At 42.8% G+C, this 72,089-nt stretch overlaps 1 protein-coding gene across 4 annotated transcripts; it reads right to left on the bottom strand.

The window, feature by feature from the left end:
- Positions 1-21,891: 21,891 nt before the first annotated feature.
- On the bottom strand, positions 21,892-63,511 carry LOC127051764 (B2 bradykinin receptor-like). Of its 4 annotated transcripts, none has more exons than XM_050954488.1 (3): positions 63,408-63,511; positions 27,954-28,037; positions 21,892-24,727 (listed from the first exon to the last, which is right to left on the bottom strand). In XM_050954488.1, exon 3 carries the CDS (start codon positions 24,718-24,720, stop codon positions 23,587-23,589), a length of 1,134 nt encoding a protein of 377 aa, XP_050810445.1. In that variant the 5' UTR covers positions 24,721-24,727; positions 27,954-28,037; positions 63,408-63,511; the 3' UTR covers positions 21,892-23,586. The 4 variants fall into 4 exon arrangements, with proteins under 4 accessions (XP_050810445.1, XP_050810447.1, XP_050810446.1 ...); XM_050954490.1 differs by having other exon boundaries at positions 21,892-24,724; XM_050954489.1 differs by lacking the exon at positions 63,408-63,511 and adding an exon at positions 29,639-29,736.
- Positions 63,512-72,089: the final 8,578 nt, after the last annotated feature.

Below are 72,089 nucleotides of genomic sequence, written 5' to 3'. Positions count from 1 at the left end.
GCAATTTATTAATTTTATTTCAGTTCTTCCCCTATTTTCAGTTGAGGGCAAAGCAATATCCACAGTGTTTCTCTTAAGAAACAAAATAGAACAGCTCAAAATCCTTTCGTATCACTACTAAATCTTTTGCTGTTAATATTTTTCTGCTCCAGGCAATTTCCTTATCTGTCATACTGGCAGAAAGCCTTGATTGTTCTTGCCAGGATGTGTGACTAGATAAGAGACCTTTCACTGCCTGACTGCTGTGGCAGTAGCTGCTAAACGGAAGATGGTCCCCCTTTTTTCAATAATAATCTTCTGAACTTCTGCTCTACCACATGCTAGTGCAAAGCCATGCTTTGAACTGATCTGCTCTGCTCTTGCCTGGTGAGTTGTTGGCTAGTGTTCATTTAGGACCAGGTCATGGCTTACTATGGAAAAATCCTAAGACAAGTTCAACCATCTGAGGCACACAGCAGCTGGAGCTGTGGGGTTTGCCTTCCCACCAAGCTTAACTCGCCAACTCTGTGTATATCCTGAGATCTGCAGATAAATGTAATGGAGCTCAGACCTTCTGCAGAGTGCTTGGAGATTCACACAGATGGCCAATCTCTCACCTCACTCCATCGTAATATTCTTGCTGGCAGTATGGTCTCCATCTGCTGCTCAGACCATCTTCCTGCTCCGAGTGTGCCCAAGAAGATGATGCAGAGCAATAACCCAAAGGAATTAATGCTGACAAGGAAAATATTGACTTGCATGGGTATCTCCTTGATGGTGCTATGCAAAGTGGCTCTCCTCCAATCATATGGTTCCCCATTTAGCCTCTGTGTGTTCCTCTGCATCCATTCAGCCCCAAATGTGTGGGGCAAGAGGGAGAGGAATGATCCCCCTTAAGCTCAGCTCCTCTTCCTCCAAAATAATTTAGGCCACTTGAGTAGATTTCCTCCCTTTTTACACTCAGTGGTGCTTAAAATATAGTGGAGATTTTAATTTATAATGGACTAAGATTTTGTCACTGATATTTTAGTAAAAGTCAGGGACAGGTCCTGGGCAATAAAGAGAAATTCACGGAAGTCCATGAGCTGTCCCTGAATTTTACTAAAAATATATCCATGCCAAAATGGGAAGCCATTGGGCAGCTGTGGCGAATCCAGGGTGCCAATCCACCCATGGCTTAGAGCTGCGGGGCTCCCCCTGGCTCCCTGCCTCAGGTGTGTGTATGTGTGTGGGGGGGTACCCCATAGCTCCCTGACACCATGGGAGGCAGTGGCACCCTGCAGTTCCCAGCTGCTGCAGGCTGTAGTCATGGAGGTCTTTGGAAGTCACTGAATCCATGACTTCCGGGACCCCTGTGACAAAATTGTATTAGTTCCCACTGGCCACACCAAAGTTGGCCTTGGCAGGTCATATTCTCAAAATCAGAAAATTTTGTATACATACATGTGTATTTTGCAACAGACCTTCCTGGAATAGGCTTCTGCATGCTGGCATTGAACCAAAGATAAGGATAAAACAGTGCTGGCAACAGTATGGTTTTCTGAGGCTGTACCACGATGTTCAAGGTCAGGGGACTAACCACAGAGTCTGAAGTTCTTTCCATTGATTTTTACACCTGTCTTGGTCTTAGACATCCCAGGCTTTTTGAGTCAAGTATCAGATCTTGAGTTCTTTTCCAACAGCTCTTTTCAAAACTTATGCTAATTGAATTTTCCCTTTCCCAACAGAAAATGAATAAAGGTTCTATTTCAGGGGTCCCCAACACAGTGCCCATGGGCACCATGGCGCCCGCGGGGGATCTTAATGCGCCCGGGTCCTGGCCCCCGGGAGAGCACCTGCCGAAATGCCGCAGTGGCATTTTGGCGGGGACGCCTCTCGATGACGACCAATTGTTCTTTTGTTGGAAAAAATGCCAATTTGTCAAAACAAAATCTGTTGTGGAGCAGTCTCGAGTTCAATGAATTTCTCAACTTGAAACAATGTCAAAAGTTTCAGAATTCCAGAAACCTTTTGTTTTGATGTTTTTCAAAATGAAATCTTCCAGTTTTCTGGTTGAACATGACTTCTTGTTTAGAATTTTAAGGCAAATTAGACCTCCTCCCATTTTTTTTTGGCTTTTGGATATTAATGAGATTTTGACTTTTCATCCCCATTTTGGGATGAGGGAAAATTTTTGACCTCTCAAATATTCATGAGACAGAGATGTGCAAAGGAGGTAGTTATGGAATGTGTTCAACTCACTGATTTAAAAACTACTCTCATTTGTGGTCAGCCAGTGCCAAATCCCATTTTTAAATTATTTTTGGACATAACTCCTCATCTTTGAATGTTCATGGCTGGCAGTACTTATGAGCTTCTTCCAGAATAAGAATTTAGCTCTGGAGATGATGGGATGACATGGTGACTGATGGAATAGATGCTGTAGATTTACAGTAATATCCTCTAAACATTGGTTCTTCTCAAAGATCTGTATCTTAAGGCTTGTGATTTCTACAGGGTTTGCACAGAGCACAACAATCCTTACCCTCTCCTCTCACCTCTTTCTTTACTCCTGTGCTGTTCCCCACGCATGCGTATTTCAAGTAAAGAATCCTTCCCATGATGGCACTATTACAGGCAGCCTATCACACTTTCATATTTATTTTCTATGCCTTTCCTATCACAGCACTTAACCTCATTAGAATATTTAATTGAGTCCTTCAAGGCTAATCATCAAAGTTTCTGTAATCTATGCTAATACAGTGCAAGTGGAAAGTATAGGGGACAATTTCCTGGCGCAAGTGCTGGAGGAACCAACTAGAGGCAGAGCTCTTCTTAACCTGCTTACAAACAGGGAAGAATTAGTAAGGGAAGCAAAAGTGGATAGGAACCTGGGAGGCAGTGACCATGAGATGTTCGAGTTCAGGCTCCTGACACACAGGGCCAGTTTTATGAACTGCAGGGCCCAATTCGAATACCTGGTTGCAGTCTGGGATTTCAGCAGCACTTCTGAGACGGGGGTGTGTGTCCGCTCTAGGTCTTTGGCACTGAAGGACCGTCCTCCCCCCCGAAATGCTGCCGAAGACCCAGACACCGTCCCCCCCCACCCCGGGTGCTGGCTGAGTTTAAAAAAAAAAATTAAAAAGGCACCTAAGGCGTGGAGCCCTCTTAGGTATGAGCGTGGGGCCTGATTCCTGGGAACTGGCCTAAAGCCAGCCCTGCTGGCACAAGGAAGAAAGAAGAGCAGCAGAAACCCTGGACTTCAGAAAAGGAGACTTTGACTCCCCCAGCGAAATGATGGGCAGGATCCCCTGGGAGAATAACACGAGGGGGAAAGGAGTCCAGGAGAGCTGGTTGTATTTTAAAGAATTCTTATTGAGGTTGCAGGAACAAACTATCCCAATCTGTAGAAAGAATAGTAAATATGGCAGGAGACCAGCTTGGCTTAACAGTGAAATCCTTGCTGTTCTTAAACACACACAAGAAGCTTACAAGAAGTGGAAGATTGGACAAATGACCAGGGAGGAGTATAAAAATATTCCTCAGGCATGCAGGAAAATCAGGAAGGCCAGATCACACTTGGAGTTGCAGCTAGCAAGAGATTTTAAGAGTAACAAGAAGAGTTTCTTCAGGTATGATAGCAACAAAAAGAAAGTCAAAGAAAGTGTGGGCCCCTTACTGAATGAGGGTGGCAGCCTAGTGACAGAGGATGTGGAAAAAGCTAATGTACTCAATGCTCATTTGTTTGTTTTTATTTTTGTTGCCTCTGTCTTCACGAACAAGGTCAGCTCCCAGATTACTGCACTGGGTAGCACAGATTGGGGAGGAGGTGACCAGCCCTCTGTGGAGAAAGAAGTGTTTCAGGACTACTTAGAAATGCTGGATGAGCACAAGTCCATGGGACCAGATGCGCTGCATCCGAGGGTGCTAAAGGAGTTGGCGGATGTGATTGATTGCAGAGCCATTGGCCATTATGGCTGAAAACTCATGGCAATCAGGGGAGGTCCCAGATGACTGGAAAAAGACTAATGTAGTGCCCATCTTTAAAAAAAAAAAAAAAGGAGGAGGATCCAGGGAACTAAAGGCCAGTTCAGCCTCACCTCAGTCTCTAGAAAAATCATGGAGCAGGTCCTCGAGGAATCAATTCTGAACCTCTTAGAGGAGAGGAAAGTGATCAGGAACAGTCAACATGGATTCACTAAGGGCTCTAAACCAGGGCAAGTCATGCCTGATTAACCTAATTGCCTGCTATGATGAGATAACTGGCTCTGTGGATGAGGGGAAAGCAGTGGATGTGTTATTCCTTGACTTTAGCAAAGCTTTTGATACAATCTCCCACAGTATTCTTGCCGCCAAGTTAAAGGAGTATGGGCTGGATGAATGGACTAAAAGTGGATAGAAAGCTGGCTAGATCGTCGGGCTCAACGGGTAGTGATCAGTGGCTCCATGTCTAGATGGGAGCCAGTATCAAATGGAGTGCCCCAAGGGTGGGTCCTGGGGCCAGTTTTGTTCAATATCTTCATTAATGATCTGGAGGATGGCGTGGACTGCACCCTCAGCAACTTTGCACATGACACTAAACTGGAAGGCGTGGTAGATACACTGGAAGGTAGGGATAGCATACAGAGGGACCTAGACAAATTAGAGGATTGGGCCAAAAGAAATCTGCACTTATCCTGCTGAACCTCATCAGAGTCCTGTACTTAGGATGGAAGAATTCCATGCGCTGCTACAGACTAGGGACCGAATGGCTAGGCAGCAGTTCTGCAGAAAAGGACCTAGGGGCTGCAGTGGACGAAAAGCTGGATATGAGTCAACAGTGTGCCCTTGTTGCCAAAAAGCCAAACAGCATTTTGGGCTGTATAAGTAGGGGCATTCTCAGCAGATCAAGGGACATGATCATTCTCCTCTATTCAACATTGGTGAGGCCTCCTCTGGAGGACTTTGTCCAGTTTTGGGCCCCACACTACAAGAAGGATGTGGAAATATTGGAAAGAGTCCAGCGGAGGGCAACAAAAATGATTAGGGGGCTGTATCACATGACTTGTGAGGAGAGGCTGAGGGAACTGGGATTGTTTAGTCTGCAGAAGAGAAGAATGAGGAGGGATTTGATAGCTGCTTTCAACTACCTGAAAGGAGATTCCAAAGAGGATGTATCTAGGCTGTTCTCAGTGGTAGCAGATGACAGAACAAGGAGTAATGGTCTCAAGTTGCAGTAGGGGAGGTTTAGGTTAGATATTGGAGGGGGGGAAACTTTTTCACTAGGAGGGTGGTGAAGCACTGGAATGGGTTACCTAGGGAGGTGGTGGAATCTCTTTCCTTAGAGGTTTTTAAAGTCAGACTTGACAAAGCCCTGGCTGGGATGATTCAGTTGGGGATTGGTCCTGCTTTGAGCAGGGGCTTGGATTAGATGACCTCCTGAGGTCCCTTCCAACCATGATTTTCTATGATCTGTAATGCAAGCAGAAATAGGAGCCAGAAGCCAGAGACTTTTACATCTGCTTTATGCCTTTATTAATAAACGCTTTGCTTTGCCCTCACTGATATTGGGGATTAAATCTATTGTCTGAGACTCCACTAAGCACTGTATAAAACCATTTATATTTGTCAGCCTGTGCCTGTCCCACAGGGGTACATGACTGAAGAGAAATTTCCATGCTGCTCAGTGCTGATTTGGGATATAATTACTATTTAGTGTGGTAACACCTAGGGACTCCAATTGTAGACTAGAGCCCTATTGTACTAGGTGCAGTACAAACACAAAACTGCCTTTTTCCCCCACAGAATCAACAATCAAAGTATAAAATGACATAACAAATGCAATAGACAGGGAGCACAGGGGAAAAAATGAGACACAATAAATTTTAATTTTGATTTATACCAACAACAATAAAAGTGCATATCCAGAGCTCTGGGTGTCTTTACCAGATATTAAGAATATAGCAAACTATTAGGGAAACACAGGCAACAGGTACAGATTACTTCATCTAGACTTTGGAGAAAAATCAAAAGAATCCTTCTCTAGCTGCCAAGCCTTTGAATGGAGTCCTTGGTCATATTAGCAAAGTACTAGAGTATGAGCTTCAGCCTGGTGCATAGAAACATAGCTCCATGAACGAGAGTGAACTCCCTTGATTTACATCAGCTGAGGATCTGGTCAAAGATTCTCTTTAACAGCACAGTTCATCTTTGCAATATTACAAATAATGTAGAAAACTACTCACCTGAATAGCCCCAATGAAGCAAGTGTGACTACTTGCTGGAGTAGAGTTATTCAGCTACTGGAGTCAAGTTACATAATCAAATGTTTAATGCTAGGATTTCCAAGAGAGTCTAAGTGAATTAGGTTCCCAGTGCCATTGAGTTCACTTTGAAAATCTCAGCCTACATCCATGTAAGATTGGCCCCCAAAAAGGCCATTTGTGTGTGTGGTGTTTTAAACAAGTCAGGTGCACTCACCTTATGGAACACTTTCATGTAGTGTACAATATTTATGTATCAAAGATATTAGAAACAACTGTCAAACATGTCATCACTAAGACCATTAGTAAAAATAGCAAAGATTAAAAATAACAGAGCCACATCCTTAGCTGGTGTAAACTGTCATAATTCCTTGGAGGTACACAGATATATACCATCTGTGAATCGACTCCATATTTACATCTACCTGTTTGTAAGCATTGTACAGTTTCACACACTGCAGTTCAGGTGTATACAGTGGTTAATACTGAACTTTACCAGATGGTCAATAGACATGATGCAGTATTGTTTTTAACCCTTTGGTAATTTTTCATAGGTAGACCATTGTTCTGATTTCCAGTTTGAGGGATTTTCCTTTCCTATGACTGATAAATGAACCAGCTTAGATCAACGGTGTTTTTCCATGGTCTCTCTAAGAAGCTATCCAAGCAGAATGTGGCATAAGGACTAACTACCTTTTTTGCTGTGGTACAGTGCAGATGGCATCTTAACTTTCATGCATGACAACTTGGTGGGCTCCTCATCAACTCTTGAAACTTTCCTCTTTGCTATCTACCTGTGTTTGATAGCTAAATTCTGTAATTTTTGTCTTCCTGTGAGCTAGCTACTCAGTTGCAGAGGTTGTGCTGGGTTTTGTGACCAGAGTGGATTTTAAAGCATCCTTCCAATAGCTGTTGCATAAGAGTTTCTCTTGGATGACACTGTGTTAATCATCTATAGTGGGTAAAAATTTGGTATTTGTTCATTTGGACACATAGCATAGCAGTTGAAAAACCATGGAGAAATAATTAATCAACAGGATTTATTCTAGTTAAATATGCATTAAATATTTACAGGCTGAGCTAATCCTGAGTAATTCATGTTAATCTCTTTAATATCTGAGAAATGTGACATCAAAATGAAGCAGAATTCTTGTGTTAAGATAACTTGTTTCAAACTGGATGTAAAATATGAAGATTTCTCTTGAGGTGCTAGGCCTTTTCAAGGAAATGAGCTGGGAATAAATTGTATATAAACTTTAAAAACCTTCTCCCTGCAATACTTCCCAACAAATACATAAATCCCAGGTTTAAGGCAACACTTGGTGGAAGCAGGAGAAAATTAGGAGCCAAAATTGAACAACTTATCTCAGGAACAGCCCTTGTCAGCTTCCATTCCTCAGTAAGAAAACAAAAATGTGATAGTCCAGCAGAAAAGAAATGTAAGCACAACCGTGAAGATCAGCATGGTGGCTGTTGTGTCCTTGTGGTCCCTTGACCTCTTGTGTTTTCTCATAGAGGATGAACAATGGGCAGTTAAAGATGATTGTTATAGATGGCAAAGCAAACCCCATGATGTTTAATGTCAGGTGAGCAGTTGTTTCCCATAGTTTGCTAGGGAAGACTAGGGTGCAGGAGAAGATATTCAAGTCTTGTAGATATTTCAGACCAAAACATAAATGTTGGGTTGCTCAGACTTCTAGAGACCCAGGCCAGCAGACAGATTGCTTTAGCCTGAGCATTACTTTTAGTTTCCCTCTGCTTTTCAGGGTCTGAACGAAAACTAAATAGCAATCCATGCTGATTGCCACTAATGAAGATGGTGGTGTATGTGTTCATCTTGATAGATGTGTTTGGTGCTATGACAAAGGAAGTACCAAATGACTAGCTGTATTTATTTCTGATGCCCAAAAAGGGAGGTGCACAAGGAAGACCACATCAGCAGCTGCTAGATTTAGAAGGTAGATTTTAGCACCCTTATGTAGTAAACAAACAGAAATGCCACATAGTTCAAAGAACACCTGCACCATAGACTGTGTCAATGTACGGTGATACTATACAATACACAACATCCCACCACTCTAAATCTGGACAGTGTTAAATTGCTCTCATTTTCACTCTGGCTTGAGGAAATGAAGGTCTGATGGAGCATTTGTGCCATTTGTATTACTCTGAAGTAAATATGAATGTCATTGGCATACTTGAGTAGAACTGTGCTTTGAAAGAAGAAAAAGGGATGGGGTCACCTACAGGCAGGGAACTCTGAAAACATTCTCCAAGTAGTGATTCATGATGGCTTATTTTCTACTAAAAATTCCTTCTAGGTCATCCAGTTTTTATAAGCTACATCTGTGTGAGTCAGAGATCATATGCCTAGTACTAACACAAGCTAAACTCCCTCCCCAGTCTGTGCTATTTCCTCTTTAAACTGACACTGTTTCCAAGCGCACAACAGAAAGAAAGGGCCCATTTAGTATGTGTCATAACATACAGCCCTCTCAAGCTGAGGGCAGGAATAGATGTGGCAGTGAACCACAGAAATATCCACCCCTGATTAGGACGTAAGGGGGGCTCAATGAATGCCATTAGTAGATGCCTAATTGCTACAAACCGTGCTGAGGTTTAGCAGAGTCTGTCTCTGTACTGACAGATGTATACAGATGGGCTTCTTTTTTTAAATTTTTAATAAGGAAGGAGCTAGCTTGATGACCCTGGAGACTAAGCTCTAACTACAGTACTGTGCTTACCCACACAAGTTTCCTGGGGTTAAGCCCAACCCACCTTGCCCTGCCAATGTGCCTCATCCTCAGGAGTGGCGCCAGGGTTTTTGGTGCCCTAGGCGGGGGTCCTTCCATGCTCCTGGTCATTGGCGGCAATTCTGCAGGGAGGGGTGTCCTTCCGCTCTCCCGGTCTTTGGGACACTTCGGTGGCAGGTCCCGGAGCTAGTGAAGGACCCGCCGCAGAATTGCTGCCGATGACCCAGTGTGCAGAAGGACCCCCGACCGCCAAATTGCCGCCCTCCCAAATCCTGGTGCCCTAGGCGACTGCCTAGGTCGCCTAAATGGAAGCACTGGCCCTGCTCATCTTGCTCTGGAGAGTGGGCACAATTTTGCATCTTGCTGAGATGTAGCCACTTTAGAAGTGCCTAGGGGCCCTGAAAACAGCAGATCTCCCCATCAGGGAATGTCACATGCAAAGGGGATTCCTTGGATGAGCCAGTGCAACTGGTTCTATATTTTCCCCACAACCACCAGCATGGTCCAGGGAAATGGGGGAGTGGTCGGCTGACAACTGCATTCAGGCTGGTCTTGGTTGCAATGGTAGCCAAGTGTATGCTAGAGCAGCCCTAAAGTTGCAGTAATTTACTCTAGGTGCCAGGTAGACCTCCCAATTTTTCCCAGGAGATAATGACCTACAACCCTTTTCTGCTTCCCTTACCCTGATCCATTCCTGTGCTGAATATATTTTCGGCAGGATCTCTCTGCTAGGTCTAGTGACATCATAACCCTCCCTCCAAACTCCTTCCTACTCCTTCCTCAAACAGTCGGAACTTAGGACGATGGACTGTGCACCATGTCTATAAGCTCTGGAGGACCAAGGAGCAAGAGACAGGATATGATCCCATGCAGATTGTTTGCCAGCAGGCTCTTCTCATTTATGTAGAGGCACCTGCTACTCAAGGGCCTCTGGTCATCTCGATCTGCTCTAGTTTTTAGGCCCAACCCAGACCCAAGCCCATTCATCCTGAATCCAAGAGGGTAGAGTCATTTTCCGATCTGATCTCGATCTTTCCCCTTGAACCAGAGTTAGTGCTGATGTCTCCTCCTGCCCATGGGATTAGCTCTCCTCCTTCTGCCCATGGGATCAGCATGGCTGCATGTCCCATTCCTGCTGTCCATCACCTTCTGCCATGCCATGTGCATGCTGCGACTCCTTGGCACCAGGGCTGGATTAACCTTTTGTGGGCCAGACACCAAACATATTTGTGGGCCCCTGTCAAGGTTTTTCCCCCTACTTTGAACTTTAGCGTCCAAAAAGTGGGGACCTGCATGATCACTTTTAAGCTTAATTACCAGCTTAAATTTGGTACACTGCCACCAGCCAGAAGTCTGTGTCTGGCACATTTCTATTCCCCCAAAACCTTCCCTAGGGAACCCAAGACCCAAATCCCTTGGGCCTTAAAACAAGGAGAAATTAACCATCCCCGTCTTTTTCCCCGCCCCCAGACTCTCACCTCCCTGGGTTGCCTTGAGAGGCTACACAGATCCAAACTCCTTGGATCTTAAAACAAAGAGGAATTAACCCTTCCCCTTCCTTTCCCCCCACCAATCCCTGGTGAGTTTAGACTCAAGCCCTTGGATTCTAAAACAAGGAAAAAATGAATCAGGTTCTTAAAAAGAAAGCTTTTAATTAAAGAAAGAAAAGGTAAAAATTATCTCTGTAAAATCAGGATGTAAAATGCTTTACAGGTTACTCAGTTTCATATAGACTAGAGGGACTCCCCCCCTCCCCCCGCAGCCTGAGATTCAAAGTTACAGCAAACAGAGGTAAAAAGCCTTCCAGCAAAAGACACATTTACAAGTTGAGAAAACAAACATAAGACTAATCTGCCTTGCCTGGCTATACTCACAATTTTGAAACATGAAAGACTGATTCGAAAGATTGAGAACACCTGGGTGTAGGTCTGGTCCCTCTTAGCCCCAAGAGCGAACAACGAACAAAACAAACAACACAAACAAAGACTTCCCTCCACCAAGATTTGAAAGTATCTTGTCTCCCTATTGGTCCTCTGGTCAGGTGTCAGCCAGGTTTACTGAGCTTCTTAACCCTTTACAGGTAAAAGAGACATTAACCCTTAACCATCTGTTTATGACAGCCCTCATGGAAGCAATGGAGCATGGTGTAGGGAGGTCAGTCCCCAGAGCAAGGGGCCAGCCAGAGGCAGTGGGGCATGGCATGGCATGGGAAGGGAAGCCCTGCTCTGCCCAATGCAAGGGCACTATTTACAAACTGGGATTTGCCAGACGCACAGTGGTCTGCCTGCCCTGTGCTGCCAGCATGGCCCTTCCCCTCGGAGACAGGCCCATGCCACACTATTGCAACCCCACCCAAAGCCCCCTGACTCCTTATGGTCAGAGGCCTCCCCCCCAGACCCACCCACAAATGCACAGTGCCCTGCACACCATCCCTGCCCACAGCCCCACCACACAGAACCCCCACTTCCTAATGCCTCAACACACACAGATCCTCCCTGCCCCTCCACAACCCAGTATCCCCCATACTTCCCACAGACCCACTCCCCCAAGCCCTGTCTCCCAGCCACACTCACTAGCCCTACTGGGAGGCAACTGTGTCTGCCGGGCTGAGCTGGCAACACAGCCAGGGCTGGTCCCAGGGCCAGGAATCTCTCCAGCCCCTTGGGAGTGGCGTGATCAGCCAGGCCAGGACCTGCCCCAGCTGGGCTCCCTCAAGACGCACTTGCCTGGAGGGGCCCAGCCAAGCCTGCCACAGTCTCCCCCCTCCCGCCCTCCCCTGCCTGAGACTGGCCAGGCTTCTGTACCAGTCCCAAGTGGCTCAGCTCCGGGGAGACTGGTGGGGCCCCACAGGTGGTGAGAAGCAGAGACTGCCTGGAGCCAGAGGAGCCCTTGGCCTGGCTGGCAGGCCGAGAAAAGCAAGTGGTGGGCAGGAGGAGCCAGCAGGGTCTCAGGACGCAATGCAAGCGAAGCAGGCCAGGGGCCCTTCTGAGCATGTGCCTGGCTCCATGGAGCCCCTGGAGCCATTGTAAATCTAGCACTGCTTGGCACACTCACTCTGCCGCGCACATAGCACAGTGAGGTGCTGCTGACAGGGGAAGCAGGGCATGCAGCCCCTGTGGTGCCACCCCCATGGACAGGACTTGGAGAATTGATTCATGGTGATATGGTCCAGTTGTTTTCCCACCTGGACCTGACACTTGCAGTCTCATCTCACGGGGTTTGGTTTGGGTTGCAGGGCTCTAATCTCAGCTCTGGTGGTATGACACTGGGAGAGAGGTAATCTCTCAAGTAATTGAGTTCCAAACCATTTAGCCCTTTGACCAGTGGCAATACCTTTATCTCCACCTAGCAATTTACTGACAGCCAGTGTAGAACCTAGAGCACGGGTGCTACGTACGCCCCTCATGAAATTTTGCTTCATAACCAAGCAGCTCCATTGTGTTGTCTTTCGTTTTCTAGGAGTCTTATTATAGTCATCTAATCTCAAAGTCCTATTACAGCAATCTAGCCTCAGAACTGTTCTATAGGACAAGAGTTTGCAGATTTTAGGGTGAGGCAAAGAAATATTTGTCTGCTTCCTACACAGTCACAGCATATGATCTTCAAAAAAAAAATCTGTAGCAATCAGCCAATCTTAATATAAGCTTTCTGCTGCTATTGTTTTAGCGATGTTCCTTCTGCCTGGGGGCTCATTTTTAAACCACAGAGAGATGGTATTGAAGGGCTATTGTACATCTAAGATATTTATATGGCACCCTGTCATCCTCACAATCTCTAATGTAGTTGTCCCCACAACACCCTGTAAGGTGGGGAAGTGCTAATAGATGGGGAAATGAGGGTCAGAAAGACTGTGGCACAGAGGCAGGCCACTTGTGGCACTGAACTGAACCTGGGTTTTCCCCAGCCTAACCACTGGCCATTCTTCCTTTCATGACAGCAAACAAGGGTACCACAGAGATGGTCTGAAAATCTGTCAAAATGAAATTTATACGAAAAATTGAGTAGGGGAGAATTGTGAAAAAGCTCACAAAAAGTTGCAAAATTTTCACTGAAACACAATTTGACTAAAAAATAGATAAAAATCATTTGCTTGTTTTCCCTCCTCCTTTGTTTTCTGATCAGTGGTTGGTACCAATTAGTGCTAATCATGCTGGTGTCTTTTACATGTGAGCTGAAACCTCACATTCATTTACTATGGACTACTGAAAGTAACTGCAGGAAAGTAATTTTCTCTTACAACTTGAGTTTGAACCACAGCTACAATTGACATCATATCCCACTATCAATTGGAGGCCTATGCGCTTTCTAAAGGCTCTATGGAACCAAGGAAAGCACCAGAGCCTGCTTGCTAGCAAACAGCTCCTAGGATTAGCACTGCTACAGCATTTATACAGTATAAAGTTTAAAACTGCATATGTTTCACTGGGAACAAAATAAATTTTCAGCTACTCAATTCCTTTTTTTATTTCACCCAAGGCAGTTTTTCTTTCTTCTGTGAGTAATTTTAAATTTTTATCGCTGGCTGACCACAGATCAGAGGAGTAGGTTTTAATCAGTGAGTTGAACACATTCCATAACTACCTCCTTTGCACATCATGGTACAGTGGAATCTGCCTAATGTGAGCTCGGTTCTAGTGAAATTCCATATACAGTGAAGTTAGTATTGTGACAGGATCCCCCCAACATGTAGCCTGGGACTGTGCCCCCTTAACTCTCTCCAACCTGGACTGTCTCTCACAATGCCTGGCTAGTGACCAGCAGCAAACCCCACGAAGCACTGTGATCACTCAGCACAACAGCATGTGGAGCCCCACGCCCAGCTACATTGCATGAATGCTCCCAGAGCCACTCATGAATCACACAGAGAAAGGCACCAAAGTCATTGTACCTCAGGAATATACCGTCTTGCACTGCTTAAGACAAGTAATGCAGATTTATTAATCGGTTCACCACTTCAGCGATGGAAAGTGGACGTACACCAGCCTTTGCAAGACCTGAGATTTGCCACACACTTCATACAAACACACTGGTAAAGATAAAGAGTTAAACAAGTTTATTGACTATAAAAGACAGATTTTAATTGATATTAAGTGATAGACAAAAAGTCAGTGTTAGTTACCCAAAGAAATAAAATATAACCGTGCAGTCTAAACTCTCAGCTCTATTAGACTGGGCAACAACTAGATTAAGCAGTTTTTCTCACCCACTTGATGCTGCAGTCCTTAGTATACAGATTGGCCCAGATTTCAAGGGTGAAATCTCCTCTGTTGGAGTCTTGTCTTCTTCTCAGTGTCTTAGTTGCTTGCAGTATAGGTGGGGGCAGGAGAAGGGCCCAGTATGCGTTCACTCTCTCTCTTTTATAGACTTGTGCTTGGAAAACACCAGTCCAGGCATGTCTGGGTGGGCCTTGCTGAGTCCCTAGGCAAGGCTGAGCAATTCCTCTGGTGTGGCCTCATGCAGGTCAGTCACTGCATCGTAGCTCCCTTGCTAGACAATGGCTGTTGACGGGTTGATTGATACCCCACCTGAGTGTTGCCTACTTTCCTTGCTGTAATTCCTGGGGAGCTGTCTGATTCCCCAGCTTGCAGTATGTTTTAGTGACAACCATTTAACACAATTCTCATAACTTCACATGCATTAATGATATACACACACTGATAGAAAAATGCCTTTCATCCAATCATAACCTTTCTCCTGATACCTTACAAGACATGCTTTTTATGTAAGATCACAGTTATATAAAAATGAGGAATATGGGGGTTCCAGGATGGTCCCCCAAGGCATAGAATGTCACAAGTAGTTATTGGGGTAGTGCCTATTTTCGATTGGGTGCTTGGAAATACCCAAATAAGGTCTGAGCTCTGAGATACTCACAATCTGAATGTAAACTCAGAAATAATATATACACTCGAGAGTAAAGATTTGCAGATCAACCAAGCACACAAGACCTATATATACATTTCTGATCATGAACCACCAAGTTTTTTACAGATCAAAGAAATTAACCATAAGTATATAGAAGACAAGATTTTGAAATGAATAGACATTTGGACCTTGTCCTTCATGTTACCTTAGTTGAGGTTTCAAATCTGAAAATAGTTGGTAAAATGACCTATGAAGACAGCAGCTAGAGAGAGTTCAAACCGTTCTCATGATGAGCCGGTTTCTCTGTTGTCAATTTCACTGGACATAGGCTATGCACATTCAGAAAAATTGCTCTGGAATCAAGGGATTTTTCTTTTCCTCAGCTCCATTCTCCTAGTGAAGATATAAGGCTTGTGCTTTGGCAGTTCACAGTGTATGAGCATTATTACATCTATACGGCTCTCTGGCAATTCTAACTTGTCATGGACATTCAGCAGTGTGGGTCATCTACATATCTGCAATGATGTGAGACTCCATTGGAAAACTCCAAATCACTTCTTCAATGCTAGTGCACAAACGGTGAAGCATTGCTTGCATTGGCTGAGGGGGACAATCCGTGTCCACCTGTGGAGGGAAGCTGGGGCCCAAGGATGAGGAAAATTCTGCTTTGGTAGCAGCGCACCCCACAGAATAATTATGGCCCAAATTTGGAGTTATTGATAAAGAACACCCACTAGGCAAAAGACTGTCAATCTAGATGGCTGTCTGGGAAGGGCCCATTCAGGTTAATGAGCCATTAGGAAAAAAACTATAGGCCTTAGAAGTTTATCTCCCACTGGAGAGCCTTCCTGAGGATGCTAGAAACAGCCTCTGTCTCATGGCTGCTATGACACTACAGGGCCATGTGATCAGGTCACATGGTGCTGGATTCCATTTTGGGATACCTGTGTTTTTCCACTGACTGGCATGGGAACCAAGCTTGGAAACAAATGGTTCCCGCCATATGCAAAGGTTCTTCACTGACTCCTTGCCCAAAGAGATTTCTAAAAACACCTGAGGAACAAAGATTGTACTAGAGGGAAGTGCTGGACCCAGGCTAAAGGGATTTTTAGCCTGTGAATGAAACACCTGGGGATTCCACCCTGTAAATTACTGAAGCTTGGCCCTTAAGAATCTCTGCAGCTTGCTTGAATCACCATTCAGGGTGAGAATTTGCTACTCATATTCAGTCTTTTCAGTATATTAAGCTTAGTTTATGTGTTTTGTTTATTTGCAGGTAATCTGCTTTGAACTGTTTGCTATCCCTTATAATCACTTAACATCTATCTTTTGTAGTTAATACATTTTTTGCTTTGTCTAAAACCAGGGTCTGTGGAAATCATAACTTTCAGTGGAAAGCTGTTGCATATCTTTCTCCACATTGAGGGAGGGGGCAAATTTCATAGCTTACACTGTACAGTTTTCTGTGCAGCACAAGATGATATAATTTGGGGTTTACACTCCAGAGCGGGGTACATGCTTAGAAACTGGGAGGTGCCCTAGCTGTGCCTTTCCATACACGGGCTGTGTAAAGAACCTGTGTGTATGTAATTGCAGCTGGGTGTGTCCCTACCTGTATGTGTGCTGGTTAAAGTGCAGACTGGTCACAGCAGTACAGTGTAAAGGGAGCCCAGGGGGGCTCAGTGATCCTGCCCTTTCAGTGGGACAAGTCCCTCACCTTCATATGCATGGGTAGGAGTGGCAAACAAGCCCCCTTTACCCTCTTTCTCCTCAGTGGAAACATTCAGCGTGTTACCCTGAGACAAAGAGCTAACTGTAGCACAGAGAAGGTTACAGGCACAACTGGAGCCAATTAACCTGTTTCTAGTGGGGATTACTAAACCTTTGGTGGTAACTGTTGGGTTCATGAGGTAATTGGTTCAGTAACTGGGAGGATATACATTTGGGAGGAACAGAGAGCTCAGAGGTTGAGCCGGGTGGAAAGAGAAACTGGGTGGAAGGTGGCTTCTCCTGTATATATGTACTATGCCCTGCCCTGTTTGAAAACAGAGGATTAAAGATACATGTGGTGGAAAAGAAATAGACTGTATTTGTTTGTGACTGGGGACCACGAAAGCAGACTAGACATTGTTGCTCACTGGGTAGTTGATGAAGTGCCTGTGACATGCCCCTTCTATCTAAATCCTGGTCCTGTTCTGACACCAGTATCATTTCTCTGCTAATCTTTAGCAGAAGTGAGGGCCTTCTAGGTTAGATTCCTACTGGAGGAGAAATCAGTGACATGGAGTGTGGGTGTATTCTAAATGTAGTTTGCTTTATTTACATGCACCCCAAGTCCTGGAACAGAGGTGGTCAAACAGCATGCAGGCAGTGCGTTCTTTCATGGACCCCAGTCCAACACCAATGCTACATTCCCATGGAGCAGCTTTGGCTCAAGAATTGTCTGTAATCAGAGTCTGAGGCAGAGATTAAACTCTCTGTCTGCTCCCAGTTCATCTATCAGAGACCTGTATAACAAAAACTAACAAGAACACAGCATGTTTTTCAAAGGCTTGACATTTGCTCACATGCAAGAAAAAGTATGTAGAAGATTGTGTAATTGTGCCACCTGCTGATTCCTGCCATAACAACAGGACACACAGTGAGCGTCACTCTTAAAGCATTTTCTCCATTAGGGTGTGGATTACTTGAATATAAAACCACACATCCCTTACATGTCTTATTCCTATGTAAGGTAGAATGGGGTCCACTGTTTTTACTCATTTATTAACTGCGTAGAGTATTCTGGCAGATGCTCATCTTTGAACTAAATGTGTGAGTAGGATCTTTGAGCCATGGGCCTGGTCTAAGGTAAGTCTTTCCATTGACTTGAATGGTATTTGGCTCAAACCCTGTCTAGGTATGTGGATGGTGCAGTCCTCTTTCCTAGCCACTCCTGCAGTGGGAAGCAGAGTGGTCTTTGCTTAAAAGCAGATGAACGTTGCCTCCTATGGCTCACTCATGCTGCTGGTGCTGCTTTGTGTTCACGTTCTCTGGGCACTCTGTACTGTGGTAATTCACAATGGAATAACTGCACAGATTTCCCTAGCACTGCAGCTATTAACCATCTACATGACAGTTGCTCACTTGAAACCATTTGTAACCCAATGCAAGGTATTTCAAATGCCATCTTTGCTCCTTTCTCACTTCCCTTGTTCTTGTACTAGAGAAAGACCCACACCAAAGCCCAGGTCTAACCAACTCAGAATCTGAGGTGATGAGATTTCAGATTTCTTGATCCTACTTATTTAAAAAAAATCTTATGGGGTAAATGATGAAGGGATAGGAATGTCATTTATTTACATTTGTTGTTTGCAGTGTTGTAGTCGTGTTGGTCCCAGGATTGTTGTCTCATTACAACAATCTGTAACCCACTAACCCTTCTTTGCTCTATAACTGCAGAGTTGTTAAGTGCCCACTTTATCTTGAATGCTCTCTTGCAACATGTGTTAACTCCTTATGCTTAAAAATCTGTTCCACTTTGTATTTCACTGTGACATTCTCAGTACTTTTACCAGACCCAAAGAAGAGTTCTGTGTAGCTTGAAAGCTTGTCTTTCACCAACAGAATTTGGTCCAGTAAAAGGTATTACTTGACCCACCTTGTCTCTCATTTATTTACATTGAAATATACATAAAACATTGTTCCCCATTGGCTACCTTTTCAATGATTGTAGCTCACCATATACCAGAGCATGTCCACCCTGCAAAAAGAAAGTGTATTCTTAACTCGGGTTACCTAACTTTGATTAAAGCAGCAGAGAATTCACTGCAACTGGGATTTTAACTCTGGTTGGCAGAACCGGTTCAACTCCAGGCTCTCCTATAGGTTTGAAATCCAGCTGCTAACTTGAACTGAAAGACAAGCTGCCATGTCTTCACTGCTCTTTCAACCTGAGTTCGCTAATGTGAGGTAGTTAACCTGAGTTAAGAACATCTTTTTTTTGCAGTGTAGAATTTGAATTCCCACTTCCCAGTATGCTTTGCTATTGGGGAAGCAGTTGGAAATATTATGAAAGATTTTATGTCATTCATGGCTGTGCAGTGAGTTCTCATGATTAGAGCTGGTTGGAATTTTTGAATGGAACATTTCCATTGGAAAATGCTGATTCATCAAAAACAAGACTTTTTGCAGAAACATATTGGTTTTGATTAAATTTTCAGGAGGAAGATTTCTGAGGATGGAGTGTTTTGATCACAGAGAGTGCAAGAGTCCAGAATAACCAATAGTCCAGTGGTTAGGGCGCTCACCATTACAGAATAAGAACAAATGTCGAAACATCGCCCTTTTTTTGCTAAACAGAATTCTTGTTTTCTGGCCATCGTGACTCACTAAGGTAAGTGTAGCACAGAGTCATGGACTTTCCTATATTTCCCTTTACTAATGCTGGTGCATTTCTAAATGCAGTCATTTTTCAGAATGTAAGACATGTGAGTAATAACGTGTCAGAGTTTTAAATGGCTTTTGAGCCTTTTTGGCCTCATTTGGACAGGAATCTGTGTCTGAGAGCAGCTAGCGCACATGCACTGAGCATTACACATTGCAGCTGTGTTTAAACTTTTACTGATTGAAAAAAACATTTCTTTGTTCACTGTCTAAACTGGATCAAAGAATTGTTGTTTCCTGTCTCCTATTACTTTTATTGTAACCTTTAGAATTTTTTGTGTCACACTCAGAGAAGGAGAGTGATTCCAATGAAAGAGTCATCCTGAGGAGCATGTACAGAAAGCCTATGTTTAGGGGAGATTGTTGAACCAACACATTCTATTGGCATCTACTGATCAATAGGCAGCTTATACTGAGCTGTAGGGCCTATGCTACAGATTCACACATAGTGGGCCTGCTTATCTACTGCTTTGCACCTTCTGTACTCATTTAAAGTTGTGCCAACTGCATTGTGATTGGGTAGCATTCCACACAGATATAAAGGCTGTGCAAGGCATGGGCACTAGAAAGAAAGATGTCCAGTGACTTCTGCATTATAGTGTATGATGTGAAGGGTTAAGAGCACTCCTTTGTATATAGTTTCATAGTGTAACTGGCCATTGCCTTTCATCTAAGATTCTTACGTATAATACATTCGTTTATATCTTATGCTTATACAGGCACTCAGATAAAATGAATTAGGACTTTCTTATAAAGCGTTCATGTCATCTGAGGATCTAAAAGCACTTAACAATCATTATCTGAACCTCAGAACATTTCTATAAAGTTGGTAAACTGAGACATAAGTTAACCTTTTTGCTTATCTGTTTGTTTAAGTTAACTTGTCCAAAGTTTACAGTATTCAAGTATCAGAACTGAGAAAAGATCCCAGAAGTCTCAGACCGGTACCCGAATCATTAGAAATCATATTCCTTCCTAATAAAGGTCTTGTGAAGCTTTTATGATCTTCCACATAAGGTTATTGCTACAGTATAACAAAATGATGGACAATACCATGTTCTTTATTAAGATCCTCTTCAAATTCCACTTGTGACAATTGGATCACTTATTCTATGCCCAATAAAACAGTTTCCTGCATACATACATAATTTCAAACACAGTTCTTAGCCTACTTAGATTTCCATACACAAACAGCTATGTGTCAACATACAGTTATGGCTGAGAACTTAAATGAGAAATAATAATACTTAACACTTTTATATAGTGACTTACAAACATTAACTAATGAATATTAATCACTGCCCAATGAGAGAATAAACAAATGTTATCCTTATTTTACAGCTGTGGAAGCAGAAACAGAGAGGTTATGTTATTGGCCCCGAACCACACAAGGAGTGAATGGTGTATAGACAGGAAGGGTAGCCCAGTAGCTAGTGTGATAGCCTGGGTCTTGGAAGACTGGGGGGGGGGTGGGATTTGCTGCTCTTGCTACAGATTTCCTGAGTGCTTTGGACAAGTTATGTAGGCCCAGATTTTAAAGATCTTTAGGTGTTGCTCTGCCCAGCATTGAAGTAATTTAGATGGCTAAGATACTCAGGACTTGCAATGCTGAGCAGAACAACACCTAAATAACTATAAAAAGCGAGTCTTGACCTCTTTGTGCCTCAGTTCTCCTCTGTAAAATGGGATGACAGAGAAGTACTATCTCACAAGAAGGTTGTGAGACTACATACATGAAAGTTTGTGAGGTGCTCAAATACTGTGGTAACAGAGGCTATATAAGAGCTGAAACAGTGTAAGAGCCTAGAATAGAACTCCCAGTCCTTTGCCCATTATGTACTGTTCATGGCTTTTATTTATATGACCAATAGTAAAACTGTGTTGATCCTGCTCACGTTTTTCTCCGTGAACTTGGTGGACAACAAACATAAGCTTATTGAGATGATAATAGGGCTCTGCAGTTATTATGGGCAAAATTCCGCCTTCACTTTCTCTAAGCAACCCCACTAATGCTGCTTTAATATGATAGACTGTAATGGTTTCCAAAGGCTTATGGCAGAAAGTTGTGGGGTCTTTAGTGATGTCAGTGAGGATGTTAAAAAAACCAGAAATATTTTTTTCTTATCATTAGAGATGGCCAAAATGATTCAAGTTTTGGGCAAAGGTTCAAGGAAGTTCTTATTTTACCAGAAACAAACCCATTCCCAAAGAGTTCTTAAGGTTCGAAAAAGGGTAGCATTTTTCCTGTTGTTTTAAAAATAATAATTTTTCCCACCTCTGCATAAATTATTCCTCATCTTACTTCTCTGGAAATTCTTCCTCTCACAAACCTGCCATGCTGCTTTTCCTTTTATCTTAGAAGGTAATCAGAGAAGAAAACTTTCTATTTTGATGTAAGGCTAGGGTGTCCTTCAGTATTCTTTCATTTAGAGTTAGTCCGAACTTGTTATAGCCATCCCATGGGAAATTTTGACATTTCAATATTTCCCGTGAAATGAAATTTTCAAGAACAATTTGTTTTCAGTCAGTCAAAAAGTTCTGTTTTGATAAAACTGAAACATATATATCTGATTTTGACTTTTTTTATTATATTATGGTTTATAATATAATATCAAACAAAATAAATTTGTAAACAATAAGCTAAGAAACAAAAAATTGAAAATATTGCATTGCACCCTTCTTGAAACAGTTTAAATTTTTTTTAATGAAATTTTGTCAAAATTGACATATTCCCACAGCATGTTTTACATTTGTTTTGTTTTTTTTTTTTAAAGGCATATTCTGAGGGAAAAGCTTTCCATCAGAAAATTTTGGACCTGCTCTACTTTCACTGTAATTTAGGGCCACTCTACTTATGCTTTTCATAATATGCATCTTTACTCCCTATGAGTAAATAACATTTGCTACTGCATAAGGGCTTGAGCCTGCAAGCTGTTGAGCACTTACTGAAAAAGGCTGAGTGTCATCAATTGACTTCAGCTGTACTCTAATGTCCAGAGCCCAGTTCTGTAAAGCGCTGAGCACTCATCTCCAGTGTTAGCACAATCCAGCAGCTGCTAACACAATCACTCTGCGCAGCTCCAGACTCATTTTGCAGTGTGGCTGCTCTCACCTGAGCTAGGCTTACTCATGAGAAGTTAACTCACGTAGCTAAGTTAACTCAACAGTGTGGATATCGCCTATTTTACATGATAAAGAATGTGCTCATGCATTCCTTAATCATTCAGATCTTCCACGACCATCAGTTTGATTTCAGTCATTGTATGGTTTTCTCCATTATACTTCTGTTTTTAATTTTTTATGAGTATGCCCCATGTATGTCTAATCTGTATTCTCGTGTATTAATTATACAGCACCACAGATGTGAATTATTCTTTACAGGCAGGTATAAAATACAGGTCTTTGCTCCTGAACAGCTTACATTCTACATTGTCAACTACATTCATTCACCCAAATTGTGCTTTCAGTGACACCTGTGCAACCCCTTGTTGCTGGCGGCTACACAGATGTAAACGACTAGAAATTGTACCACTCTAGGGAATAGAGGGTTACATTCCATTCCATTCCACCCCACCAAAGTCAGAGCAATTTCCAAAAGGTATAACCTAGCAGTCACGTAAACAGCAATTTTTGGATTGGGGCATTTGGAACACCTTATTGGCCAAAGGGGGAAAATATTGTGGACACTAAACATCAATTTAAATTGAAAGGGGGGAGGGATAGCTCAGTGGCCTGCTAAAGCCAGGGTTGTGAGCTTAATCCTTGAGGGGGCCATTTAGGGATCTGCAGCAACAATCTGTCTGAAGATTGGTCCTGCCTTTAGCAGGGGGTTGGACTACATGATCTCCTGAGGTCCCTTTGAACCATGATATTCTAGGATCTTAATGATCCTATAAGACCTTCCATTCACTATAGTCTCATTTGAAAATGTTCCTTTTATTAAAAATGTATTATTTCAAATGTATGGGTACTGTGGTTAGCTTCATAATACTGACGGTAGCTGTTATAACATGGCTTTACTTAGAGAACTATATTCTGACATCAGACACTTATCTTCATTAGCAATATAAATATTTAAAATGATAGTGTGTCAAATATACTTCAGCCATGAATATATAAATATATCATGAAATGTGATTCAGTCATGAAAAATGTTGTCCATTAGCTGGTAGATATAGGTGTCTACATGGAGTTTTGTACTGAGATCAGCTCCCCAAGCTTTCATGCATAATGAATGCAACCAGGGCACACAATGGGGTGCCATAAAAGATGGATATTAAGAACAGTTTACGCACTGATATATTGAAAAGTTTTCTTGTAACTTTGCAATAAACAAAACTGTGCTATCGTGCTAATGAAAAAGCAGAGTTTTTCTTTGGGCGTTCAATCGAAATGGACGTTCTCAGAGTGTCCAAAGAATTCTCCATCCGGATGGACTCTGATTTGTTGCATATCCTAGGCAGGCAGCATTTGTAGAGTTCCCTGGATTTCTTTCTGAAATGCTTGCCTACAATGACATACAATACCGGGTTAAGGCAGCTGTTGCTATAAGCACAGTATGTAGCTACCTGGGCCACCAAGTCACTGATCTCTTTAGTAATGCAGTCAGAAAAGATGCCTACCTGAATTAGTATGTCAATGAATGTGGTGGTCTGGAAAGGAAGCCAGCAAATGATAAACAGCAAAAGGACAGCAAGGACCAAGATGGTGGCTCTCTTCTCAGTCTGGATTTCTGTGAGTCTTTGTACTTTGTTTTCTCGTAAGGCTTTGATTATTTGAATAGTACAATAGGTAATTACACAGAGTGGGATCAAAAAGCCCACAGTATTCAGCAAAATGTGTGTTGCAATTGTCCAGTGTGTGGATGGATAATGAAGAATGCAGGCTCTGCCCTTGATTTCTTCCACATAACTGACAGACCTGAACACTAGAACAGGAGAACATATGAGCAATGCAGACACCCAGATGATAAGACTGTTCCATTTGGCCCATGTACCTCGTCGCATACGTCCAAGAGACATGGTTTTCACCAGGGCCAGGTAACGATCGATGCTCACCATCATCAAAAAATAAATGCTAGAATATAAGTTCATGTAAATGATTGCATTGACAGCCTTGCAAAGGAAAGTGCCAAAAGGCCACTTAAACTGATTAGCGATATTAATGGCCCAGAAAGGTAAACCGCAAACTAACATCAAGTCAGCAACTGCCAGATTTGCCAGGTAAATTTCAGCCACCGTGCAGCGACTTTTGTGGAAACACAAAACGCTGAGGACGAAGCCATTCTCTAACACTCCTAGGACAAAAATGACCCAGAGGAACATAGGCTGAAATGTATATAACCAATCCCAGGCATCCAAAATAATACAAGTAGAGCTGCTGCTGTTTTCTGATGTGTTGTGTGAAAAAGACTGATTGATTCCAAGCTTCCAGGTAGTCATACCACTGGAAATATTTTCTGCTGTGATGGAATCCATTTGTCTGCTGGAAAATAAAATGTGAAATAAGATAACTGTTTATACTCCCTAGGATCATGTCGTTTAATAGAATACAGACTGACAATTAATTGTATATAGCATGTGGTTTACCCTCTTACAGATACTGCATACCAGCAAAGGCTTTGAGACAGTAACCACAGGAGCATCCCAAGTCGACCTCATTCAAGTGACTGAAAACAGAAGAGGTGAAATGGTGGCATATGTGGGGGGGGGGCTGTGGTTTGGGGTGACTGAGGCTAGGACAAAATGTTTTTATGGATCATTAATTCTATCAATATAAACTAGAGCATTTTTGATACCTTGAGTGGACTGTTGGTTTCCTTCAAGGTTTATCTTTTTGTTGTGTTAAGTGTAGTCTCCTATAGGACAGACTTGTATTCTCTCTCTCTCTCTCTCGATAGTTTTATGATGTGCAGGTGTTGTGTTTATGGCATCTCGCTTGTTATTTTATACACTTCCTTGAAAAGTGGTGATTTGGTTTCTACAGGACATGATGATCCTTTCCCCCTCTTTCTTTAATGGTTTTAAGACTATAGTGATGGAATGAATGTTGTCAGCAGCTAAGCACCACATTTTCGAAAGCAACCACTTAATGTGCAACTGCGATTTTGGACAGGTAAATTTTTGAGTGCAAAACCTGCATCTGCCAGCAAATTGCGTTGTTTGCTTTCCAATGGCTGGATTCACATGCCTATTTTTTGCATCTATAATACCCTGCCTTATCCACAGAGTGTATGAACATTACAGCCCCAGCAAGAGAGTCATGCTTTTAGTCTGGAGGACCCTGTTTCAATTTCTGGTCTGATGGCCAAGATAGTGTCTGTTACATAAGTTCGGGCCTGTCCAGGATTTCTGTGGGACAATTTTTATGCCAGGTGACAACTTCTTAGAGAACATGGTCCTGTATTGTTAATATTACACAGCTTGGAATTCCTTCATGTTTCAGGGGAAGCACTTTAGAGGCACTAATGTCAGTTAGGTGCCTAAATTCTGTTGAGTTCAAATGGAAATTGGGTTTCTAGCTGCCACTCTGGGCCTTTGAAAATCTGCCCTTTGCTTGTTACTATTATATTCATAGATTTCAAGGCTAGCAGGGACCATTGTGATCATCTTGTCTGACATCCTGCATAACACAGGCCATAGAACTTCCCCAAAATCTTTTAGCCAAACATCCCACTGAGATTTAAAAATTGTCAGTGATGAATATTCCACCACTACCCTTGATAAATTGTTCCAATAGTTAATTACTCTCACTGTGAAAAATATATGCCTTATTTCCAGTCTGAATTTGTCTAGCTTCCAACATCCAGCCACTGGATCGTGTTATACCTTTCTCTCCTAGACTGAAGAGCCCAGTGTCCGATATTTGTTCCCCATGTAGGTTATAGACTGCTTTCAAGTCACCCCTTAGTCTTCTCTTCGTTAAGCTAAATAGAGTGAGCTCCTTGAGTCTATCACTATAAGGCATCTTTTCTAATCCTTTAATCATTCTTGTGGCTCTTGTTTGAACCCTCCCCATATGTTCAACATGCTCTGGAATAGTGGACACCAGAGCTGGATACAATTTTCCAGCAGTGGTTGCACCAGTGCCAAATACAGATGTAAAATAACCTCTTTACTCCTACTAAAGATTCCCCTGTTTATGCACCCAAGAGCATACTGTGATATTTTTAAACTGTAAATACAGTCTTCCAGGGTATTAGTGTAGCTGTCAAGACTGAGTGACAGGTGTGGAACTTGCCTTATGCCAAGTCTTTAAAATTCCATAACTTTTATTATAGTTTTATTGGCAGCTGTTTCAAATGTATTTGTAATCAGGGTAGTTGTCTGATACAGCTGGTAACTTGACAGCAAAAGAACAACTTTAGATCTCATTGAAGGGCACTACTGTCTATTATGCAAATATAAGCTGTGCTCCGGTTACTACCTTTGCTAGCTGACAGCTGGAAATGTACATAAAAACATACTTGCTGGAAGCAGGATTACCACAAAACTGTCATTAATTTATTATTACTGTAGTATCTTAGAACCCCCATCAAGATCAGGATTCTTTTGTGCAAGGTGTTGTAAAGGCAGGTAACAAAGAAGATAATCTCTGCCCCAGAGAGTTTATAATATAGATGTCAGATAGGGCAGGGCAGGACAGGGGAATGAAACAGACAGAGGGGCTGGGAAGATGAGGTAACTTTAAAAGGAACAGAGTTTAGCAGACAAGTAGATATCATGGTCATTTAGGGTGACCAGACAGCAAATGTAAAAAATTGGGACGGGGTGGGGAATAATAGGAGCCTATATAAGAAAAAGCTCCAAGTATCAGGACTGTCCCTACAAAATCGGGACATCTGGTCACCCTATGGTCATTTGTGTATCCATCCCCCATGAGCAAGATAAAGTTCAGTATCCATTAAGTTGTATGGTGAGTGCAGTGTTCTCAACTGTCCCAGGATTCATGTTGTCCAAAATATAACACCTCCTCATACCTATATCTAAACTCAGGAGCATATCCCCATCCTCTGACATCATCACTGGCTCTCTGTCCTTGTCAGAACCCATTCAAACAACCTCCCTCATTGTCTTCAAATTCCTGCCTGGTTTTGGCCCCTTGCCCAATTTACTATTATCTGAAGAATTAGCGGCATGTCACAGTGAGTTACACTGTGACCGAAGGTCTTGGGGACGCCTTGATTTTTGGAGCTATTTGGAACAATTAATTTGGATTTACTTACTATAATTTAAAAACAAACACACTTATACCAGGAGTTTTATGCGTAACATTGTACTTCTTTTGATTGCAGCCTTTCCCCCCGCCCTTAGTTTGTTGCTCATTGTCTTATATTGTAAAAGCTGCTTGGTGCCAGGATCATGTCTTTGTGTGAACTCCCTTTATGCAGTACAGGCATAATGTTAAGGCTCCAGGATCGTGCCATCCACCATTCTAAGCAACATCATCCCTGCAAACTCCTCCACACCAGCAAAAGGGCTCCCACCAAATTTCTCTCTCCTGCTCTATTCAGCCCCCTCCTGCAAAATGCTGCAGTCACTGAGCAAAAGTCCAGTGTTGGCAGTGGCAATCTCTCACTCAGTTTCATACAACACCAGTATCAGGACACCAGTGCTAATAAGCTAAATATCTGAGAGCTCTGAGGATGTGATAGGTCCACATAATGTGTTGCAAATAACTTTGCTTTACTCCCTCTTCCAGTAGCACTTACAGATTTATGCCATAAATGTACTCGTCAGACGGGTGGACGACTTCCAATCAATTGATCATTCCTGAACAGAAGTTCTGCTGGATGCTGCAATTAAACAGAAGCTGTTTATCTTCATATTAGTAACATAAAAGGTTCTGACTTGGTGAAGAGCATTATAAGAGTCCTTTATTTTGTGCTCTGTGGTTGGACATATGCACATATTTAAAAGCCATTCATTTGCAATTCAAAGAAAGTTCATAAAGGTTGTGACATTGCTTGGCAATTTCTTATTCCTTCTTATAATTATGACTAGCAGAAGAAGAATACCCCACTGCAGAATGTTAATTTTACAGTGAATAGCAGCACACCAAGGAGAGAGTACATGTTTTAGGATATTCCTCCCTTACCTCACCTCTTTGGGATTACATTTTTAGAAGGGAAGCATTTACAAAGACAATTCTGTAAAATAAAGTAAATAGTGGCATTGTAGCCTATGCAATGACTGTGATTTTGTTTTCTGTGTACTGGACTCCTCATACTTTAAAAGTCTACTTGAGTTAACTAGCTACTATTTTGTGTTCAGCTGAGATCAATCATAGAATATCAAGGTTGGATGGGACCTTAGGAGATCATCTAGTCCAACACCCTGCTCGAAGCAGGACCAATCCCTAGACAGATTTTTGCCCCAAATGGCCCCCTCAAGGATTGAGCTCACAACCCTGGGTTTAGCAGGCCAATTCTTAAACCACTGGGCTATCCCCTCCACCTGTTACAATGGAGATACTATGTGTGAAATTCTATCTCACCTCAGAACCCTAATCCACAGGCTACTTTGAGGCAGGTTTCTCTCCTGCACAAGATATTGAGAGAGCCAAGCTCAAGTCCTGCCCCACAACACATCAGGCAGAGTGGGGATTTGAACCTAAATCTTCCAGATTTTAACTGAGTGCTTTAGTTACTGGGCCATAGGTACCATTTCCTCCAGCATCTATATTTTGTATATGTCCTGATCAGGTAGGCATGTTCTTAGGCAGCCTCTAAGCACCCCTACCCAACAGGACCCCCAAGGTGAGATATATGAGGGAACATCTAGCTTGTGAATCCAGCTGCAGCTTAGATATGAGTTAGGTGTCAAGCTGCTCTTAGTGCATGCAAGCTTTGTGCATGTCCAGTGACAGAAATTTAGGCACCATGGGGAATTTAGTGGTGGAAACTTGGGCGCCCAGGGACTTCAGGTACCTCCAGGGCTAGGTAGCAACTAAGTGGCGGTTTTGTGAATGCCAGTGGTGCCTAAATGTCAATTATAGGCAACTAATGTGAAAGGTGCCTACATCCCCCTGTGAATCCAGCATTAGCTGATTCATCCAAAATTCTGCTAGAGATGCCCAGGCAGTCACCAGTGAGCTTTGCTGCAACAAGCTTGAAATGAATGCAGTACGCTTCCCTCAGCGACCAACCAGTTCTATTAGCCTGTGTGGAGTGGAACCATGAGCCAACCCTCATTCTCAGCCTGGTCCATAACCTTCTGAACTCAATGGAAAGACTCCCATTGACCTCAGTGGGGGTTGCATCAAGCTGCATCTTCTTCTGTGCCTTCTTTGAGTTACCTAGGGCTGAAGCAACCAAAGTCTAGGTTCCCAGTGAGGATTCTGGCCAATCCCTGAATTGAGCCCAAAGATAGAGGAGCATCTTGCATTCTACCTTACCTCTCCCATCTGTGAGCATCCATGCAGCAGTTAGGCAGAATCTGGTGCAATCTTAGATATAAAGCTTTGGAGATGAAAAGCACTTTGTAAGAATCAAATATTGGTATAGATGTGGGAGTAATTTATGAATGAATTCATGAATACTGCATAAACCAGGATTTTAAGATCAATTTAGGTAATATATTTAAATGCTGCAACATGTTATGCAACATGTTCTCTGTAGTGTAGACGAGCACTCATTTGATTTTACTACTTGTTTATATCATGCATTTACTGAACGATCCATGGTTTATACAGCTGTGGAAATGGTAAATGTCCTTAAGCCATGGTTTTCAAACATTTACAGTGACATCACATGACCATTAACGTATTTATCATAAATTATGTAACAATAAATAATAGTTACATGTTTACACGCAGGGTGTAAATATTGACCAGGCAGGATACAGAAAGGTTAAAATCCAAGACAGTGCCTTTCCAAGGATGGGTTGGTTTCATTTCTTTGTTTAAACACTGTCCAATGCTAGAAAACCATCACAAGTAAATATAAATGGCTAGGGAACCTCAGTTAAAGTAACCTGGCAAACAGCTCAGGATTTGGCTCAGAGAATCTGATGTTCATCTCGCCTCTGCTGTGGTGCAGATTATTTGCACAGTTCTCTGTGTAGCTCATCTCTCATAGGCATTAACAGTAATTGCTTTCTTTGCTCTGAAGTCACTCTTCAAATTTCAGACTGAGGAACTACTGGAATTTAATTGTTGAATATAATCCACTATTTCTAGAGCACTTAAAGTCTCTAGTCTCCTAGGGCCTCTCGGATTTTGTAAAATATATGCATATCCTGAAATGGCTGTTTGCTTACATCGGCTAGAGATTTAGGGCTGAGCTGCCTCACCACAGACTTCCCTAACTCAAGCAACAGATAGATATTCCTTGCCTTTGATGCCATGTGGTGGGGTGTAAACACCACTGAGGTGAACAAAGGGTTAACAGGAGTCTTAGAACTCAATTAACCCCCTTTTCTCCAAATGGAGGATGTGTCAGGCTTGATTTGTTATCAGACCCAGCTGGGGCAAAGCTAAGCAAAGCTAAGCTTTCTACATAAAGGAAGGAAGTGAAAGCTATAGGGAAGGCTAGAAGGGGAATAGGTTGGAGTTTCCCGTCACTCTGGGAAAGGAATTATGGGGAAACTGTAGGAGAGGAGCTAGCCCCACTGGTAGGCCCTGTGAAAAGGGCCCCAGGGAAGTAGCCCAAGTAGTTGGTTTTCTAGATCTGGAACAGGGATCTTGGGAGATCCTGGCAGGACTAAAAGTTCAAGTCAGACTTGGTGGAGATGACTTTAGTTTGGTTTGTTTGGGGTTTTCTGTGCCCTGTTGGGAGATACAAGGAGGAATCCTAGGAGTCTGCTGCTTTGTGAGGAAAAGTGGAACTGCAGAGGAGCCCTGGATGGGAATAAGATGCTCTGTTAATAGTTAGAGTTGTGTGGGACACTGATACCCTGCAAGGAGTAAGACTTTAAGGTGATCTGGCTAGGGGGCTGAGTCACCAAACAAAGTGGACCACGGAGGGCCAAAGTGGCTGTTGGCAGGGACACCAGATGCGTAGAGCTTACTGTGCCATGCCCCATCATGTGGAGGTGTGTTGGCCAGTAAGTCACTCTTCTACATGCCACCTGTGCAAATATGAATAACTTCCATCCCCCCTCACCTGTAACTAGAGAAGGAAGAGACTGTATTATTAAAGTAAAAATGCCCATTGCTTGACAATGCTGCCTTGCACTAACTAGGTGTGTCACAGCTAAATTGCTATCATCTCAGACTTGGGTCTATTGAGAACTAATGGTAATTGATAAAAAATGTTCTGTGTTTGTATAGAGCCTAACACAATGAGACTCTAATCCATGACTGAAGGATTCCTAAGCACTACTGTACTACACATAATAAAAAAATAGTACAAATGAGAGCGCACCTTCTGCTGTGGAAGCTCATAACATTATTTACTAATTTGGAGCCCAGTCCTGCAGTGCAGCTTATGCAGGTGGTCCTCTTTGCCCATGCAGTGAAGTCAGTGGGGTTCTAGGACAGCACGGGAGTCTGCTAACATATAACTCATTGCAAGGTGGAGGCTTTTAAATATACTTTAGGAATATTTTGTTCCATGGTGAAAAGAGAACAGTGGCCAAGTGATCTTGTTTGTGTGTAAATTATTGCCTTTCATGACCTCTTAGTATTGAGACCAGTGAAGGAATCACTGATAGCTCTTTAAGACTTTGGTCCAAATTCAGCACTGACATAACTTCACTAGAGATAACAAAGTGTCAGCTTGGTCCATTGATTTCTTCCCTTCTGCTTCTCTGTTGTCAAGACCTGAACAGGATCGGCTGTATCATTGCCAACACTGTAATGTGAGGTGCAGTCATAACATCCTGAGCAAACTCAGCTTCTCTGCTCCAACCGTCTCTGTATTTTCAGTCATACAAGATATCTGACTTCCTGTTTGACACCATGGATTAAATTTATGGTGAGCATAAATTGAGCATATACCTCTGAACTAAATGGAATGACTACTACTTGTAAGGGAAGGCATCGCTTGACTTAAAATGACTGGAGATGTTAATGTACTGGATTTTGTCAACACAGTAGTGTTATCTCTGGAATCTACTCATGACTCTGAGTTCTGCATTGCCTCAAAATGGTAAAAACACAGCATGGAAATATCTGTAATTAGTTAGCTTCAGGCTCCATTCAGGAAACCTAAGATAAGCTTTCTTGTCTCAGTCCTTATGTGGACAAAACTCCCACTGACTTCTGCAAGTTTGTGGTTAATCAATATGTACATCTCCCACTCACCTAAGCCTTTACCAGCTCTACCACATTCCATCTGCTGGACGATTATCATTGCAGTAGTGCCTCCAAGCCTCTAGTTATGAATCAGGACCGCATTTGCACTGTACAAACATTGAAGAAAAAGATGGTGCCTGCCCAAAGAGTTTGTAATTGAAGTATAAGACAAGAACCAGCAGGTGGATACAGACAGAAGGGAGAGCACAAGGAAAAATGAGAGAATTCTGGTCAGCATAATAGGCAGTGGTCTCAGCCCACACCAGCTAACTAACTGTTCTCAAATGAGGAAAACAGCTAATCATAGAAATGTAAGGTAGGGCTGCAAGGTACCTCAAAGTCATTAAGTCCAGCTTCCTGTACTGACACAGGACCAAGTAAACCCAGACCATCCTGACAGGTGTTTGTCCAACTGTTCTTAAAAACCTCCAATGAGGGGGATTCTACAATCTACTCCAGAGCTCAATTACCCTTATAGTTAGAAAGCTTTTCCTAATATTTTCATCTAAATCTCCCTTGCTGCAGATTAAGCCCCTTACTTGTTGTCCTACCTTCAGTGGACATGAAGAACAATTGATCACCCATCATCTTTATTACAGCCCTTAACATATTTGAAGATTGTGATCAGGACTCCCCCACCATCTTTTCTCAAGACTAAACATGCCCATTTTTTAATCTTTCCTCATAAGTCAGGTTTTCTAAACTTTTTATCTTTTTATATTATTATTATTACTTTCCTCCAGATTCTGACCAATTTGTCCATATCTGTCCTAAAGTGTGGCCCCCAGAGTTGGACACAGTACTCCAGCTTAGGCCAGTGCCAAGTAGGGAGGGACAATTTAGCTCCCATGTAAATACCAATCCTGTTAATACCCCAGAATCTTTGTCTTTTTTGCAACTGTATCACTGTGATGGTATCCAGGGTCAAGAGGCAACTCCCCATTACCTGCCCTTAATGTGAAGTGGTCTTGTCTGTACCTGCTGCTCAACTCCCTGAAACTAACAATGCAAGCACTAATATTCAGGCCTCTCCAGATCTTGCTCTCTCAGTGCAAGCTAGTGACAGTGACATTGACCCCCAGAGTCCTCAAGTGCACTCCCTGCAGTGCCCAGACCCTAGCCATGGACACTCACAGAAATTACCAGGTTTGCTATCCCCAAGGGGATCATGTACAAACTAGCTTGTATGATTCAGTTGAGGATTGACTCCCTCAGAACATCCCAGCACTGAGATACATTCATAGTGAAAACAATCATACATTTATTAAAAACTATGATTTAAGAGCTAGTGAGTAAGGATAATAATAGAAACAGAAATGGTTACATATAGAACAAAATATAACATACTTCCTAGAATGCAAATTTAATGTTAACAGGCTAAATCCCTGTCTAAAGCAACATTAGATGGGATAAACTATCTCCCACTGGCTGGGATCCCTCTTTTGTGAATGCAAAAAGTGCTGTCCTTTTTCCTTCATTGGTGAAGGAAGCCAAGGTGTCCTCTTGCCTCTCTTTATACCCTCAAAATTTATTGTTGGTCCCCAGTCAGGATGACCAGTCCCCCCGCCTGGGGTTTGTTTGCTGGCATGCTGATTTCATGCTGGCTTCACATTCTCATGCTGATTTTGTATGAAAATAGGACTTCCGTTGTTTTGGCTTACAATGTTCAACTTATATGTGAACCAAAGCAACAGGGAAATATACCTCCCTTTGTCTGGCAAAAAACCATTTGTCAACCCTGCATTAATTTAGATTTTAAAACATTTTCCTATGTGTGTGTGTCTGTCTTAGATCTCCACAACTTCTTATGTGGTATTTGTACATATATTTGCACAATGCTATCAATGATCAGTGTGATCCGGGCTTTCATTTAAGATCTCACATGGCATGCATCATAGATAAATATTATGAAAGCAGTGTGCTAGGTGCAGTGAGTTTGTCAGGCCTGTTAGAAGTTGCTGTGATAGAATAGTGAATCTTTTTCCAGTTGGCACTGAGCAGTTCTTAGGGTCACATTCACATTGATGACTCAAATTCAGTGTGTGATGCATTATAACCTACAGTTATTTTTCACTAATACTATTACCTAGCCAGTTATTCCCCATGTTGTAGCAGTGCGTTTGATTTTCCCTTCCTAAGTGAAGTACTTTGCATTTGTCTTTATTGAATTTCATCTTGTTGATTTCAGACCAATTCTCCAATTTGTCAAGGTCATTTTGAATTATAATCCTCTCTTCCAAAGTGCTTGCAACCATTCCCAGCATAATGTCATCTGAAAATTTTCTAAGCATACTCTCTACTCTATTATTCAAGCTATTAATGAAAATATTGAATAGTACTGGATTTAGAACTGACTCCTGTGGGACCCCAGTAGAAACGCCCTCCCAGTTTGATAGTAAACCATTGATAGCTACTCTTTCAGTATGATCTTTCAACCAGTTGTGCGCTCACTCTATAGTAATTTCATCTAAACCATATTTCCCTAGCTTGCTTATGGAAATGGCATATGGAACTGTGTCAAAAGTCTTACTAAAATCAAGATATATCCCAATTACTACTAACCTCATATTCATTAGGCCAGTAACCCTATCAAAGAAGGAAATTAGGGTGGTTTGGCATGATTTATTCTTGATAAATCCATGCTGGCTATTCTTTATAACCCTATTATTGTCTAAGTGCTTAAGATTCATTGTTTAATGATTTCTTCCAATATCTTTCCTGGTATCTACATTAGGCTGACTGATCTGTAATTTCTTGGGTTATCTGTGTTCCCCCTTTCAGAATAGGTACTACATTTTCCCTTTTCCAATCCTCTGGGACCTCACCCGTCCTCCATGAGTTCTAAAAGATAATTGCTAATTGTTCTGAGATTGCTTCCTAGTTTAAGTACCCTGGGATGAAGTTGATCAGGTCCTGCCACCTTGAATACATCTAATATATCTAAATATACTTTAACCTGATCTTTCAGATGTGGTAGCTCTTGTCCTATAAGTTGCTGCTTATGTCTATTACATACCAATAACAATGGTCTGATTGTCATTTCTCTTACAACAGCTTTACACTTGTGTAACTTTGTTAAATTCCCTGGCATGTCCCCTAACTTACACCAGTGTAAGAGAGAGAAGAACCAGTCGTGGTGTGCCTTACCACACCTATGTGTCATTCTTCTTCCTACCGTAGTCCATGGCAAAACTTCTATGGATTTCCCTGAGAGAAGGACCGGCCATACAATTTTAGTATGGAATATAGTTGCCCACAAGTCTCACTTATATATTTGAATAGGAAGCATTGCTCTCGTCTGATGATAGCTACAACAATTAACCAGGAAGTGGAACTTCCCACCATCTCTGTAAGTTTTCCATCCAGTGTGGTGCTTTTCTACAGTTCATGGCCATTCACAATGAATTTGGCATAGTTGTTAACATATTATGGTTCAATTATTTAGTCATTTGTGTCTTAATAAGGGATGGGTTCTGCTGTAATATTCAATGTGAGTTCAGTGCATGGTAGGTACCATGTCCAGAGTGAGCCTATCTGGAGTATACACTGTATTTTACATTTACACAGGAGCTACAAAGGGCCAAACCAGTGTTCTGTGTATCCCAGATACATGCGGCTAGTTTTACAATACAGATGATTGCCATGGGCAACAAAATACTAGGGGCAGGAGGAAAATGTGGTTCGCAGCTGTTTATTATTCTGTGAATAACTGCAGGCTCCGAAGGGCAGCGCAAAAGCCCTAAGTATGTGCTTAGATCTTAGTTTCAAGACAAATGTAGAGCAGAGATATCAATACTGATGCAAAAACAATATTAATAAAATCATATCTATATTTAATAGCAGTTTATTAAACTTGCTTGTGTCTTAACTGAAGCTTACAATATATTTATCATTTCTTTCATACATACAGTGCTTGGATAAAAGTATGTCAGATGCAGGTATTTTTGTTTGTTTAATTATATCAAATATTCAAGCTAACCAAAGGAATTTTAGGAGGCTTCTAACTTATGTCCCAAGGACGAGCGAATATCCGGGAAGATAAATATGGCTTTACAGACATGAAATGTTTATTACCTCCAAGTCTTTCTACATTGACCTTGGAATGCAGTTTTATAACTTCTATTTTGCTTTAATATTCTGTACTATTTGCTTTTATACTATGTAGGGTAGGGATAGGGTCCAGAGTGATCTAGACCTGTAGCTCTCAAACTTTTGTACTGGTGACCCCTTTCACACAGCAAGCCTCTGAGTGTGACCCCCCCCCTTATGCATTAAAAACGCTTTTATATATTTAACACCATTATAAATGCTGGAGGCAAAGCAGAGTTTGGGGTGAAGGTTGACAGCTCGCGATCCCCTATGTAATAATCTCATGACCCCCAGTTTGAGAACCCCTGACCTAGACAAATTGGAGGATTGGGCCAAAAGAAATCTGATGAAGTTCAACAAGGACAAGAGTCCTGCACTTAGGACGGAAGAATCCCATGCACTGCTGCAGGCTGGGGACCTACTGGCTAATGGGCAGTTCTGCAGAAAAGGATCTGTGGATTACAGCGGAGGAGAAGCTGGATATGAGTCAACAGTGTGCCCTTGTTACCAAGAAGACTAATGGCATATTGGGTTGCATTAGTAGGAGCATTGCCAGCAGATCGAGGGAAGTGATTATTCCCCTCTGTTCGGCACTGGTGAGGCCACATCTGGAGTACTGCATCCAGTTTTTGGCCTCCCACTACAGAAAGGATGTGGACAAATGGGACAGAGTCCAGTGGAGGGCAAAGAAAATGATTAGGGGGCAGGGGCACATGACTTATGAGGAGAGGCTGAGGGAACTGGGCTTATTTAGTCTGCAGAAGAGAAGAGTGAGGGGGGATTTGATAGATGACTTCAGCTACCTGAAAGGGGATTCCAAAAAGGATGGAGCTAGGCTGTCAGAGGTGGCAGATGACAGAACAGGAGCAATAGTCTCAAATTGCAGTGGAGGAGGTCTAGTTTGGCTATTAGTAAAAACTATTTCACTAGGAGGGTGGTGAAGCATTGAAATGGGTTACCTACGGAGGTGGTGGAACCTCCATCCTTAGAGGTTTAAGGTCCAGCTTGACAAAGCCCTGGCTGGGATTATTTAGTTGGTGTTGATCCTGCTTTGAGCAGGAGGTTGGACTAGATGACCTCCTGAGATCTCTTCCAACCCTAATCTTCTATGAATCTATGATTCATTATTGCAATTCATGCTTTGTACAGAATATTTGAAAAGTCTATAATTACAGTTGTAAATATACTTCAAATGGTAGATTGAAAATCTAGAAACCATTTAGTCAGAAAACAAAGCAACCAATCAACCAGAGTGTCTTATCAAAGAATAGGACATATCTCCCTTTGTATAAAATACCAGATTGATACAAAGGTAATCTTTATTTCAAGAAGAAAAACCATGTAAAACATTCATGTTTTAGGAAGAGACTATATTGTGAAAGGAATGTAGGGTATATTATCAGAGTAATTAATCTAAGTAAACTTGCACAAAGCAGAAATATCCTAACTGAAATTAATTTTCTAATTGCTCTTAAAAACGACATTCAGAAAATACTCTAGGAAAAATGTGTAGTTAGAAGTGTTTTAAATCTTGTGTTTATTCCTTAAATGTTTAAATGGCAAATACTTTTGTGAAACCCACACTTTAAAATATCTTAGCTAAATGCTATGTAAATGGTAAAATGCTTTATGTACAAGGTCACCTGATGCTTTAACTGTTTACTAATATGAGATGTCTTATGAGTACAGAAATATTTATATTAATTGGGAAATTAATCATCTGGCAATGCTTAAGCAGCCCTTCACCAAACTTGTGAAGACAAGAAGAACCTCTCCAAAGACTAGTAAAAAGAAAAGACAATATTTCTTTGACCATTTAAGAATTTGAAAAGACTATTTTGAGAACTGACTTCTATAGAGGAAACAAGAGTATTTAGATTCATTTGTAACTGAATTTGAACTCCTATTAAACTCTGATGGAACTAACTGGATATCTCAGAAAATGGATTGAATAAAAAGAAAGAGTTAAGTTATCTGATGCTTCCAGCCACAAGAACAAAGGCAATTAAAGAACTGTTGTCTTGATTCGGCCAACTGCGTATTTAGGAGCTGCAGGTGTCACCTAAGCCAACACAGAAGACATGAAGCCAATGAAAGAGTGACAGCAACCAACTTTGAATCTAAACAGGCCTGAAATAGGAGCATTTTCATAATTTTATGGAAATAGGAAGAAAGAGAGCAAAAAAACCCTCTGAAGTGAGCACCTTTCACACACAAGCCTCTGCCACCCTGCTTAGACAGCAAGCACGCCACAATCTTCCAGTCCATCTCTACAAGCAAGCTGCTAGATATAGGTAAGAAAACAGAGAAGACTCAGGAAGAAACCAATCCAAGAAAAATCTTCCCAAAACTTCAGTGTGGGTTGAGAAAAGAAAGTTAACTAAGACACTGACAAGGGATTACACTGAAACTTGTATAATTCTATTGGGCTATTGAAATGTGGTTGTAACTTAAAATATTAAGTTTCTCCTGATAATCACAAAGTGGTTAGACCATGTATTCCTGAAGACTAGACAGGGGCTAAACATTCCTAACCAGAGAAATAGTGGGATTTAATTGGATTTAAGATTCTTAATATTGGTTAACTGACCTATCTCAAAATAGCTCCTTAAATGGCTTCTTCTAAAATATTTTTTTTTATTTCATAGGATATACTAAAGATTGCTTACTTTACCCAACTATAAACTGGCTGGTTATTTATTAATCTACCTGCCCTGAAATAAATTATTTTTCCCTTCTGTCAACCAGGGGTGGCTCCAGGCACCAGCACGCCAAGCACGTGCCTGGGGCGGAAAGCTATGGGGGGCGCTCTGCCGGTCGCCACGAGGGCAGCAGGCAGGTCGCCTTCAGTGGCATGCATGTGGAGGGTCCGCTGGTCCCACAGCTTTGGCGGACCTCCTGCAGGTGTGCCGCCGAATCCACAGGACTGGGGACCTCCCGCAGGCAAGCCGCCGAAGGCAGCCTGCCTGCCGTGCTTGGGGTGGCAAAACACCTAGAGCCGCCCCTGCTATCAACATTCTTAATGACCTAAGGATATACTAAATAATGGATTCATAACAATTTCAGGAAACAGTATACTTTGGTTTTAATTTACCAGGAGAAAAGTGCCCCCAGAGACAGTTCATTCTCAAGTGTGTAATTTCTGTTAAAGGCTCTTCACAGACAGACATACAGAAGAGATTGTAATGGAAGTAACCAGTTTTTCATTTGTGTTTTGTTTAATGCTTTCTTTTCCTTTCTTTATTAACTATGATGATTTTGCTTGGTCTTAATTCTGGTGTCTGTAAGATATGTAAAAGAACCCCTGTGACTAAACTGGTGGAGTCACAATTCCTGAAATAGTCTTATGAATAGCCTGTATCAATCCATCTTTTGATATGCTTTTGTCAGATTTGGCAGTAAGAGAAGCAATTAGTAAAGGCTAGCATACCATTTCTTGTTTCTCAACACAGCCTCTCTCCCTGAAACTGTTTTCCTAATCAACCTTCTGCTTTTACTGGTCTCACAGCCTGTATGCAGACAGCGTATTTTCATTGTGACTGTGTATTTCCCATACAAAATGACCTCAGTTTGTGGGTTCATCTCCTTGAATCTCTTGTGTTACATGAGCCTGGCTAATATAGTCAAATATCCCCCTGAGAATACTTATTAATTTCGAAGACTTGCTCCTTTATGTAAACATTACAACTGCAGCAAATATGTTTATTGAGGGGCCATCTGAGCTATTGAAAGAAGAAAATATATACCCGACAGAAATGTTGTGATTCGAGTGAAAGGTAAAAAGAAACCTAGTTAAAAGCTGCTTTAAGTAAGGGTGGCTCATCCTGCAATGTTATGCACAGAAAAGTCTGTCTTCCACTGGTTTTATTTGTACATAGATTCCACTGTTATGCTGGCAGGCCAGAGGCCAGCTTTTGCCCATGCCGCAGGCATTAGCTAAGACCTGACTGCCTCATAAATGGAGACCAGACCAGGTCACCTGTTTGTTAGTTTTGCTCAATATACTGTAGGTATTTAGTCTTATAAAATATTTTTAGTGTTTAGACTCTATGAAATGCTGGTATGTTGCTACATGCATTAATATCTATATCCCATGTTATAAGGAAATATTTAAGTGTGTGCTTTGTAAATGTAGAGGTGTTTGCTCTGGTGAGAAGCATTACCAAGTGTGAAATACTAGTTTGCCACAGGAGATGTCCTCTCCTGACCAACAGAAGAAGGCCATAGACACCAGACAAACCACTGGGGAACATCAGAGGACAAAAGACTTTGTTGATTGCTTCCCCCTCACCATGAAGAGGAGATGTGCACATGAACTTGTCCTATTATCCTGAACTCTAGGGGTAGGCAATTAAGAAGAAATTGCATCTTTTTGGCTGCTGGAACTTTCAAGGGCCAGAGATTCCCAGGGGCTGCCTCCTGATCTGCTGTGAAGATCACTACAACTCTGTCATTCTTAGGATTTAGATGGTAACTCATTTGTATGTATGTGCTTGCTTGCTTTAACCTGTAAATAATTCTCTTATTACTTTTTCCTGTTAATTAACCTTTAGATTATTACAGGATTGGCTACAGGAAGTGTCTTTGGTATAAAATCTAGGGTACTAACTGACCTTGGGTAAGTGACTGATCTCTTGGGACTGGAAGCAACCTGAAAATGGTGTAATTGTTGGTGTAAATGACAATTTATTACTAAGTCCAGTTTGTCTGAGTGGCAAGATAGACTGGAGAGACTAAGGGGACTATCTGTGATGCCACGGTAAGGCTGTTCTAGTGATCCAGGAGTTCACATTTGTTACTGGTTTGTTGAAAGCTAATTATAGAGAGCCTTGCAGGTATGCAGCCACAGGGGTCTGGAGAGGAGAGAGGTATAGGGTGAGATGGAGAATAGAGGGTGGGCGGGGAGTTTGGGGCATGCAGGGCTGCGGTGGGGAGAGAGACCTCTCCCCTAGCCCCAAGGCTGCTGTGGTGGGAAGAGGTGCCTCTCCCCTGGTCCCAGCCCCGGAGCTACTGCAGCAGGGAGAGACACCTTTCCCCCAGCTCTGGCCCAAGTCCCGGAGCTGCTGTGGCTGCGAGAGCTGCCTTTCCCCAGCCCCAGCGCCAGAGTCTTTTGGAAACAGTTTGAAAAATAGTTTACACCTAACAGTCCCAATGAAGAACATTTAACATCTCCTACCTATGTGTAAGTTGCTTTGATTTTGAAAGTCTTTAAGGATTACAAAGGAGACCTTTCTGTTGCACATTAAGATATTGTTCGCTGTTAAGTAAGAATACATCAGAATTTAAAAAGTCATAATGTGTCATAGGTCTAGTAGCGCAACCAATCAAAAGCACCAAAGCAGAAATAAAGGAAAAGCAAATGAAAAATCTTTCCCTATTTCTGTTCCCTTTATAGGAAAACAGTGCACCTCAAGAAATAAAGAAAACATACAACGATAATACACTTTGAAAACAAAATGTTAAGAGCTCCCACAGCATGTGATCCGATGGCACAGTGTGAAATTACAGCTGTCATATCACATCTGTAGGTAAGTGCATTGAGCTCATTTATTTTTGGAAAAGATGAAAAACAATTATGTCTATTGTTTTTAAAGTTGTCTTGGTAGTAACGAATCCAGTGGAAAAAACAAGTTGCTAAATTTTCCCCAGGAGGAATCCATTCAGTTCTGATGCTGTTCCTTTCAATTACCTAAGGGAAATGCAGAATAGATGCAAAACACATCCTGCTGCAACAAAGTAGTAGGAAAAATTATTAGATAAAGAGGAAATCTAGAAAAGTCTTGCCTTTAATTATTTTCAACATAATGCCTTTGTTACAATACCCCAAGTGACCAGGAGATAAAAACTATGGAGTCTGATTCTGTGGTTACCCGGGGTTTTTCAGAACCAAAAGCAACGGTAACTTAACTGCTTCTCTCAAGGCAGTATCAGGAATAAATCAATGGGAACACAGTGCTTCCGTCTGAGAAATGATTGATACAAAAAAGCATGCTCTTATCTAAAACTACCATTAGATATTAAGCACACACACACACACACACACACACACACACACACACACACACACACACACACACTAGGTTTAGGACATCCTGGACATGGGTGGCGGGTATAATAGGCAAGGGGAGGTGTTGCCTCACTTAGCAAGCCGTACCTCCTGCCCGACACCTGGGCCATGGTGCCCCCACCCATTGGCACTGACTTCTGCTCCCACCGGTGGGTGCTTGACCCCCCTCTGCCCCCAGCCTTCCCTGACTCCACCCCTTTCATAACGGCCTTCCCTCTCCCACCCTGTCTCGCCCCCATTCTAACCTCTTCCCCAAAGTCTCTGCCCCAACTCTGCCCCCTCCCTGCCCCTATTTCCTCTTCCACCCATCTGGCAATTGATCTACAGCTCTTCAGTTCCTGCAGGGGAATTTTATTGGTGCTTTAAAGGTGAACAGGGGGTAGGGTCTCTTGGGGGGGAGGGGGGCGCAGCAGGGTGAGGAGGTGAGCAGCGAGCCAGCTGCATGGCAGGTGGTGGGGTCTCGTGGTGGGAGGGGGAGTCTGGCAGGGGGATGAGGAGGTGAGCAACAGGTGGGCAAGCAGCAGGTGGGCAAGGGAGGAGGTGAGCGGAGGGGGGACCTGATGGGAGGATGAAGAGGTGAGCACTGAGTCACTGGTGGGGAGAGGTGGAGTCTGGGGCAGAGCAGGGGTGGAGAGTGAGGCTGTGGTGGAAGAGGCAGGACAAGGAGCTAGCCTTCCCCAGAGGAAGTTTCACCTATGATCTCAGATACAGTTACCCACAGTCTGAGATGGTTTCGAGTGATCACATGCCAGGCTTCCAGGGGTCCTCCTTCTGTCCCAGCTGATGGGGAGTTTAGATTTCAGCTCCTTGCCTGCAGGAAAGCTCCCTCGGATTTTTCTGAGATACTTACTTTTACCTAATCTTTCATAGCAAACTAACAAAACACATAACCTAAAGTGACTCGTAGTGGGTCAGTATAATAACCTCTACTGGGTCACCAGTTCTCCTAATTTCAACAAACTACTCATTATCTCAAAACATTTCTAGTATTTCTAGCCATAACAACAATATGTCGGTACTAAAACCAAGGTTGCTGTTCCGTCTCTCTTCCATAACGATCTATCCCATCCTCCCATTCTGATTAGCAAACTGCAAATATGCAGCTGTCTGACCTTGTCTCACAGAGACCTAAGATTAGTCCTAGGTATGTGATGTTAAGTTTTCAGCTGGCAGTGGCTGAACATACAAAATATCTGACTGCAGTACTGTCCATTACATCATTTACCAGCATACTAGGGGAAGTCAGCCTTGGTCTCTATGTGCTTGACGCCAGGTCAGAAATAGCAGTCTGCTGCAGGGAGTACTATACCAATTGTAAATAGTCTTTTAAAAGTCCCAATAAAACAAATGGGACCCTGAGACTAACCTTTAGCCTCTCCTCCCATCTATTAGCTGCTTTAATGTTTGCCACTTTTATTCATGGTGAATAAACATTATTACCCTTTGTTATTGCATCTCATAACCTAGCTTCCTTGCCAGGGTTTTGTCTCTTATGGTTTTTTGGGGGGCGGGGAGAAGGGGGGGAATCTTACTCACTTAAACTGTAGCTTGAAATATCTATAGCTCAATCTATCCCTATGGGTGGATGCAGTATGTATACAGAGCCCTTAGAGAGACCCAGTTCACCACTGTCCTAGGGTTACTTTGCAGCAGCTAACCTGGTGCAGAATGGCTACAGAGCAGGCGGAACTCCCCACTCCAAGGTATACTCTTGGTGAAAAGGCTTCTACACTGGATCCAGAACTGTCTCCACCAGCTCTGCAGTATGTTGGTAGCAGCCACAGGCATAGGGGTTGTTTGGAGATGGAGGCAAAAAGGAGGCTACTCGGCTACTGGAGAGGCAATTCTGCACAATTGTAATAGCCTGAATAGGAGAAACAAGCTGCTTCCCTCTGTCCCTAAATCTGATTCATCACAGGGATGGATCAATCCTGCTATGCCAGTAAGAGGCTGTATTATGTTGCCCATACTACTCCTAGGTACACATTCTTTATGTGCCCTTGCGATGGATACGTATGGTGTCGATCTGTGAGATTTTGATTTAGTCATGGAGGTCCGTGACTTCCAAAGACCTCCTTGACTTCAGTCAGTACTGGCTGGGAGCTGCAGGGATCCCGGTCAGTGGAGCAGCTAGGCTAAGGCAGGCTGCCTGCCTGCCCTGGCTCTGTGCTGCGACCCGGAAGCGGCGAGCACGTCTGTCTCCAGAGGTGGGGAGGCAGGAGGCTCTGCGGCGTGTGCTGCTCTCGCCCGCAGGCACTGCGCCCCCAGCTCCCATTGGCTAGGAACCGGCCAGTGGGAGTGTGGAGCTGGTGCTCAGGCAGCGCGCAGAGCCCCGTGCCCCGGGACAGAATGAGGAGGCGAGCAGCAGGTGGGCAAGTGGGCGAGGGAGGAGGTGAGTGGAGGGGGGACCAGATGGGGGGATGAAGAGGTGAGCAGCAAGTCAGCGGTGGGCAGAGGTGGAGCCTGGGGCAGAGGGTCTCTTCCAACCCTAATATTCTATTGTATGATTCTAAGTGTACTGTGCCTAAGGAAAATTCTACACCAGGCTTCAGGTTGACTGGCCCCCTTCTCCCGACAGACACAGGCAGAGGTTATGGTGTGAAAAATGGAGAAGTTATTTGCAGACCACTGGTTTCCTGTCCCTACATCCAGAAGATCACAAACACAGGGGAAGGGAGGCTGAGGCTGTGCTGGAGGGGGCAGCCTGGGGGGAATAGGCAGGCAAATCCTGCTTTGTATTTAGGGTGAAAACTATGTGAAATATGACCATTTGGGATAAGGTTTTGGGATGGGTGAACTAAAACCAAAGTTTGCATCAACCCCCCCTGTGAACTGAAGTCACAATTTTGTGCATCCTTAGCTGAAAGGCATGACACAAAGTAAAATAATTATTATGTACTTCATAAGTAGCTAGAAAACCTTATTATGTCTCACTCACGTGCCTTTTCCCCCAAGGATGTGTGCTCTATGTTTGGCTCATTGCTGAGAGAGATGGCTAACCGTTAATATAATGTTTTTCTTTCCAGTAGCTGGCTCAGTGCCTAGCTTCACAGTGTCTTTATAATCACATTGTTCTGCTAACCGTGTTGTGTGGGAAGCAGAGGTCAGTGCACATTTGCACGCATCTGACAGAACAGCATGGGATGGTAGCAAAACACTTCTTGAAGAAAAAAATTAAAAAGAGTCTTGGCATCAGGATGCTCTGCATAGACTTCCTCTTCTTCACATGTGACAAGTGTTTGCCTGGGAAGTCCCAGCCAGAGCTATAACTTGGCATTTGTGTGCCTGGGACGAGCAAGCATATTTGTGTCCCCTACCGGAGGCCATATGCCCCCCCACATTTTTGGGTTGCATCCCCCCAGCCCAGACAGGTTAGGTGGCTAGGTCGCCCGCTGAGGTGAGTTTGCATTTGCAATTCCTGCATTACTTCCTCTGGCTACATTACAGTCACTAGTATTTTATTCATCATTACATATAAGTCACTAAAAGAGCCCTGCATGAGTCATTATTTAGTGCTCCTCATTCCATCCCTCCTCAATAAAAATATATGCCTCTACTCCCTAGTTAATGGTTTCAGAGTAGCAGCCGTGTTAGTCTGTATCTGTAAAAAGAACAGGAGTAGTTGTGGCACCTCAGAGACTAACAAATTTATTTGAGCATTTATTTGCCCTTATCAGTCATCTAACCCCGCGCAGCAGTTAGTGCGGAAAGTACCAAATAGCATGTCATGCTCACACTTGAGCTTCACTGGAGGGAAAGCAAAAACCAAAGGAAAGGACAGAAAAATGAAAATCAGTGTTTGAAAGTTCTCGAGACATTCACCTTCTCAAAGCAGCTGCAACAAGTGGTATTTCATTATTCTCCATGCCGGGGCAGAGGCTTTATATAGCAGTTCAGCTACATACAGAACTCCACTTAAAACTCATCAATAAGCACATTGGTGATACCTTCTTATGGCTCTCCCTTCGGTTAGACTGCACATAAAATACACGGTAACTCTTACTGCAATTTAGCTCCTCTCTGGTAGCAGCTGAAATGAAGCTCTTTTCCCTGGGTGGGAACTTTACGGCTCTCCTGACTAGGCAGAGTGTGATGGTCTAATGACCAAACAACTTTTGCCGGTGTCTCTTTCTCTGCACATTGACTGTTTCATGGAGTGATCTGACTTTCGGATGAACTGACTGTAAGCAGTTTGCTAGTGGTACCACGTTGACACTGTGCCAGCCCCTAATAGAAGAGGCTGGAATTCATGTCATCCCTTGTCTGCCATCACTACAGCCAGATATAGGTGCCATTGAGGGTGGCTGCAACAATGCTGCACACTTTTACATGTCACTAATTGTCATAAACAGACAGTTAAGGGTTAATTCCTCTTTTACCTGTAAAGGATTAAGAAGTTCACATAGCCTAGCTGACACCTGACCAGAGGAACCAATGGGAGGACAAGATGTTTTCAAAGAGGGAGGAGGGAAATCAGTCTTTTGTCTGTTCAAAAAAGTTTGTGCCAGAGTGAAAGATCCAGGAATCAGCCATCTAACATTTCTTAAAAGTAATAAGTGTTTAGAGAAGGAATGTATTAGATTATATTTATTTTCTTTAGTGACTTGGTTTTGCATAAGAGGGAGAATCAAATTGGGTTTCTTTGTGTAACTTTAAGGTTTTTGCCCAGAGGGACATCCTCTGTGTTTTGAATCTGTCGTCTGTGAGAGTAGCTTGCATGCTATTCTCACAGAGCTATTCTTTTCATCCTTTTTCTCTAATTAAAAATCTTCTTTTAAGAACCTGATTGATTTTTCCTTGTTTTAAGATCCAAGGGTTGTTTTTTTTTTGATCTGGGCTCACCAGGAATTGGTGGGAGGTGAATCAGTCTCAATCCTGCCAGGAAAAGGGGGATAAAGACTGGGGAAATATTTGGGGGGGAAGACAGAGTTTCCAAATAACCCTCCCATAAACATTTGTTTAAACCATTTGGTGGTGGCAGCTACTAGATCTAAGCTGGTAAATAAGCTTAGGGGTTATCTCATGCAGGTCCCCACATCTGTACCCTAAAGTTCAGAATGGGGGAGACACCCTGACACTAATATATTTTCACCCATGACTTGTGCACAGCTGCAGTTCCTCAAGAGAAATCTGCTTGTCATTATTAGCTAAGGCAGGCTACTGTCTAAAAGCTCTAAGGCCTCATCTACAGTACTGAGTTTTGTCAATGCAAGTTACGCTGATGTACAACCACTGCTGTAATTAAACCTCTGTTGCATGTCCACACTATGCTCTTTGTGTCGGTGGAAGGCATCCACAATAGCAGCTCTTGCATCAACACAGAGAGTAGGGCACTGTGGATAGCAACTGTCTGCAGGGTGCTTTGGGGAGTGTTTGCAATGCCTCATGGAGGCAGGTTCAGCATCACATGATGCAGGTTTCTCAATCCCATCATTCTATGGGCATCCAAATAGATGTAATGTGTGTTGCTGTAGTGTGCTGAGCCTGACGTTGTTGGTTTACACCTTGCTATGAACCTTGTAATGCTTGCTGGCTGTGTGCCTGAAAAGTAACACTTTTTAAAGCAGCACTCATTAATATGACCAAACTGACATTGCTGAACACTAACAAAAGAAGCCCACAGAAGTGTGTGTGTGAGAGAGATGGAGAGAGTGTGTTGGGGGAAAGTGAGTTCAGACACCAGCTGGAAGCAACCAATCCTGCGGCAACAGCTTTTGCAAACACTGTTCCTGTCTCCCTGTTCCCACACCCTAGCTCCGCAGAGACTAGTACACTGGTGGGGGAAGGGGAACACCCCAACATCAGTCCCCAGCTCTGCACAGCACAGCATGTGTATGCTCTTTCTCCCCTTCTCCACAACAGCCTGTCCTGCCTGCCTACTGCTGTAGTCCAAGTGCCGGGGAGAGCAGGATTCCACGTTAATGATTTGATTCTGTTTCCCTCTGAGTTCTACCACAGGCCCCTCTCCCCACTGACCAAATCAAGCCACCCCCTCCCCTGTAGTCCAGGAGTGTATTTCCTGCTGGGAGCTGGCATGCTCAGCTAAGTAGTAGCTTTGTGAGCTCTCCACGCTGAGCAGTTTCTAAGCTTCCTGGGGCTTTGAAAGCAGAGGGGTGCATACCTGTATAGCTGGATGCAGGGCAACAGATTTCAAAACAGTGAGCAGAGCAGGCATGGTGGGCATTGTCAGAGCTCTCCGACAGGCCAGTTATGGCGATGTAATGAACGCAGTGTCTACACTGATGCTTTGACGGTCTAACTTTGCTGCAAAAAGCTCAGCACCTCTCGTCGAGGTGTTTTTTTTTCCTCAGGAAAGCAGGAGAGTTTTGTCGGCCGGAGGAGCAGTGTAGTGTGTACACTTCCACTGCTTTGTTGACAAAAGCTGCCTTTTGCCAACAAAATTGTGTAGTGTAGACAAGTCCTAAGTATCTAAAAATGGCTGCACGGTGTGCCTGGAATCTCATCATCTCTTCCCTCAGAGTCACAGCCTTCATCAGTTCTCATCACACATGCAGCTGATTTCTTTAGTCCCCACTGATCCCGGGACTGGTCCAGTCCCTGGTGCAAGTTAGAGCAGTCTGATGGCTGTTATAATTTATGTTCAGATGGCTACAACCCCAGCCATCCATGCCAGGGTGCAGAGATAATCCAGCCAAAGCCCTTTTTTCCCCAGCAAGACCCACGCTGGCAGCTCTATGGAACCTGAGGATTCCACCCAGGCACAAGGAATCCTCAGGGGCACCGCAGCTAAAGTCGAGGCCAGAAACTGTCCCTCTCTGTAAAATAATAATTACATTTTATTAAAGTTAATGTTTAAAATTAAATATACACCAGTTAAGAGGGAAGGTACTGTACCTCTGGGGTCCAGCTTGAGTTATGAGGGATTACGGGTATCGGTTACGAGGATGAAGAGATACATACATGTCACATAACCAGCACAGACCCAGATTGGAGTGCGGGAGTTTTTAGAGCATCAGCGGATAAGTGGGCTCGGGTACGCCACCCATGGAATGTATTAAGAGTCCAAATCAGTATCGCACTCCTAGAGTGCCTTCCTTCCGAGGATATATGGCCTAGGTTTACTTGGTCCTTCCTCATAGCAGGGAGCTGGACTTCTCATGGTCCCTTCTAGCTCAACATTTCTGTGATTCTATGACAACTCATCCACTGTGTGATCCAGCACTTTTTAATAGTGTATAATAATAAGACAATAGTTTAAGCTAGAAAATGAGGGTGAGGGTGAATATACTATTGTCAGTTGAAACTACAATGGCAATTTCAGGCTGCCAGAACTTAATTAGCCAAGACAGAGTTTGTCCTGTACAGTACACTTAATATTGCTAGCTTAGGCTATTGCTACACTTGCAGATGTAGAGCGCTGGAAGACCATAGCAGGGAAAGCGCTGCCGTGTGTTTACACTGTCAGCTGCAAGCACAGTGGCGTGGCCACATTAGCAGCTCTTGCAATGCCACAGAGAAAAGTGCATTGTGGTCAGGGCCATTGTGGTCAGCTGCTTGGGACGGCCAACAGTGAGGGGTGGCATGTCTGGGTCTTCAGCAGCAATTTGGCGGCGGGTCTCTCAGTCCCTCTCAGAGTGAAGGACCAGCCACCGAATTGCTGCCGAAGACTGAAGCAGCGGTGATAGAGTTGCAGATCGCGATCGTGGCTTTTTTTTTTTCTTTTTTCTTTTTGCTGCTTGGGGCTTCCAAAAACCTGGAGCCAGCCCTGATTGTGGTAGCTATCCCGTTGTGCAAGTGGCTGCAGCATGCTTTTCAAATGTGGGGGTGGAGTGTGACAGGGAGTGTGTTGTGTGTATGTGGGGGGAGAGACAGTGTGTTTAGGGGGGCAGAGCATGTGTCAGCAGACTGTCTTGTAAGTTCAGATAGCAGCAGATCCCCCTCCCTCGACCTCTCTCTCACACATCTGCCTTTGCAGAAGCAGCATTCCACAGAATTTGCTTTGTCCTGCAGCAGAAAAGCATGCCGGCTGTCAGAAACAGCTTTGAAAGGGAATATCTGCATGCCTGCAGCTGAGTTCAAAACAATGACCAGAGTGGCCACTTGACTTCAAGAGATTATGGGACATTTCTGGAGGTCACTCACAGTGCAGTAATGCAACATGTCGTCCACACTGACACCCCTGCATTTAAGCCAGGGCACAGCAAGCTATATGCTTCTCGTGGAGGTGGATTACCAGGAGCACTCTAGCCACAGAGTCCAGGCTCTTTAAGTGCCTTGCTAGTATGGACACCTCAAGAGTTAGAATGCCTGGGGCTGATTTAATGCGCTCTAACTTGCAAGTGTAGCCAAGCCCTTAGTAAAATGTACCAGGGGTTTCTTAATGATCAGAGGGTACTCGCTGAATGTTTAATCTACAGGACCCGCTAACTTCATGCTAGGGAATCAGAATCTACTAAGTCACCTTACACACTGAAACACATTCTCCAGTTCCTGAAAAGTCTCTCTTTTCTTTGAATAACTCCCATCAACCAGGCTCAACCCTGCGTGGTTTGCAAGATATTGTATAACATAGGTACAAGGTATTTACTGCATGAATATCAGGTAGATTTTTATTCAGTGGTCTGTTTTTCAATCTTTCATTTCATACCCTCTTTGCAGATTATTCAAATTTAGAGCATGGTAGAGACGACACTGGGGTAAAATCCCTTTTCAAGGAGAGTGTAGCCTTGTACCGAACTGTTTCTGACATCTTGAACTATGAACTGCAAAAACCCATTTTTCTTTATGCTCCCCAGGTTGAACACATCCTGTTGTGCTATCTTCTGGACCCAACTGATTAACGCGACTGGACTTGATGCTCCAGCCTTTGTGAAAGAGGACACAGTGTTCAGAAAATTATGGTTAAAAATACCAGAGTGTATAGTTTTTTGGAAAGTTTTCTGCTGCAGAAGGGAAAGATGTGGGTGTATTTGAAGTTTTGAGAGTAATTACAGTGGTCTGAAAGGTTTGCAAAGATATTGGCCATAGCAGGTAAAAACAGGGCCTGGGTCAAAATCTATGCTGTTTTATCACTGTAAATCCAGAATAACTCCAACGACCCCAGCAATCCAGTAGTATTACACTGGATCTCTCTGGGTGTAATTGACAAAAGAATTTAGCCATTGCTGATAAGGCTCAGTGACTCAGTTTATTTATGTTTATAACAAACATAAATGTTTGTACTAAAGCTAAACTGTTTGGACAGTTCATGAAAAGTTCAGGTGCTACACTGGTACAGCTGTGGAGTGACAAAAGGGAGTTTGATTCTCACCTTCTGGTAGCTGCACTATATTTTTTTCCCCCTTCTCCTGCATCTTTTCCAGCATTTTGGGAATAAACTGTATTTTTGTGGTGGTGATGGTGGTGTTCGATGTTGAGGTTTTGCAGGTCAGCTTCCTATTGAAAGAGAAACCAGTGATGCAGACTCTGGGTATATTCTGAGTACAATTTGTTTATTTTTACCCTATATATATGTCAGTCCTTGTACAGAAGTGGTCACCAACGGTATGTAGACTCATAGACGTTAAGGTCAGAAGGGACCATTGTGATCATCTAGTCTGACCTCCTGGACATTGCAGGCCACAGAACTAGGGCTGTAAATATCATTTTTAAAAGTACCCATTTATACTATTAAAATTATATCAATTAACCATTTCATCATTAACAAGTTCACAGTCTATCCCTGGCTTGGGAGGGAGGGCCCATGGCCCACCCTGCTGTCTCTCCTCAGAGGTGGACTACATTGGGCTGGAGAATCATTTGCATATGCATAGCTGGACACTGCACCCCTTGCTCTGATCCCATCCCTCACTCTTCCAGTTACTAGGAGCTGCCTAGTGCAGCTAATTGGGTGGATTGCTGCCAGGAAAGCAGTAGTGCCAGGGCAGATCCAAGTGTTCTGGCAGATCCAGTGGTTCCCGGGCAGACTCACCACCACAGCCAGCTGCAAGAGAAGCAGAAATGGAGGGATTGCCAGGCTTCCCCCAGCAGTGCCCTCTCTGCCAGGCATGGACTGATCCAGTGGTGCCCCGAGTGGTGAGAAGGCTGCAGGCTCCAGCGCCCCTCGGGTATTGCTGTGGCATTTTTAATGTGCATATTAGGGATTACAATGTCATGAAATTATTTTACCAATCTGTTTTAAGCATTAACTGCAATATATTGGGGAATTACAGGCCAGTTAGCTTAACTTCTGTATCCGGAAAGATAATGGAACAAATAATTAAGCAACCAATTTGCAAACACCTAGAAGATAATAAGGTGATAAGTAACAGTCAACATGGATTTGTCAAGAACAAATCATGTCAAAACAACCTGATAGCTTTCTTTGACAGGGTAACAAGCCTTGTGGATGGGGGGAAGCAGTAGACATGATACATCTTGCTTTTAGTAAAGCTTTTGATACTGTAAAAAGCGACAAAGAGTCCTGTGGCCCCTTATAGACTAACAGAAGTATTGGAGCATGAGCTTTCGTGGGTGAATACCCACTTCGTCAGACTAACATGGCTGCCCCTCTGACTTTTGATACTGTCTCACATGACCTTCTCATAAACAAACTAGGAAATGCAACCTAGATGGAACTACTATAAGGTGGGTGCAAAACTGGTTGGAAAACTGTTCCCAGAGAGTATTTATCAGTGGTTCACAGTCATGCTGGAAGGATGAGTGAGGTCAAGCAGGGATCAGTTCTGGGTCCGGTTCTGTTCAATATCTTCATCAATGATGTTAGTCTATAAGGTGCCACAGATTCCTTGGTGCTTTTATCAATGATTTAGATAATGGCATAGAGAGTACACTTATAAAGTTTGTGGATGATACCAATCTGGGAGGAGTTGCAAGTGCATTGGAGGTTAGGGATTAAAATTCGAAATGATCTAAACAAACTGGAGAAATGGTCTGAAGTAAATAGGGTGAAATTCAGTAAGGACAAATCAAAGTACTCCACTTAGAAAAGAAGAGTCAGTTGCACACACAAAATGGGAAATGACTGCCTAGGAAGGAGTACTGCGGAAAGGGATCTTGGGCACATAGTGGACCATAAGCTAAATATGAGTCAGCAGTGTAATGCTGTTGCAAAAAAAGCAAACATCATTCTGGGATGTATTAGCAGGAGTGTTGTAATCAAGACATGAGAAGTAATTCTTCTGCTCTACTCCACCCTGATTAGGCCTCATCTGGAGTATTGTGTCCAGTTCTGGGCACCACATTTCAGAAAAGATGTGGACAAATTGAAGAAAGTCCAGAGAAGAATGACAAAAATGATTAAAGGTCTAGAAAACATGACCTATGAGGGAAGATTGAAAAAACTGGCTTTGTTTAGTCTGGAAAAGAGAACACTGAGAGGGGACATAATAACAGTTTTCAAGTACATAAAAGATTGTTTCAAGGAGGAGGAAGAAAAATTGTTTTTCTTAACCTCTGAGGATAGGACAAGAAGCAATGGGCTTAAATTGCAGCAAGGGAGGTTTAGGTTGGACATTAGGAAAAACTCCTAACTATCAGGGTGTTTAAACACTGGAATAAATTGGCTAGGGAAGTTGTGGAATCTCCATCATTAGAGATTTTTAAGAGCAGGTTAGACAAACACCTGTCATGTATGGTCTAGATAATACTTAGTCCTGCCATGAGTGCAGGGGAGTGGACTAGATGACCTCTTGAGGTCCCTTCTGTCCCTGCTGTCTTGATATTACAGGGCATCCCATGCCTCCCATCTTTATAAAGCCTTTCTGGGAGTGTATCATTCTTAGAGACAGATACTGGGCCTCACTCTGCTGAAGACTCCACTCCTGTGACTCCACTACTCTGAGACTGGGTCTCTGGCTTCAGCACCTCTGTTTCTCAGTATGGCTCCTTCAGTGGATCCAGATGAGTTTGGACTCCAGTTCAAGACTTCCCCTCTTCGGAGCTCTGCAACTGAGAGCTGTTTGCAGTGACACAGGACAGCCGCTTCAAAACAAGATTTTCTTTATCAGTCCACAGGACAACAGTATTCAGGAACACTGGGTTAAAATGGTAAAGAAAAGCCTAAATACACAACTCTCCCGTAATCTGTCAGCAACCTCATGCATGATTAGGAGGGTCCCTCTTTGCACTGCCTGGAAGACAGATTCCTGCCTGCAGCCAGCCTCCCTGGCCCTGCCCAACAGTTACTAGATGGCATTACTGTCTACTGTTCTTTGAGCAAGACTTTTAACAGGTCAGTTCTTGCATTCATGCTTTTTTTTACTTGTACCCTCCCCTGTTCCCTGCTCCTTGAGTTTAGGCAGGGAAGGAGCTGTGTTTAGACAGGTAATCACCCACCATATTCCAAAAAGTCCTCTTGCCTAGCAGGCATTAAAAGTTAATGGTCCAGTCATGGGTCTCCACGGTATGTGTAAGGTAGATGTAGTCAGATGTTGACAATTCTTGACTGTTCATCCACACCAACTCAGACATGCTAAAGTGACACACACTCCGTGAGAAATCTCTGGAAAGAAGTCTGCATCTTGAGACCAAGCAGATAGCACTACAAAAGTGAATGTGTAAACTGAATGACGCACAATTTTCATAATCAAGAAATTTCCCACATTCTTCACAATGGTAAAATATCCCATTTGAAAACTTTCTTTAGCAAGAACCACAGACATGCTGCAGAGTGTCCGGATGGGGTTTTTTGAATGTAGAAAAAGAGAGAATATGAGCTCTGGAACACAGGACAGGGGAAACCAGGCTGAGAAACAAGCAAGTAGAGTGGGGAATGCTGGGATTGGGAAGAGAGAGAGAGATTTTTAATGTTCAGAGATGGGTTTATGACACAGTATGGACCAGGATCCAGATCTGAATTATGAACATCCCAAAGTTTGGATCTGGGGTTTTGGTTTGGCCCAGTATAAAATACAACTTTGATCCTTAGCTAGGTTTAGAGTTCAAACACCCTGAAAGTTCAGCAGTGTCTATATCTGGTATTTAAAATGTAGCCTATTTAAATTTATTTTCCCCTGTACATGATGAGAACTCATTCATTCCATCCTAAAAACTTTTTCAAACTTCAGTTTAATGCATGTACAATGGAATCTATATATACAGTGAGCTTGGCAGCAGATAAGCTTCTTGGTATGAACAGCAGAATGAAACCCCCTCATATTTAACAGCATTGCAATGAGCATAGTGGAACTGTAGGTTGAATGACGCTGTATAAAGTGCTGCTTTTGTGGGAGAAAATGGTTTATTGGGTGGGGAGTCTCACTGCATTTCACTAAAAAGTGAATATTTCTAAATCACTGAACGAAACATCTAGCCAAGTATTTTTAGCCAAACTTCATACACGGCCCCTCCCTCTACCTCTGGGAAGCAGGTCCATTGCTGAGCCAAAGGGCTGGAATGGTTGTGAGGTATTCACTTTACAGGAAAACTGGCACAATAATGTGTGGGAAATTCTCACTCTTTTCTTCAGATGAATGTTGTAAATGGAAGCTTTGTCCAACATGCCTCTACAAGCTCCTTTTGTTACTATATATGTATATCAGCGGACAGAATCTTAGACATGCAGGAGCAGCTTTGGTGCCTGACTCACTCTGACTTTGCATTAAGCTATGATGGTGTAAAACCAGGCCTTGCCACTCTGAAAATGAACTGGCAACTCACAATTTAAAAAAATAGATAGCACCATTTGGAAAGTTTTTCAGCTTTAAAACATTGCCTTAGCTCTTGTGAAATCCTCGCTTGGCTTCTTCCACACTTAGAAGCCAAAGAAACCCCTTTCCCTTATGGCACTTATCACAGATCTCTGCAAACAATCCCAGACCAGCTAGAGGCTTGTTTATCAGCCAACATCACTATTTGCCAGACGGACATTTTAGTATTGTCTAGAAGAAGGAAAATAAAAGATCCATGTCCAAACATGGGAAAGGAAATAAATTAACAAATCAGTTTTGATCCTAATAAAAGGACATCAGAATTTTCTGATGAAAATAATTCCTGAACACTTTTTACCAAGGAGGATAGTTTCTTGGGGGCCAGGAAATACACAGTACAGCTGCCCATAGCATCCCACCACATTGCGTTAACTCAAGAGATGGCTACAGGGCAGGGCTCCATGCTGATGCAGCTGCAAATGGCAGTATAATTTACCTTCCTATCTAGATGCCACATAATTCTCTGCTTGTGCAGCATATATCTACAACTCATCTTGTCCACTTGCCACTTCTCTGTCCTTCCCCAGGCCTGTGCTCTTTGCTGTCTTGTTCCCCCAGAAAAAGGAATTTGGTATGTTTCCAGTGCTGTCCTTACTAGGACAGAATGGGACGTAGCAAGAAACAGACACTTCAGGGCAGTAACAAGGAGGAGAGCAGCCCATGCAATGGACCATCTCACAGATAGGAAGGATAAAGAAGTCTCCTGGAGGGAGACTGGAGGGAGGTCTCTAAAGACCCTGCATTGTCCATCTGCAGGGTTTGAATGTAGAACCTTCCACACTGAAAGCATGAGTTTGGAAATATGGCATATATTTTTAATGGCAACAATAATTAACCATTGGAACAATTTACCAAGAGTGGTCGTGGATGTTGCATCACTGACCATTTTAAAATCAAGATGGGATGTTTTTCTAGAAGATCTGCTCTAGGAATTATTTTGGGGAAGTTCTATGCCCTGTGTTATAGAGGTGGTCAAATTATATGATCACAATTGTCCCTTCTGGCCTTTGAACCTATGAATCTACCCCTAAGCTCAGGGATTCATAGATTCACAGATTTTAAGGCCATTAAGGTACCATTAGATCATCTAGTCGGATCTTCTTGCATAATAGAAGCCATAGAACTATACCTAGTAATTCCTGCAGCTACTCCAAGAACTGATAGTCGAATTAAAGCATGTTTCTTTGTATTGTGTGTCCCATCTCGCAGAAGTGTTTAGCTGTGATGGCAATTAGTGATGGGCCAGCTACATTAATTTCTGATCCTTCCTGGCCAGACAAGGAATAGAGTAAGAAAAGCCTTTGTCACCATCTTGCTGGTGCTGAAACATCTTCTGTACAAATTTTGTTGGCTTAGCTGAGCCCTTGTTTCTGGGAGTGCTCTCCCCAGATGGCAGGAGAATGGGGTTATAATATAAACTGGCAGCAAACAGAGGCTTTTTATTACCCGTCCATTTCTAGTAAATAGATCCCTGGGACCAAATCTTCAGCTTGTAAATGTCACAGCTCAACTGAACTTGATGGAATTATGCCCATTTACACCAGATGATGATCTGGCCCCTGGTGGTAATTGTATCAGTTGATCCAAAGCCCACTGAAATCAGTGAGAGTCTTCCCATCTTTCCACTTCAATGGTATTTGGATCAGGCCCTAAGTGAACATTTTAAAGGCTTCACAGTTTTGTTTTTTTCATAGGGTAAGGGCTAGGGTGACCAGACAGCAAGTGTGAAAAATCAGGACAGGGGGTGGAGAGTAATAGGAGCCTATATAAGAAAAAGACCCCAAAATCGGGACTGTCCCTATAAAATCAGGACATCTGGTCACCGTAAGGGCTGACAGCTAGTGATGAACTAACAGGCCACCAGCTTAGTCATTATCATGAGACAGTTTATCATTAGCCATTACCATTAATGGAGGAAAGTGAGCTGGGATGAGGTGGAGTATTATCACTTCTCAGGGCTTGTCTACATCAGAAAGTTGCAGCGCTGGTGAGGGAGTTACAGCGCTGCAACTTAGGAGGTGTACACATCTGCAGGGCACCACCAGCGCTGCAACTCCCTGTTTGCAGCGCTGGCCGTACTCCCGTTTTGTCTCGGGTGTAGAGGATCCAGCGCTGGTGATCCAGCGCTGGTAATCAAATATAGACACTTACCAGCGCTTTTCTTGACCTCCGTGGAATAAGCAGGTATCCCAGCATACCTGAGGAAGCCTCTGGTAATCAAGCTGGTCTCCTTCCCCGGTTTGCTCTCGCGTTCCCCGAACCCCGAGCAAGCAGGTCTCCTTCCCTGAGGTTTGCTGGGTGGTTCCGGGAACGCGAGAGCAAACCGGGAAAGGAGACCAGCTTCGCCGCGGTTTGCTCTCGCGTTCCCGGAACCACCCTGCAAACCGCAGGGAAGGAGACCTGCTTGTTCGGGGAACGCAGAGCAAACCGCGGCGAAGCTGGTCTCCTTTCCCGGGTTTGCTCTCGCGTTCCCCGAACCACCCAGCAAACCGCAGGGAAGGAGACCTGCTTGCTCGGGGTTCGGGGAACGAGAGAGCAAACCGCGGCGAAGCTGGTCTCCTTTCCCGGTTTGCTCTCGCGTTCCCGGAACCACCCAGCAAACCTCAGGGAAGGAGACCTGCTTGCTCGGGGTTCGGGGAACGCGAGAGCAAACCGGGAAAGGAGACCAGCTTCGCCGCGGTTTGCTCTCGCGTTCCCCGAACCTCCCTTGAAGCCGCCCAACAGCGCTGCAGTGTGGCCACATCTAACACCACTTGCAGCGCTGGTTGCTGTAAGTGTGGCCACTCTGCAGCGCTGGCCCTATACAGCTGTACTAATACAGCTGTAACAACCAGCGCTGCAAAATTTTAGATGTAGACATGGCCTCAGTGTGCCTGTTTTCCAAGCTCAAATCATTCCCTGGAGGGGAGTCTCTTCCCTTTGCCTTTATACAATGTAATTTCCCACTCCCAGCATGATATGCTGTCCTCAAGAAAGACCAAGAAAGTGTTTGCTGATGGGAAATCACATTGAATAAAGGCAAAAGGGATGGAATTCCCTCCCGAGGGACAGACTGAGGTAAGCAGGAAGGTCACAAAGATGCGAGAGATGAGAACATCACTCTTCCTCCTTGTAGCTCTCTTCATTCTGCCAGTGCAGAAAAAGTGCCTTAGAAAGACATCTATGGCCCACTGCTCCCTCTGTTACCCAGGTGCAAGTCCCATTAAAGTCAAAGGGAGCTGGGCTACTAGCCATGACACTTTCTCTCCTCCTGGGACTAGCTCTGACCTCAGATGTACCTCTCAGAAGGAACCCATGACTGCAGGTTGACAGCCCCATCATCTGAAATTAACCAGGGACCACATTCTGTCCTCTATTGCAGCCATGTGACACTATTGAGATTAATTGGTTTGCATAGGCGTGAAAGCTGAACATTGTGCAGAGTAGGCAGTACTGGAGGGTTCATATGCCTGAATAATCAGATTGAGGATATTTTAAAGAAAAACATCTCCGAAGAACACAGTTGAGAAGTCAGAATATTGAAAGGAAATAAAATTTACACAACACCGAAAGCAAGTCAAACTCGTCATGATGGGGAAATTACTTGGCCTGTAAGGAAAATCATTCTCAGCATATATTTGTCTTAAACCTCAAAACCTGTGTTAGCATAACAGTAAGGGTATGTGATGCAAGGACTCAAGTAGAGAGGACTCAATCTGAGCCCAAAACATTCCACTCAGCTTTGGGATCTGGCAACTTTGCAGCTAAGTCTTGTACCTCGACATTTTGTAATTTGCCCAGTCTCTTATGAGCCTGATATCTAAAATCTCCCCCTCTTAGCAGGTAACTTTGCACTCCCTGTCTGTCTGGATTTACCTGTTGTCTCTCATCATATGCTTAGATTGTGTGCTTCTATTTAGGCCTGGTCTACATTTAAAAGTCAGGTTGATTTAGCCACATCAGTCCCATGTGTGAAAAAAAACACAGTCTGAATCCTGACTAACATAGCTATGCCGACCTAGCCCCCAATGTAGACACAGCTGTGTCGATAGTTAACACAAGCATTTTTCCACTTGATCATCATGAGGGAAAAACCTCTTCCATCAGCATGGGCTGCATCCACACAACAGGGTTATGCCAGCATAGCTATGCTGATGTAGCTATGGTGTCTGCCAAGTGTAGACATACCCTTAAACTATAAGCTCTTTGCCATTGGTCTGTGTTTGTATAGCACCTAATAGGTGTATAGCAATAGGATCTGATTCCATGACTAGGACTTCTAGGAGCTACTGCAATACACATAAATAATAAGGATACTACGTGCTGTGATGACATTTCACTGCTTGCCAGCGTATGTGCTGTAACATCCAGAAACAATGGAGCTGCACACACAGCTGAATAATGCTCCCTTAAACTCCCTTCCTTTGCCTTTGTCCCTAGAATGTGGATGGGATGTACACACACATGGGTGGGATATATATATATATGCAGATGTGTGACGCTGAGTTCTGGGAGCCATGAAGTCCTGAGATCTAAATCTGGTTCTTCCACTAATTTGTTGAGTGACAATAGACAAGCCATTTAATCTCTCTGGGCCAAGATCATAAGTGGGTGCAACTCCTATTTATTGCTGAGGGAGTTGCACATGTTAAACCTGGGCTGAATTTGGTTCTCAGGTTCCATCTGTGGGGAGCAGTCAGACTGTTTAAACTACCTCCTCACACAGGGCTTGTTCTATTTGTAAAAGTGTTTAAAAGGTGAAGCTATCTTTTCAGTCATGCTGAGGCTCAGCCTACCCTTTTTAAAGTGCTATTTGCAAGCACAGTTGCATAGCAGTTGCAGTCAGGTTGTTTGACACACAGGTTCCTCTTTGTACCTGCAATTCAACTTCAGGAACAAATATTGCAATAGGGAGGCCGATCAGCCCTTTTGAAAATCTAGCTCTGTGGATCTGTCTAGAGAGAGATTTTTAAAGACACACAGGGCAGTCAAGGTGGGATTTTCAAAAGCACTGACTGAAGTATACGGCTGGTCAAACTTTTTTATTGAAAACCGAATTTTTTTGTTTTCCTTGAATTGTCAATTTATTCTTCTTCTTATTTTATTTTTTATTATTTTATTTTGGGAGAAATAACCTTCCCCCCCCTTTTTTTTTTAGTTTTCAGCAGCTTTTTGGAGTATTTTTTTTTTCTTTTTTGACTTTTGGCTGCTGAAAATTGAAAATGTGTAGAGTATTCGTATTTTTGACAAAATTCAAAATTATGCCACGGAAAATGTGTACCAAAATGAATTTAAAAAACAAACTTTTGTTTTCTGACCAGTTCAGCATAGGAACACAAGACTCACTGACTTAGGATTTGTGCTCCCAAGTCACTTAGATGCTTTTGAAAATCTCTCCATTATTTTCAATCCCTCTGTCATTCGTGCCTTTGAAGATTTCCCCCTTACAATCTATCTCATAATTTTATTTTAAGACTAGATCAGTGGAAACTGACACAAATTCTTCACAGGCACTATACTGAAACCTTACAAAACTCCTGTTGTTTTTTGCCTGAGGAAAAGCTTCAGATATACAGTGCTGAAACTTTCCTAAAGTTATGGCTCACATTACTGGTCAGCTCCTCCAATTAAGGACCCTCATTGGTCATGTCTGGATTGTGGAGTGTTCAGGTAGCACTGACTAAACTCAAATCCTGTTTTAGCATGCATTGGGCTCATTGTAAAACCCATGGAAATTTTTCTGGGGCCTGCCTCCTCTTCTTCAAAAGTTTTGGCCAGGAATTTAGCCACATCTATTCCTGGATCTTTCTCTTCCCTTCAAGTCTGTGTAGTTCAAAACTTGACAATACTGAAGACAAGTAAACCTGCAACAATTCTCAGTTATGAAGAAACCCTCATTTAAACATCTTTCTCTCTTTCATCTGCAAATTTCCAAAGAGAGCAGACAACAACAACAATAAAAACAAAAATCATATTATTGATATGACTTGCTATCCCAAGACTTTCAAGATGGCATGCTGCAATATGAGACTTTTGGAGATTATGGTGTGTAAACTGAATTTTTTCTAACACACGCATTTTAGCCTTAAAATATATCATTGTTTAAAATAATACATATCCAACAATGTAGTAAAAGTAATTCAAAGTTGGGGATCCTAGTGACAAACTATTTGAATTTCCCTGTTCTGGTGTTCTGCTGTTGTATAACTATTGTTATAATGCTGAGACATCTCTAAAAGTCACTGCGCGTTGCACCAGGAGTGACTTAAAATTTCTAGCATATATTGTGACATTATTACCTGCTCTTTCTGCCATATCTTCCTAGAAATAACTCCAACTCTAAGCTTCTTTTATTATCATCAGCTTACAAGTCACGTTTTTTGACACTTTAAAGCTTTTCCTTTACTATAATATAAAGCAAGATGTAATTTTTAACAAGAAGAAGCTTGATAATATTTAAAAGTAAATTTGAACTCTGTCAGCTTTGCTATACATTGCACATACTTTAGATTTTCATATTTGCTATCTGTTATTTATTAAGCACAGATAATAAAGCTCAGCGATGCAAGATACGCATAAAAAGACAGCCCCTACCCACAAAGCTAACAATCCAAATTACAGGCACAGAAGACAAGACACCTATAAGGATCACAAAAGAGAGAGTTCACTCAGTATATTTTCTCTACAGTTTGTTAGGCAATCTCTCACTGAAGACAAACTAGGAAGTCTGTGGTCTGAATTGTTTTGCACTTTTGTGAGACACAGTAAGTGACCGTCGCTTACAATGATCTGCCCTCTGACATGCAGTGTAGTCACTTGGCAACTGAAATTCCACTGGGTCAGTGACAGCTTAACTGCGGTCAAGGGGTGACATTTTGGGCTGCAAATCCCATTAATCATCAAGACTACTTTTGAAAGATAGAGTCTAACATGAAAACAAAATTGGAAGCAATAATCATAATTAATAATAATCCTCCTTTGTAGCATAATCTCCTTTGTAACTTAAACAGAAACAGAGAAAAAAAAATCAAGGAATTTGTCTGATGAAGAAAAGAAAAACTGTGGTGAATTTGAATAACTGAGGGCTTTTCATATTCACTTAAAGAGAAGCAGAAACACATACCTTCACGCCAAATACACCTCAAAGGAGGTAAATGTTGGTAAAGAGAGAGATTTCTCAATGAACAGGCAGGCTCTGGCTGTTGTATGAACGATTCCAACGTCTGGTTTTTTGCTCAGCTATAGACAGAATAAGCTCATCCCACTATTCATGACATCAGACTCCTGGATTTTTTTTCTCCCTCCAGTAATCTCCTCCAAGAACAAAGTTTGGCAGCTGTTTTCAATATGAGGTCACTGGTACTTGACTAAAACTGGTGAATAATACAAATCAAGGTAAAATCTCAGCCTAATATGGAAGTGCCAGGAAAATCCCTCTCCCTTCCTGCCTCCATGACTTTAGGCTTGATCCTGTGTGGTGCAGAGTGCTTTCTTAATCCTGTTGGCTTCACTGGGTATTGAAGGTGCTCAGATCTAGAGTTAGTCAGGAATTTTTCTGGCAAAATATTTTTTTCACTGGAAAATGCTGAGTCATCAAACTTGAAATTTTTCAACAAATTTTTCTATTTTTTTTTTAAATTCCAGTTTTCTGCTTAAAAATGCCTTTTGGTTTTGAAATTTAAGCTAATTATATTTTAAAAAATCAAAACTGAAAATGAAATGTTTTGATTGACCCAAATCAATTTTTTTTCATTTTGCAAAATTTTTGAGATTTTGACTTTTCATTCTGATTTGAGACAGAAACTTTTCTCTAAATCTCAGAAATGTTCCTGGGAAAGGCAAATCATTTCCCACCCAGCTGAAGTGATTGCCTTGCAGAGTTGGAACCTCTGTGAAATTCCTTAAATCAGAACAGATTAAATACCCCCTGTACCACTGCAAACGCTTTCTCTCAGAGGGATAAATCTATAATTTGTGTTTTCACAGACTTCACAAGACTCAGAGAGATTTACTCTCCCTCAGGAGAACTGCTGGTGACTTCCTCTTGTTGAAATATGTTTGCTGTTACGTTTTTCCCTTTCATGAAGGGTCAAACTCTTCACAGAGAACTTGTATGAGCTCTGTGCATCACTTAAGCGGGATTTAAATGTTCCACACAGCCTTGTGCTAACCTGATGCACTGGGGTGGATTACACCCAGAGAACAGAGCCTGGGTTTTACTGCCTAGAATGCTGACTTTTGGTCTGGATTAGAGAAGACATCAAACCAAGAAAGAACTAATATAATGTCTCCATGAAAGAGAGACATAGATGCTCACCTTGTAATATTGTGTATTTGAACTGACATAAAAAATAGTTTTGACCACTGCATAAAAGGAAGTGAGCTCCTCATCATTTGAAGCTACAGCATGCAGAAAACAGAATGGCATTGCCTTTCAATTACACACAACAAATTCTTCCCCCATAATTTAAAAAAAATCAAGCAAACATTTTTGTTACTAGCTTAGTCTTGTGAGAGGTCTGCCTTTATGTTGTGATCGAAAGTAGCTGCCGGAAAGGGCACTTTAGCACCTGCTCTTTTACCCAGTTCTTTATCTACATCCTTCAACTCACTCTCTAGAGTAACATTATCATTTAAAACTTCTTCAGTCAATAAGAAGGACAATCATCTCCTTTCTGATCTACTGTTAGCAGCTTGTAATAGCTTGCTCAGTATATTTCTGTATTGTCTTAACCTCTACCAGGTAAGTCATTAGTCCTCATTCCTTCATAACACCACTGTTTTGCCCAGTTCCAGCCCTCCTTTCCCTGTGCCAATACTCTCTGATCTAAGCATATAATCCCAAAACTCATAACTTGTGGACTCTTTACTCTGTGTTTTTCATTTAGTCCTTTTGTTAAATCTTCACTATAAATAAATAAAATCTAGTTTGTTAAGGACATTTTAGAACAAACTCTTCCGGGGGTTTCTTTGTGGTAGAGGGTGAGGGATTCTGTATGGTAACAGAAAATGTACAATACAAATGTTGCAAACTTCATTATTTAATGGCCTTTTAAGTATCTGTGCAAGGGTTCTTTTAGCCCATTTGTTGCTGAATGAAAGCAGCAGATTTAGTATGCTGTACTCCATTAATCCTGAGGAATGTTTGAAATTTCTCAGAAACCGGTTGAGGGCTGTTATCTGACATGATCCGGGAAACCCTTACACAGTGTACAGATTCCCACATACTTTGACTTTTCATTATGTATGGTGCTCTACTTCTGGCCACCTGCCATAAGCACCACAACTAAGTACATTCATTTATTCTTCTGTGCAAATTCAGTATTTAGGCTAGGGCAGAGTGGCCCATGTCAGCGAATGACCTGAAGCAGTTTCAGTATCTTCTCTACAATAAGACACTGATCTTTCTATGTCCTAATCTGAGTCTAGCCACCAAAAATAACTTCTTGGTGAATTTTCTTTATCAGTCAACTTTGTGATATTCACATAAGTCAGCCAGTATCCTCACTTGTAAACTGTTTGGTATTATTCCGCTGTAAACAATCATCCTGTGCGGATAACTACATTTTTCTAGCAAAGGAGGGATAAAGTCGCTGTCTACTTTCTGATTTGCTCATTTAAAAAGGATGTGTTGAATTACTTTTAATTAAAACATTTCTTGTTTAGTATCCATAATTATAGAGTTCTCTGGATGTAATAGGAAAATCATCTAGGCAAGAGAATCTGCACACAATAATTTCACTTCTGGCTGCGGCTCCACTCTCAGTAACTATTGTGAGAGCTTTTCAGCATTGGCAAGTTTTACTGAAGTAGACGCATTTAAAAAAAATCTTATTTCAGTCAGTGAGTTATTACTGGTTTGAACAGGTGCATTCTGTGCCCCGTAACAGGAATGCTGCTGGAATTGGTATTAGCTTACTTTCAGAAAAAGATAAACTTTTTTTTTTTAATTGGGCCCTCTGTCCTTGATGTTATACTGATACATAGTCAGAAACAGATCCCTTCTCTCTGTCCTGGCTGCTGTTAGAAGTGCGATATACTTGGTGCCTTTGGACCTAGTGGGCTAGATTCTGGCCTTCTTGGTGTAGAGGGCACAAAGACATGTGGCCAAGAGTGTGTCATGCTACAGTGATCCCAGGCTGGTGTAACCCATCGCCTTCCGGGCAGTGACATGCCAGAATAAGTAGGATGTTCTAAATGACCCTGGGGGTTGAACTGACCCCAATTGCCCCAATAACTAGTAGACTGCTGTGATGTCACAAAGCCATTATTAGTCTTGCTTCTGGCCTTGCACTGAGCACAGCCTGGCCAGATCCAAGGATCAGTATGTTTACTAAAGACTTGAAGGGGATATTTTCCTGACAAGCACTCATGAAATGTAATTATCCTCATAATAGTGCCAAGCCCTTCTTTTTTAAGGAGAATCTTTCCTCAGCTTTTTATATGTTCTGAAAGCAAATGTTATACTTATCTTTCCCCCTTTACTTATTTGTGGAATGATATTTCCTAAGCCCATGAGAGAGACAATGCATGCTAAGAGGATAGGAAGCTCTGAAATATAATGCCCCAGTACACAGAAGCTTTTCAGTTTTGCTTTTGCTTCCTTTTCAGTTTTATCTCTTGAGCGACACTCATTTCACATTTTCTTCTGAACCTTGTAAACTGTTGGCTGATTGAAGCTGATACATTTGGAATGAATCTTTCATAACCATTCAGCACTGCTATAAAAGATCGAAATGCTAAAATATTTTGGGGTACAGCCACATTCTCCAGAACTTATTATTTTTCAGGGGATTTTTCTGCATCTCTGCTTTGCCCCGAATAATTTCCATGCAGGAATAAAGCACTTTTTTCTTTTTCTATCTGTAAAATCATATTTTTACAGTCTTCTCTGAAACTCTGAGGATTCTTACACTTTCTTCAGTATCTTTCCCAATGATGAATGTGGCTTCCAAACGACAGATGACCCCATTTAAACCCTGCAGTACCTAATGCATGATTATCTGAATACTTCAGTGAAAAATATCCTCTTCCACAACCTGCTGATATGATTGAGACTAATGAAGCTTTATAAATGTCACCCCTCTTGCCAAGTTAGCACAGAATTCTTCTGCTTTTGGAATCAGATTTCGATTTACCTCCAACCAGGAGTTTACTGGGACTTTATAATCCTCACAAATTCTGAAATGCCCATCAGTTTCTGGAACAGGCACAACTGGTGCCATCCATTCCCTGAACTTGCTAGGTGAAATTACGTCCTGCTTGTGCAATTCTTTTACCTACCCATCTACTGGCCTCTTAGGTTCTATTAATATTTTTAATTTTGGCATCACAGACCCAGGCTTCACAGGTTATTAATTGTGGTCACACAGCAGCAGGATTCACAGTCCATTTGTTGCACATTCAGAGCTATTAGAATGCTACTACTATATAATATATGCCATGGAGAATATTCCTAGAGGCATTAGAGAGCTAAGCCAATGGTATCAGATATCAGTGCCCCCAAATGCCAATGGCGAGGGGCCCAGTCATGTCCTCTACTCCTAAGAATGAAAGGAATGCAAGCCTGAAAGCACTTGTGATCTAACGAGTGAGTGTCTGCACATTCTGATTCATATCTTCTCCACTAGTGACCATATGCCAAAAAAGCCTGACTCCTATCATTCTACAAGGGACTGCTTCTCCCCACACCAGATGTGACTGTGGACATTCCTTGGAAGGAAAATGGGGCCCAAGAGCCTCTTCACAGATATATACTGAATATGGGGCTCCCTCTGTCTCCTTTCCATTTCCAGTGTGTTGGAGACAGGTTATACGCCTTGTCCTTTATTGACAATGAGGGAGTAATATTTTGAGTATAAATAGGATTTGCTGTAAGCACCACTGAGCATTTCTTATGTAAGTGAGAGTGAGACACTGGCAGACCAGGTGCCACCTCATGTCCGGGTCCCTAGGCCTCAACTGAACACTGACAAATACAGAGCTGGAGCCAGTCTGGTTCACCTGTGTGTTTAGAATTCATGAAGTGCTTATAAGTTGCTGCATGCAATAATCTCACTTGTAATATCTGTAGTCCATGTTATAATGTGATTGCTCTGTAACTGTAAATCACCAGACAGGAGAGAAGCATTAACAATACTAGTTTCCAACTGGAGATGTTATCCTCTGACTAACAAAGGAGGCCCATCAACACCAGATGAAGCATTGTGCATGTCAGAGAACAAAAGATTTTGTTGATTGCTTCCTTCCCCACCATATGAAGAGGAGATGTGCAAGTGAATTGCTCCCAAGGGCTGTATTTGAAGCTTGATGCAGAAGGAGGTAAGGAATAAAAAAACCTAACAAGGAGGAACAGTATCTTTTTTGCTGCTTGGACTCTACGGGGCAAGGATTACTAAGCATACACAAAAGAAGCTCTGGGCTTGGCCTGGGTTAGCCCAAAAAGACATATAGAGCTTGCTTATCATAGAAACTTCTGCTACGTTTTGAAATTTAAGATTGGAACTAATTTGTGTGTATATGTTTATCTGCTTTAACCTTGTAAATAGCTCTCTTGTTTCCTTTTCCTAGTTAATAAATCTATAGATGGTTCATTATATGACTGGCTACAAGCATTGTCTTTGATGTGAGATCTAAGGTGCAGATGACTGGCCCTTTGGGACTGGGAGTAACCTGAATGTTGCTGTGATCTTTGGTGTAAGGGACCATCTATCACAAAGGTAAGCTTACCTGAGTGGCAAAATAGTTAGAAATACACAAGGGGACTGTGACGTTCTCCTGGTGTTATCTGGACCGGTGATCTGCTGGGTCACTCCAGTCCTCAACTCTGGGAGCCAGCCTTACCCTGCTCTGCTGTGAGAACCCCCACTCCTGGGCTGTTCATGCACAACCTCTGGCATGTAAGCTGCTCCTTGGATCATGCAACTGAATGACACTAGCCAATACCTCTGGTCCCAGACACAACCCTAGGAATATCTGTCTTGCAGTGTCCTGTTATGCCCGCTGGATGCTGCAAGCTTATATGAGTTCGTCAACTTAACAAAGAAATTGATACGTACCAGGCTTGTTATCCCAAGGGGAGTCTCTGACACGCTTCAGCCCAAACGCACTGATTCAGGTAGAATAAACAAACAGATTTATTAACTACAAAGATAGATTTTAAGTGACATTAAGTGATAGGCAAAAAGTCGGAGTGGTTACCAAAATAAAATAAAATATAAGCACGCAGTCTAAACTCTCAACCCTATTAGACTGGGCAACATCTAGATTAAGTAGTTTTCTCACCCCACTGGATATTGCAGTCCTTAATATACAGGTTTCCTTAAACTTGGGCCAATCTCCTCTGTTGGAGTCTTGTCTTCTCCTCAGTGTCTTGGTTGCTTGTAGCATAGGTGGGGCCAGGAGAAAAGCCCATGTTTTATACTCTCAGTCCATGTGCTTGGAAGCACAAGTCCAGGCATGTCTGGGAGGCATTGCTGAGTCTCTCCAAGCAAGGTTGAACAATTCCCCTGGTGTGGCCTTATGAAGGAGAGTCATTGCATTGTAGCTCCCTTGCTGGACAATGGCTGTTGATGGGTTGTTTGACACCCTGCCCAGGCGTTGGTTATTTTCCTTCCTTGCCTCTGAGGAGCTAATATCTGGCTGATTCCCCAATTTACAGCATGTTTTAGTGACCACCATACAACACAATTCTCATAATTTCACATGCATTAATGATACACATATATGGATAGAGAAAAGCCTTTCAGCAGATCACAACCTTTCTCCTGATACCTTACAAAGCATACTTTATACATAAGATCATGATTATATGAAAATGAGGAATATGGGGGTTACAGTACGCTCCCCCAAGGCATAGAATGTCACAGCAACTGGCTGTGACTCCACTTTAAGGCTGTTATAGTGCCTGATGAGTTACACTTGATACTCAGTGGGTGGAATCTAAGTATAAAACTCACAGCCAATTTGGGGTTTATGCCCTGCTTCTTAACAATCTGTCCTAAGGTTGGTACTGATGCTCTTGAGCCACTGCAGGACAGCTTAGCACAGAGATTCACAATTAGAAATGAGATAATAAAGCTTTCGTGCAAGACAGTGTTTAAAATGGATCCATAGTGAAGTTTGTGGCTAACAGTACTACAGAGCAGAAAGGTCTGGTGCAGAACAGCAGTATCCTAGGTTGTCCATCCCATCGGTCTGCAGGTTTGAACATACCAGAGGAGTGCAGACTACTGTTGTATTTCCTGGATAAAGTTAAGGCAGGAGAATGCTTCTGTCATTTCCTGATCTCTGCCAGTCATGGCCAGAGCTGAGAGTTAGGCGTTTTTAAGTCACCAAGCCAACTTCTAATTATACACGTGGTCCAAGGTCAGCACCCTCTTATGGGCTCCTCTGAAAGCCATGGAATGTTTTCCAGCTGATGATGTTTTCCTCAGGTGCTTCCTGTTTCATAGGACATGGCCACACAACTATGTCAATGGCAGGAAATCGTGTTGTTATATATGAAAGTAGCTTCTTACTGGCTTCTTTTGGGAGACAGGTCTGTGCCGTCCAGGCTTCCTTGCAGTTTAACTTTGAAGGGAAGCCATTAGAGCCTGTTCCGCACGCCATTTGCAGAGCAGGGAAGGAAGAGCTTCCTGAATGGCATAAACAAGCTCAAAATGACATGTTAATATGAAAACCTGCCAAAGCAGGGCGGCGGTTGTGAATCCATTTGGGATGCTGCAAGGTTGGACTGTTTCCACAGCTTCTTGTTCTAAAAGCTAATGCTTTTCTTCCAGCAGTGGCTACAGTCCTGAGGCAATTATATGTTTACAGCAGGTCTCTAATCCTTCATATGAAAGCTTTGATGGTTTTCCAGAGATGGTGAACCACAAGCTCTAGAGGAGAAAAAAATAGATCCCCAGACATTTTTTATGGGATGTTCAGGGTGAAGTGCGTCAGGAATCTGTTTAAGCTTCAGTTAGAGAAGGGCCCAAGACACAGATCTGTACACAATGTACTTTGGGGAAGTTCAGATTCCAATCCAGATGCAATCTTGGTGACCATGGGTATAGATACACTACACTTCAATCTCAATGGCAAGTAGGGTGCAGGCAGCTACATACCACAATGAAAAGCAGGCTGCATCCACACTGCAGTGTGTAACCACATGTGGCAAAGAAGGGCTGTGGCAGAGGGAAGGCAGGAGAAAGGCTTAAGCAGCTGCTGGAGCCTTTCACTGTGACACGGAAAGGCTCTGTCATGGGGGAAGGGGAGCAGCAGAGAAAAGAGTCCTCTATTTAGGGTGAGCAGACAGCAAATGTGAAAAATCAGGACAGGGGTTTTTGCGGGGGTAATAGGAGCCTATATAAGAAAAAGACCCAGAAATCAAGACTGTCCCTATAAAATCAGGACATTTTGGTCACCCTACCCTCATTCCAGAGCCTTTTCCTGTAGTAGGGAAAGGCTCCAGCAGCTGGACACTACATAGATGGGAAGGCATGACTTGGGTGAGTAGAAACTGTGTAGGGTGGGTAGGCTTGGGTGAGTAGAGAGCTGTGTAGAGTATTGTCACAGGGCGGGGTTCCTTCACCCTGGGTTCTTACTGTAAATAGTCCTTGTGTACAGCACTCACATGTGAACGCCAAGTGCTTTATTTACAATGTGCTTTATAAACGTTTGTTGCTTACAACATCAGTCTTATCCCCAATGGTCGGGGGAAAGTTCTCACCTCTCTGAGATCTTGGGCTTTTCTGGCCCTTCCTTCAAGCCGAGAAGTCGCCAACCCTCCAGTATTGGCCTGGAGTCTCCCAGAATCCCTGGC

The sequence above is a fragment of the Gopherus flavomarginatus genome, chromosome 5 (assembly GCF_025201925.1).
Source record: "Gopherus flavomarginatus isolate rGopFla2 chromosome 5, rGopFla2.mat.asm, whole genome shotgun sequence".
NCBI lineage: Eukaryota > Metazoa > Chordata > Testudines > Testudinidae > Gopherus > Gopherus flavomarginatus.
This window is presented reverse-complemented; position numbering and strand designations above follow the sequence as displayed.

Bases quoted from the DNA above. Each gene is read 5' to 3' on its own strand.
- LOC127051764 (XM_050954488.1), bottom strand. From the start codon at position 24,720: ATGGATTCCATCACAGCAGAAAATATTTCCAGTGGTATGACTACCTGG.